We start from the raw sequence: 69,836 nt of genomic DNA on the forward strand, positions 1-69,836 counted from the left end.
ATCCCAGCTCCTACCGGCCCCAACCTCTTTACCTCTCCCTGCTGGCCAGCGGGGATCTTGCAGCCCAGCCCCTGGAAGGAAGCCTCCTCCCCCAGCCACTCTCATCTCCCACTTGTCCCCACCACACTCCTGTTCCCGCAGCCCCCACCAATCTATTCTGTCCACTGCCCCCCAACTTCCCCCAGGTCCTCATTCCCTGCAGCAGCTTCATTTCGTCCCTCCTGGAGCCCTAACACCGTAGTAACACGGTAGTAAGCCCTGGCATGGTATTTCAGTGTTCAAAGCATGTCATACATATCTGATACATAACTAACTGATTTAGCGGTCTCAGAAAGTTTATGAAGGAAGGACCATTATTATCCCCATGTTACAAATGAGGAATCTGATAGGCTGGCAAACAATAGGGTTGCGTTAAGTCTAAGGGCTGAAGCAACAGGGAGACACAGACCCACCAAGCGGACACTAGGGAACAGCTGTCGTTGTCAAAAGGTTAAAACACTGTTTTGTTTTGTTCTTTTTAATTACAAAATAATGTGTGCAACAGACCTCCCTGACCCCAGCCCTATCCACCCGAATCCCCAAGAGCAAAAATCACAAAGAGATGAAATGCAGGGACTCACTGGAGGCACCCTCCACCAGCTCGCCCCAGCGACCTGACCCTAGGAGCCAGCAGCAGGAGGGAAGAAGGATGGGGAGCAGAGCAAAGTAGGACTCCTTGGTCCCCATCTTCATTCCCCAGTTCTCCTTGCCCTCCCTGCTCTGCTTCCTGTTCCTTTCCATTTTTCTTCATTTCTCTTATAGACAACAGGCAGTCACCTGCCGGCACCAGCCTTCTGGACACTGAGAGGATGCTTTGACCTCCTGGGGGAGAACTGTCCCACAGAGCTTTTATGTACGGTTTCCCCACATTGTGTGTATTCATAAACAAGGGCAAGGAGCAAGAATAACCTAACTGGGAAAGGAAAGGATGGTCTTGTACTAGGCAGAGACTTCCTGGAGAAGGGATGCTGAGCAGAGCCCCTGGTTCTTGGTATGGCTTTGGCTCCTCTGAGAATTACAAGAACCTTTTCTGGAAAAGCCCGTGGGCAGGGTCACAACGGGGTCCTGGGAAACCCAGAGCAGTGGGTTGGAGGCTAGCTAGTGTGTCCCCCAGCCCTCAGAGCTCTGTGCTCTCTGCTTCTGAGCTCACTCCTCTCTCCTCTCAGGAGCAGGGCAAAGTGGAACACCTCCTGAGTGGGCAGAGGGGTGTGGAGGGGAGAATAGGAGCTTCATTGCGCATGGCCAAGACAAGGCAAGGCCACAGAGGAACTGCGGTAGGCTCACCTAGACAGTTCTGACCCAAGGTTCCAAAGATGGCACACTGGCATCGAAGATCTTGGTGATGACAGCTGTCAGTATGTCTTCTGTGTTGGTCACAAGGCTCCAATCGGAACTCCCTTGTGGGGCACAGCTGACCTCCTGGGTCTCCCTTCATTGTCTTCCAAGTGAGCCCCTTTGCCTCTCTCCTGTGGTGGATATCCCGTGTTCTGCACCCCACGTTTTCTGCTTTCTTGGTTTACTTTCTGGTTTTGCTAGAACACTCTCGCTAGTAGCTTTTCCAGAAACTGTACAAGAGAGGTAAACATTTTGAAATGTTCTATGTCTGAAAATTGATATATCCTGTCTTTCTACCTCACTGAGAGCTTGAATGGATATAAATTCTAGGTTGAAAGTAAATTTTCTTTGTGGTGCCTGGGTGCCTCAGTGGGTTAAAGCCTCTGCCTTTGGTTCAGGTCATGATCCCAGGGTCCTGGGATCGAGCCCCACATCAGGCTCTCTGCTCAGCAGGGAGCCTGCTTCCTCTTCGCTCTCTGCCTGCCTCTCTGCCTACTTGTGGTCTCTGTCTGTCAAATAAATAAATAAAATCTTAAAAAAAAAAGAAATTAAAAAAAAGTAAGTAAATTCTCTTCAGTATTTTGAAAGCATTGCTTTGAGCTTCTGTCCTTGCCGCTGAGAAATCCAAAACCTTTCTGGATGTTATTTTGTATACAAACCTTTTATGTGTTAATTTGTTTTGGAAGTTTCTAGACACTTCTCTTTAATTTTCCTTGGTGTGAGTTTATTTTCATCTACAGGGCTGGACACACCTTTAATGAGCTGGCAACTCATGTCCTTTGGTTCTGGAAAATGTCCTCAAATTAGTTTAGTGAGGATTTCCTCCCTTGCATTTTCCTCTGGTGTGTGTGTGTGTGTGTGGGTGTGGGTGTGGGTGTGTGGGTGTGTGGGTATGTGTTCCTTATTGGCTTCTGTTAACTTAGCATTGAACTCTTGCAGCTGTCCTCGAATGTTCTTATGTTTTGTCTTTATATATACATTTGTATAATCTTATATTTTCTTACTTAGGAAGTAAAGCAAGTATCCTTGCTTTACTTCCTAAGGGGACTTAATCAGTTTTATCTTCTCATCTTTCTACTGATGTTTTGTTGCCGCTGTCACGATCTTATTTTTCAAGACATAATTCTTGCCGTTGCTATGTTCTGGTTGATCCTTTGTATACAATCTTGTTCTTGTTTTATGGATGTACTAGCTTGTCTTACTTCTCTAACTTTAGCAATGGGCTTTTGACACTCCTCGAACTCTATATAACCTGTTTCCTGCAAGTTACTTTTTGCTGTTTGTTTTGTCTCTCTTTGCATTAGAAAATTTCCCGGTTAAACATCTGCCTTCAGCTCAGGTCATGATCCCAGAGTCCTGGGATCAAGCTTTGCATTGGGCTCCTTGCTCAGTGGGGAGCCTGGTTCTCCCTCTGCCTGCCGCTCCCCCTGCTTGTGCATGCTCTCTCTCTCTCTCTCTCTCTCTCTCTCTCTGACAAATAAATAAATAAAATATCTAAAAAAAAAAAAAAAAAAAAAAAGAAGAAGAAGAAGGAAAGAAAAGAAATTTTCCGGATGTCTGGTAACTTTTGGCCATGATTACGGTTGTGGAAGGTGAGACGGCTAGTCAAAAACCCTGAGTCAACTCACAGGTTGGATTCGCCACTGTAGGATTGATCTAGTTGGGTTGTTTTGAGGGAAACCTGTATGTCAGTATCTTTCCTCTTGGGCTTGTGAAATACCTTAGGGTAGAGTCTTCCAGTTTCCTGCCCAAAGGGCAAAGGTCCTACTCCCAGCTCTTTGGGAGCCCAATAGTAGGAGAAGGTTAGGGGCCTTCGCATTCAGCGTCCCATGTGAGGTGGTCACTTAATCCCCCTGTTTCCAGCATTTTCAGTAAAGTATCTCTGTTCACAACTGCGTTTGGAGCTTCTTCAATCCAGATACCCTCTACCTTACCTTCCTCAGGGGAAAATCTTCCAGACTCTGGGCTGGGATGGGCGAGGAACTTGTAGTCCACTGGCTTGGAGTTAGGGTAGAAACCTAGAGATCTAACTGCTTTTTATCCTAGCCCTAATCTTAACAACCTCTTCCACAGTTCCAGAGGGCCCTTGGCTTGCCAGTTCCTATGTCTTCTGAGAACCCTGCAGTGTAAATCAAATCGGCTCTCCATTTTCCCCACTGCCAGTTGAGATGTCTTTTTTTCCTCAGGGCTGATAAGTCAGTAACCGCATGGCCGTTTGCCATCCTGCTTCAAAAATTCTGTGGCTGTTGTCTGTTTTCCTGTTTTCTCCATCCTTGAGGATTTATCTCTTGATTTCAAAATCTCTTTATTGAAGTTGTTTAGTGGGGTTTTAGGAGGAAGTGAAATTAGATATACGTATTTAATCATCATCTTAATTCAGAACCCTAACTCCCCTTTCCAATATATTTAAAAATATATATAATCCCTGGGAATAACTAACTCTATGTGGTCATGGAAGATTGCTGTTTTAATGTACTGGGGTATGTTTATTTCTGGTTTCCCATTTAAAGTCTTTAAGTGAACACGATTAGCAGGAAATGAGCCTTTCTATGAGGAGAATTCAAGAGAAATGTCTCTAGCAGGATAATGCTTATTAAGTATATGAGAGAAAACCAGAGGCTGGGTCCCAGTAAGCAGGCTTCAGGCAGCCCCTAGAGGATTTGAGGGAGTTCCCTACTAGGAGAGAGATCCTATAGTGATCCCGGAGGGTGCATCCCAGGAATGCCCTTTGTAATGTTTTGTTTAGGGACCCAGAATACATACCAGAGTTCATCATTGACACTCCCAGGAGAGAGGATCAGTTGTTGCCTGATTTTATCTTACATCAGTTGAAGGAATTCTGTGATTTAAAAAAAAAAAAAAAGATGAATCCTTGATGCCTTTCTGAAACAGATTCCACTGCCCACTTGGAGCCCAGAATTCATCTTTTTTTTTTTTGTTGTTGGTGTCATTATTCACTTATCTGATATTCACTGAGCCCTTACCCAGGGCATCTCTCTACGACTCTGTGAGCCCCTTTTGCAAACTCTCTGTGACTGAGACAGAATCTGCCCTCAGTAACTCTTTCAACACAGCTACCCCAACTTCACAGAGCAGCAAGAAAGGTGAAGATGGAGCCGGGGTCAGAGGTACATCCAACGCCATCACTCAGTGACAATAATTTTTCTCTCTGTGGCTTGTGATGAGGAATAAGTGAGGATATTCCTAAAGCATCTAGCACGAAGCTTGGCACACAGCAGGGTGTCTAGATTTTGAGGGACAGATTTATCTGGGGGAGCTTCCTGTCTTATGTTCTCCCTATACGTTTAAATATCAGCATTTTTGTAGGAACGCTTGAAGGGATTTAGAGATTTGAGATAACACAGATGAGCTGGAACCACTTAAACCAGTCACTGGGACAGCCCAACAGGGTCCATAGAGTATCCACAGTGACCTCCCTGCTCCTTTGTCATCTTTAACCCCGGGTTAGCCTTGGTCTGGGCTCTCCTATATTCCTGAAGCTGCACATTCTTTGATTCCTCTGTTCCTGGAGACAGGTTATAATCCACCTCTCACACGCAGCTGAAGATCACCATTCATTCTTCCTGGCAGACATTTCTGAAACTCTGAGTATTTTTGAAAGATCAGTTTTAGTTTAAAAAAAAAAAAAAGTTACACACTGATGGGTATTCTGCAGTTCAACTGTGAAGTGTTGCAGGCCCTCCCGCGTAGCGGTACAACTGTTGGAAGCCACCAGGTTGTGGAGCGGTCAGCACATAGACTGGGTACAAGTCCCTGCCAAGCTGCGTAATCTTGGGCAAATTTGGGACTTCTCCGAGCCTCACTTTACCTACCTGTGAAATGTGGACACCCAGAGGACTGTGGAGAGGACTAATGAGCCATTACACTTCTGCTCACCGCGGCTCTTCTTGCCTAGGGTGCCGTCCCGGGGCCAGCTGCCGGGGTCGCGCGCGCGCGCGGGTGTGTGCAGGCGTGTGCGCGCGCGGGACTCCGGCCCACGGCTGTGTTTCCCAGGGAAGGAGGGCGCGTGGATGCGCGTGACCGGCCGCCAAGGGAGTGCGCGGCTGCCTGTGCCCAGCTGCGAGCGAGACGCCCGCACCCGCGGCGGATGGGCAGCGCGGGGTGAATGAGCGCGCGTCGGGGCGACGAGCACAGAGGCGGCGGCGCGGGGCGCCGCGGTGCGCGCCCGCCGCCTGCCCGGGTGGGGGGCGGGCCGCGGGTGGGAGGGGGAGGGGAGAGGGAGGGAGGGGCGGGCGGGAGGGAGGCAGGCGGGGAGGGAGGGCGGGCGGTCAGAGCGCGGCTGCCGCGGAGCCCGGCGCGGGCGCCTCTGCCGGGGAGCGGGGCGCGCAGCCAGGAGGCGGCGCCGGGGGGAGGGAGTGCGGGGCTGCGAGCCGGACCCGGCCGGCCGCGGGGGACAGCGCGGCGGGCCAGACCGGGGGCGGCGTGGCGGCGTAGCCGCGGTCGCCGGGACGTGCCGAGGGGGTCGTCGGGCGCGACCGAGAGAACCGGCGACAGTCGCCGGAGCGTTGTCCAGCTGAGCGCCTGGGCCGCCGCGACCTTCGGTTCTCGGGGGACTTGGCAGAGGAGACCCGCCTGCGGGAGGGAGCCGGAGGAGCAGGTCGGCGGGGCCGGGCAGGGGGAGAGAGGGAGAGAGTGAGAGCCAGCGGGAGCGAGAGAGCCAGCGAGCCTTCGAGGGGTGGGTGGGTGTGTAGGGCGACGAAGGTGTGTGATGTGTCTGTACGGAGTGTGTGAAGGTGTGTGTAGGGGTGTGTGTGCCTCCGTGTGACTGTCTATACTGTGCGTGTCTGTGAGGGGCGTGTGTGTGTGTGTGTGTGTGTGAGAGAGAGAGAGAGAGAGAGAGAGAGAAGGCTGGGAGCTCACAGAGCTTGGATCTGAACCCGAGTAAGAGGGAGGGGGCTCGGCAGAATCGGATGTGTGTGTGTGTACACGTGTGTGTGTGCAGGGTGTGTGAAGGGTGAGTGGGTGAGTGTGTCTCGGGTGCTAGGTGTGGCTGTGTGTGTGATGTAAGGGTGCCGGGTGCACGTGTGCCCCTGGCTTACCCTCCCCTTCCCCCACCAGATGCGTGTGCGTGGAGGGGGTGTTCAGGGGGGAGGTCGGACTCCACTGCAGCAGCTCCGCGCGGGGCTTGCCTGCCTGGCCATCATCCCCAGGAAGCCCTCAATGGCCAAGAGGCCCCTCCCCCCAATACTTCTAGGGTTAAGGGGAAGGGAGCAGGGCCAAGCCCCAGGAAAAAGGGGGCAGGCTGCATGGGCCAGCTTCTGCCAGACCAGCCCACCCTGCTTCTCTGGCTGGAGCCTGGCTGGCTGCCTTTTCCCGCTGGGCCAGATCACCCAGCGCTGTGCTTTGCCCCTCCCGGGGACTGCATTCCCTGGGGTCTGAGTGGGAGACAGAGGGCCAGCACCTTAGGTTGGAGCGGAGTGGGGGTGGAAGCAGGCCACGTTCCTCTGTGAGGGTTTGCTTGTTCACAGTTGTATCAGCAGAAGGGTGCTTGGCACATAGTAGGCCTCAGTAAATATCTGAAGGTGGCGGGGGGGGGGGGGGGGGGGTGGAGAGAAGTGAGGAAAGGAAGTGATTTGAGTCTGGGAACCTGAGTCCACCCCCTCAGCTGTTGGGAGAGGATAGGGGCAGCTGGTCTCCTTCAGACCCCAGTCCCCAGAGTGAGCAGGTAGGGGAGGCAGGGGTTTAGGGAAAGGGGCTTTAGCTGGAAGAGAAGGAGGGCTGCCGGTGAGACATGTGGTCTGGGGCCTGAATGGAGGAAGGAGCTGGCAACTCCCCCTGGGCAGAGCCCTTTGCGTCCTGCCCCCACCACCTGCTCCTTGGTGATCAGCAGTCTCTCTCCGGGGGGCATCCGACCCCAGGCAGCCAGGGCTCACAGCGCCTCTCCTCTCTCCAGGACCTTCGGGCTCAAAAAGTGCCGAAGAACTGAGCACCCTGCCCACTGTGGCCACCTGAGGCCAGGTGGGGCCATGGCAGGGCAGGGCTGCCTGGGGCTGGGGCTGTTCTGCTGGGTCCTGCTTGCTGTTCCAGTGGGCCCCCAGCCTGCCTCCTCCGTCCCAGGTGTCCCTCTCACCACTCTGACCCCACCACCTCAGAGTGAGGCCTCTATGCTGTCTCTCAACCTGGGACTGAACTTCAAATTCCACCTTCGGGGACCTGCTGCCGCCTGGGGGATCTCAGTCACGGAGACCCAGCCACTCTCTCCTGGGCCAAGCCGGGAGCCGGAGGAAGAGGTGGCCAATGGGCTGAGGACTGATCCCCTTTGGGAACTGCTGGTGGGCTCTCTTGGGAACTCCCCCCCAGAGTGGGGCTCTGCTGAAGGCAGCTCTACTCCCTGGGCCTCATCCCTGTCTCCAGAGTCCATCTCCCCCCTCTCTGGGCCCACTGACCGGCCCACTGCTCCCTATCAGCCCAGGATGGGCACTGTGACCTGGGACACTGCTCTGACAGCCACAGCACCTCTGTCCAGTGCTCCCAGGCTCCGCCAGAGTGAGCTGGAGCTGAAGTTTGACATGGCGCTGAGGGCAGGCGCAGCCCCCACGCTTGGGCATCGGACCCTGCCCCTGCTGCCCAGCCTGCGGGCCAGTCTGGCAGAGATTGCAGGGCGCCTGGGACCATTTGGTGAGTACCCACCCCATCTGGAGGAGAGTCCCTGCTGGGCAGCCTGGCAGGTAGGAGGAAGCTTCAGCCTGGGCTCCTTTTGCAGGCTTCTTTGGCACTACTTTGTCCCCACTGCGGAACTTCTCAGGCCCAAGCCCTCCAGGCCCAACTCCATCCCCAAGCTCTGCGTCTAGAGTTTCAGATTCTCCAGGTGAGTGTTGATTTCACTGCAACAAAAACTTAGGGAACACTCCTATGTGCCAGGCACTGTGCTGTGGGCCTAATCAGCACCTCCCTTTCTCTTTTGACTCTGTGTTGCTGCTCCCAGGGCCTGGGACACGGGCCACTGCTCCCATGGGGAAATGCCTGTTTGGTGTACATTGGCTCTCTCAGCGTAAGCCCTGGGGGAAGGACAGGATTTTCTCCAAAGCCCCAGAGGCCAAGGCTGGCTGGTAGGATGGCCCTTGAACCCCACATGCTCCCTTTGCAGGGTTCTTTGGCACCACTCTGTCCCCGCCCCCATCCCCCCTGGAGAGAAAGCTCCCAAGCACAGGCCCGTGGGACCCAGCCGCCTCCTTAAACTCTGCCACGATGGCAACAGCCTCAGTAGGTAAGTGTCTGATTCATTTGAACTTGACGTTTATTTAGCACTTACTCCTTGCTAGCCACTCATCTGCATTCTGGGACTCTTCTCTTTCCTTGTCCTCATCATCATAATCACCATTCTCTTCATCACCACCATGGAGATATATATTAACGGTCTGAGAACAAGTGTCACTGGGGGCAGTCCCACACAGAGTTAAGTAACAGTCCTCTGAGAGATTTGTAATCCCAGGCAAAGCAGGATGTAGACAGATGTATGAGAGGCATACAGATACAGGAACTCCCTCCTGGTTCCCACAGCCTCAGTACCAACTTCACCCTTCACGCCAGTCTGCCTGGCCTGCCTTTCCACCCCGCTCCCTCCACCTTGGGGGCTCTCTCCTTTGCTGTCTGATCTGACACGACATGTTGTCAGTTAGGAACAGAGCTGGGCCCCTCATTGGGAAGACATTGAAGACAAGACTTTGAATAGACAGATGCCATCTTTATTCAAGGAAACCTTTCCGAATATGTGCATGGACAGCTGGTGATGCAGGGGAAAGAGCAGGGCCTCTGGAATCTTGAGACTTGGTTTGGAATCCCAGTTCACTTACTAACTGGCTGGGTGAACTTGGGCAAGTTATTTAACCTTCCCAAGGCTGAATTTTCTCATCTACCTAGGGTTTAATATTAGTACCTATCTTGTTATCATGAAGCTTCCAGATAATGCAAGCTCCTGGCAGGAGGCTGGGCATGAAGTAGAAGTTTATTAAGGGTGAGCTGTTAACCTTGGTTTTTCCCAAGTTCACTTCCAGACCCTACCTAACACCGTACCCTTGGCCCCAAGGCCAACCAGCCCAACCCACAGGGCAGGGGGCACACTCAGGGAGAGTCTCTAGTAGGTGAGGCCAAGGGAGCCATGTAGAGGACCACTAGGCCCAGTTTTGTTCTGCAAAGCCTTTATACTGTTGCGAAGCCTCTCTGGCCACTTCACAGTAGGAACCAGCTCAGCAGTGGAAACCGCTGATCTCCTAGCTTCTTCCAGTTCCAGACTTAACACAGAACCTGACTCTAGCTCCCTCCCAAGCAGTCGCTGTACTCCTGGGCTTGTGTTTGGGGGGGGTGTGGGGGGAGCTGCTGACCCTTCCCCCCTCAGCCCAGTGTGTAGTAGTGACCGGATCTGCTCGGGGTGGAGGGGGGGCTCTGTGGTCCCTGGGGAAGGATGCTGGCTGGCAGTCTGTCAGCCTTGGTGACAGTGCTGGCCAGGCAGGTTTAATGAGTCTGGACAGTATCAGAGGAAGCCCAGCTCACTGCCCCACCCCTCCCCCCTCCTCACTGATGGCTGCAGGAACTCAGCCACTTCCTGGCTCTTTCTCTCAGATAAACCCAGGAGTGCTACAGGCCCCTTGGCCAGAAGGTCCAGGGCCTTGCTCTAGCCAGCAGTATGTGTAGAGGGTAGTGTGAGGCAGTTAGGGGACAAAGGGAGCCTCTGTGTAGTCTCTTCTAGGATCTTTCTAACCTAGGTGTGTTTAAGCTTTGAATCTAGGTCTCTTCTCTTGCATTAGCTCCCATCACCTGGGGCACAGCTAGTATGCAGCCAGTACACCGTGGGAGAAGTTGGGCTGGTCATTTACATATTGAAAGACTTTCAACCCGGTTGATAAGTACCCACTGGCCTTAGCCCCCTGAGCCCTCCCCTCTACTAGACCACCCTTGGTGACATCTGTTCTGATTGGCTGCCGTCTGTGCCATTTTTAGTGGTTAAATATTTCGAATGTCAGTTACCCTTACAGAGAGGATCAATCTTCCATGATCCTAGAGGAGGGGGTGGGGAAGAGGAATGGGGCCAGGCAGCTGCATGGGCTACCACTTCTACTGGGAGAGTGATTTCCCAGCCCTTTGATCTGGGCAGCTGGTACATAATCAGGCCTGACTTTTCCATAAATCTAGCAGGCCCTGCTCCCTGACTCCTCCCTGGCCAGCTATGACCTCACCAATCCCTCACATTGACATCCTACCTCCTTTCTTGCCCCTGAGGTCAAGAGGGGCCATGGGGCCAGAGGGGGATCACCTTGTAAGAGAGGGTTGCTCAGGAGAGGGATCGGAGGAACTTACCATCTTCTGGGGGGAGACTGAGGGCTCCTTCTGGGGAAGCCTCAAGTGGGGAGATAGGGGAATGAGATCAAGTGGATTCTTCTAAGGCTGAAGAAGCTGGGTTTTCTCTGCCTGTCCCCATCCACGACATGGCCCAGCCCTGGGTCCACAGGGCAGGCCCACCTCCCTTAGCTCTGCCTGTGCTTTGTCTGTTTTCTGGGTTTCCTCTTTTATTCCTAGCTTCTTAGTCACATTAAAAATCTGTTCTAGTTGCCGTAGTGCTTGGGGGACAGAGGTGAGAGATGGGTTTCTTGTGGCCCTCGGGTAAGAAGTGGAGCTGGAAGAAGGCAAGGCAGAGCAGATCTCTGAGAGTTGTGCTTGTCTGCTCAGTGAGGCTGTGAGGCTCAGAGGAGGCTGTGAGGGGTGGCAGTCTGGCTCTAGCCATAGTCCTCCTGGGCACGGTCCCATTGCCTTTCTGCAGAGCCCGCCAACGCTGAGGAAAAGCCAAGCAAAGTCATCCACTTTGCTGAAGTGGGTTGGGCCAGAGCTCCAGAGGGGCAAAGGAATGAAGCTGATAGAGGGGTTGCAAGTTTTTGATGCAGCTAACCTCAGACTGATACCCACCCCTGATCAACAAGCTATCCCAGCTGAATGAACCTCATTTAACTCATGGCTGTGTCTTCCTTAAATGTTCAGGGGTAGTCAATCCAACTAAAGGGTGTTTTTTAAATAGGGTTCACAAGGTGAAACAATGTGTTGCCTTTCTAAGCAAGATTAGTATGGGCTAAGAAACAACAGTCGTTTTTTTTTTTTTTTTTAAAGCTTTTATTTATTTATTTAAAAGATTTAATTTATTTATTTCACACACACACAGAGCACAAGCAGGGGGAGCAGCAGGCAGAGGGAGAAGGAGACTCCTCGCTGAGCAGAGAGCCCCCCACAAAGGGCTTGATCCCAGGACGCTGGGATCATGACCTGAGCTGAAAGCAGACACTTAACTGGCTGAGCCACCCAGGCACCCCCAGAGACAACAATCTTTTGTTGATTATATCAAGAACTAGTTTGAGGCCAGAAATAGTCACTGTCGCATGAACACAAGTTGATGATTGATCAGTGATACACATTACCTAATAATGATGATACCAACACCAAACACATACCAAAAGCTTATTACACACCAGGCACTCTGAAGAGCTCTGTCCACGTCGAACATTTATCCTCTTAACAGCCTTAGGCAGAAGGGACTCTTCCCATCTCAGACTTGGGGAAGGCGATGGAAGGGGAAGCAGGGCCCATGCTTCCATTTGTAAGAGGCAGTGAGCTGTGTAGACTTAATTTTTTGGCTGCTCCCTCTCTGCCCTCCCCAGATGTCTGATTCTGTCTTCCCCCCTTCTCTCCAGAGCCGCTTTCTGCACACCCCTCCACACCCCTTTGTCTGGTACTGGGGATTGCTGTTTTGCATGCTCCTAGCAGGAACTGGCATGATCTGGGTGAGGAGTGCATCTGGGGTCTTCCTGTAGTGTGTGCCTGACACCAGGCAGGAGTGCGGCCAGGCGGTTGGGGTAGGAGTCTCGCTGTCAGGAGACCCTCCCTTCCTCATCCTATGTCTGCCTTCTGTGCCCCTCCCCACCCTCACCAGGGTGTCTCCATTCTTCCCCGCCATCTTTCTCCCTTCATACTCCTTTGCAGCTGCAGATCTGCTGAGCTTGCTAGGTGGAGGAGGGAGAGGTTGAGCCGGAAGCATCTTCCTTTGCTGCCTGGCCATGGGAAGAATCCTTGGATCTCTTTTTAGCTCTTCTCTTGCTCCAGGAAAGTAAATTAGGGATCTTACTCCTCATCCTCTTTTACTTGACTCCCCCCTCCCCTACCTTTAAAGATGTATGTATTTATTTTAGAGAGAGAGCAGGCAGAGAGAGAGAGAGAGAGAGAGAGAGAGTGAGCGTGTATGGTGGAGGGGCAGAGGAGAGAGAATCTCAAGCAGACTCAATCCCATGACTCCAAGATCATGACCCAAGCAGAAACCAAGAGTCAGACACCCAACTGACTGAGCCACCTCTGGTGCCCTGTGACTTCCCTTTTCCGAAGGGATGTGGGGAAGGTCTTGGAGCCCACACCAGGGCTGGGAGCTTAAGTTAGCAAATCATAGAGCACCTGAGGAGCTCATTCACTAAGAAGGCATCTATCCCGCTGTGCTCACCCCAGTAATTCCTTCTGGAGAGTTCAAGGGTAGCCTCGAGACCCAGGGGAGTCCATTTCAATGTCAACTTCTGTAAAGTGGAGTGAGAACTCAAGGGGCTATGTACCTTAAGAGCCTTGGATGAATGACTTTGTGACTGAGTTGGGATGGGGACCATGGCCATGGGTAAGCTAAGGGTTGGGGGTGTGGCAGACAGGAAGGCCAGTGATCAGGAAAGGTTGTGTTCTCTTCAGATGCTGGGAAGGGAGTGTCTTAACTGTCCCCCCAACCCCCTGCTGCTGCATGTGTCCACATGTGAGTGTAGGGGCTTTTCCTGAAGAGATGGGGGAAGGAGGAAGCAGATGAAAAAAGGGCAGGGGATGTTTCTCCCAGCACCAACATGGGAATTGGGAGTTAGGGGTGCAGTATGAGAGATAAGCAAACTAGTCTTATGAAAAAACTCTGGAATTGTGAGAAGGGGCTCAGACCAGTACTCAGATCTGGATTCTGAGATCTGCCGATTTGTCACCTTGGACAAGTCGCTTTGCCTCTCTGTAGAGCCTAAGTGTCTTCACTGGAGAAACAAGAGGATTCATTTATTCAACAAATATCTGCTCAGTGCCCGCTCTGAGCCAGGCCCCATTTTGGGCATGGAAATTCAGATGTAAGCAGAACAGACCGATATCTTTGTTCTTATGAAGCTTACTTTGTGGTGGGAGGATTGAACTAGAGGGACCTTCTCCAGTTCCCTCAGTAAAATTCTGTAGCTTCTTAAGAAAAACCCTTTTCAGGGCGCCTAGGTGGCTCAGTCGTTTAAACATCTGCCTTCAGCTGGGGTCGTGATCCCAGAGTCCTGGGATAGACTCCCACATGGGGCTGCCTGTTCAGCGGGCAGTCTGCTTCTTCCTCTCCCAATACCCCTCCCCCAGCTTGTATGCACACTCTCTCTCTCAAATAAATAAATAAATAAAATACATATAAAAAGAAAACCCCTTTTCAGTAGAATCGCAGAGTGATGAGCAGAAATAAACAGCAGAGAGCAAAGGGTGGGTTAGGGATGCCGGAGGGATGAGAGTTGAAGAGTTTGATGGGGAGGGGAAGACAAGGGGATGAGAGACCGGTGAATCTCTACTAAAGACAAGTGTGGGGCACCTGGTGGCTCAGTTGGTTAAGCCTCTGGCCTTTGGCTCAGGTCATGATCCCACTGGGATCGAATCCTGCATCAGGTTCCCTGCTGGGGGGGGGGGGGAGACACGTGTGTCCTAGATGTTATGAAGACTCTCTGGTACACAGGCTACTGGCTGTGGGGAAGGGAGGGGAAGGCTGTACAATTGCCTCAGACGAATGTTCTTTGCCCACAGACCCCACCATCCCCAACTTTGGCCCAGATGACTCCTCTCCTGCCAGCCTTGGGAAGCCTTCGGTGGAGCCAGAGTGTGGGTCAGGGTCCTGCCACATGGGAGAACTGCCTGAACCCGAAGGGCCGCCTCCCGTGGCTCCGCTGCCCCTCTTCTTCCTGACCCTGGAAGCCAACTGGGCAGAGGCCAGAGCTCGCTGGGGGCTGGCCTGGGAGGCCCACGTGTACGGGGTAGGCGCGCTCTTCGGCCTGGTGGCCGTGCTGGCGCTGCTGGCCCTAGCCCTCTTGCCCTGGCGCTGCCCGCCGGGCGCCCCCTGCCTGGCGCTGCTAGACCTGCTCCTGCTCTCGGCCGGGACCACGCGGGCCTTCCCGCTCTTCTACGACGCCTATGGGCACCGCGATCGGCTGCCCCCGCTCGCCTGGCTGCTGCTGCAGGACCTTCCGCTGCCCTGCCTGGCTGCCGGCCTGGGCCTGGCCTGCCTGCTGCTGGCCCGGCCGCGCCCGCCGCGGTGTCCCGCTGGGCTGGCCGCGCTGCTGCTCCTGGGGCTGGGGCTGGCGGCCGCCGCCGCCGTCGGGAGCGCAGCCCACCGCCCGCTGCGGCCTCTGCGTCTCGCCTCCCGCGGGCTGCACGCCTTTCTCGCCGCCCTCCTCTCCGGGCTCCTACTGGCGCTCTCCTGTTGGGGAGGACGGCGGCGGCGGGCCGGAGCGCCCCTGGGAGGGTCGGGCTTCAAGGGCGCCACCCCGCTCCCGCAGGCGCGCAGCCCCTTCGCCCCGCGCGAATCCTGGCGGCGCGCGGCCCGCACAGCTCCAGTGGCGGGGACCTTCGGGCTGCTGAGCGGAGCCCTGCAGGGCTACGAGGTGCTGCACGCCTTGGGCTATGGCGGCCAGCCTGGCCTGGAGGGACCCTGGCCCTGGTGGGCCTTCCAGCTAGGCCTGCGCTTGGGCGAGGTGGGCGTCGCGATCCCATTGGCGCTGCTGGGCCTCTACCCGGCGCTCAGCAGCCACCGTGTGCCGCCGCGCTGCTGGGCCAAGCTCTTCCGCTTGTCCCCGGGCCACGCCGCCCCACTGCTGCCCGGGGGCTGGGTCACCGGGCCCCCGGACAAGGAGCCCCTGGGTGGCGCCATCGCGCGTGGCGACGCGGAGCTGCTGCAGCTGTGCGCCCTGGCAGGACCTGGCCCCGACCTCCTGCTCCAGGGAGGCGGCTGCCGGGGCTTCGATGGCGCGGCGGCCAACCCGGCCCCTTCTCCGGCCTCCTCCCCCTGCAGCGACTACACAGTGGACTTCCGCCCGCCCTCCCCAATCAACCTGAGGCGCAGCATTGAGGAGGCCCTCTGCAGCGAGGCGCTGCTCACGCCCGGCCTCTTCCAGGGCCCTGCCTTCGGGGAAACCGCGCCTGGGCTCGGCCTTTACCGCACCACCTCGCTGGTGGCGAAGATGGGGGTCGGGCCCAAGGGGAAGTCTGAGGAGGCCCCTGGCTCCCCTGTGCCCTTGGAGCTCCCTTCTCCCCGGGCCTGGCCCATGGGCAGCAGCGCCTCTTCGGGCTCACTGTGCGGACTTTCGCGGGACAGCTCGTCCATGCTACTGTGCTCCAGCCCCGACAGGCCCCCACGCTGTCCGCTGGTCTGCGTCCTCAGTCCCCCGCGACCCTCGGGGAGTAGCCCTAGCCTCCCGGGCTCAGGCTCCTACCAGGCCCTGTCCCCACCCTCCCGCGACTCCCCAGAGCCTACTCCTGAGCTGCAGGCCGCAGAGGCTTTGCTGCAGGAGCAATTCCTGGACGCCTGTCGACAGATCGACGAGCTGAGTGTGGGCAGCGACACCATAGACCTGTGAAGAGGCGGGCCCCCTGGCCGCCCCAGCCTACGCCCCCTCCTGGCGCCTGCTCTGCCTGAGACCTGCACACTGTAGCTCTTTCCCAATCCTGCCTGGCTCAGATACCACTCCCCGCTTCTTCCCCATCCAGGAGTCGCTGGGTGGGTGGGTCAGCAGCCAGGCTCTCTTGATTGGGGTTAGTGCCACCTCCCCTGGAGCCCTGGGCACGGATGCCCTCTGCTGCAATTCTAGGCTGGCAGGGGTTCCACTTGCCTTGGCATTCACCAGCAATAAAGCTCCAAGGTGCTCCACTCCTGACCACCAACTCCCCACTCCGGTGCTGAGTGAGAGGGGCTGTCCTCCAAGGACCTCGAGACTGGCTTCAGTCCCCACACCCACCTGTCCCATTCCTGTGTGAGTGAGACTCCCTGTCCTCCACATGATCCTTCCCTGTAGAAGGGTCCATGGCCCATCCAGGAGACTCCACAGCAGTTGGGTGGGAGGTGAGTGCTTCCAGAGTTAATTTATCAATAAAATATTTTCAGAGAAAGGTCTAATCTTCTTGGAAAAGCTTAGATCAGCCCACAGCAGCAGCCATTCCATCAGAACTGGAAGATAAGCCTTGTTTGGGTGGGGAGGCTTCATCTCACACCTGGGTGACCTGTATTCTCGATTGCAAGGACCCTTGTTGTCCTACAGCTGGGATGAGTGAGGGCCCTGGGAGCGACCCTGTGAAAACCCTCTGACTCTCTGGGAAGTGCCTTGTCAGAGAAGAAGCAGGCCCTGGGAAGTGAGGCGGGACCTCTACACCCATTGGTAGAAACCTCTGCATTCCTAGGAGCCTGGCTGCAGGTTGTGGGGGACAGCTGGCTAGGGATGAGTGAGTCCATGGTGAAGTCCTCTATGGAAATGTTGATACACACATCAAGGGCTTGATCACTTTGAGCTGGAATCCCCAGCAACTCCCCCTGCCATGTTCCCAGAGGAACTCACAGAGGACACTACCTACTCCGCCTACCAACAAGGCCTCTTCAAGGTTGGACTTACAAGGCCTCTTTCCCTGCACTCATCTCCCATGGTGCAGATCCTTCCTAACGGGAGCCTATCTTCCTCCAAACCCTGGCCCCAATCTACCCACCAAAGCAGAGTTCACAATGCAGAGACCCAGGCCTCCGGGGACCTTGGAACCTCTCCCTTGTCCAGAGCATTTGGCTCTGAGCTCTGGGGTGTGCATTCGTCATTTGGCTAAAATGCAGTTAAGTTCAGAATGGCACTAAAACAGGGTTGTAGATTAGGTTTGGAAATAAAAATTTGGCAGTGTTTTGGCAGATGTCTTGCATGTCACAGGAAAACCGACAGGGGCACAACATCCCAGGCTTGAAATGAAAAAACAGGAATAGAAGTGGTTTTTCTCCCAAGTCTTCCCATCAGCTCATGGGGATTGGAGAAGGGAGGCAGGGGGAGTCAAGAGGAAAGCAGGCACGGAGGCCCTGAGGGGTGGGGCCTCACCAGACTAGGTCCATGCACTAGTGGAAGAATTAGAGCACTGTTCTCCTTGCACGTGAAGATCTGTCTTGCCTGAGAAGATGGTCCAGGGTCTTGGACCTCGGAAGGAGGAAGAGTCAGTGATGTTTGGAGAGAGTGAGGGTCATGGTAGGGAGCTCAGTGAGACAGGAGCCACTGAGGAATGGAACTGGAGTGGTTTTTTGACTGTGTCTCCTCCATCACCTGGCTAAGCCTGGCTCAGAAATTCTTGCTGCATCGTCACTCTGGGCTGAGGCCCAGGGAACTGCCAGCCTCCTAATTATAGGCATTTCTCACTGGTGTCATAGTGGCTGTAGCAGACCCAGCATTGGAGCTGCTTTGTATCATGGAAGGGATTCTTGCTGCTTGGAAAAAATGGCTCCTTTTCTCCCCCCACCAACCCTTCCATCTGCCTCTGCTCACACCCAACTCCTCTTGGCTCCCTCTTCCTCGCCCTAATGCTTATCAGCTGGCTCATTAGTTTTCCTCACCAGGGGACCTGGCTTCATGCACAACCGGGCAGTCCAAACCCCACATGCCCTGAGTCAGTCTGTCGGCATGTGTGTCTGTCTCTCTCTCCCTCACACACACAATCATACACAAACTCCTTTTCTGTCTAGAAGCTGTGAATGGGGCTGATGAGATGGGGAAGTGTGGGGGGAGGAAGACAGCTCAGTGCTCACCAACTCCAACACTTCTTTGGTTTTCCTCTGCAAGGATTACTTCAGCACTTTGACTATAAAGAGGCCAAGACTTTGGTGAAACAACCCTTCCCTTTTGTCCCATGCCTTGGCCCTTACCCAAAGCAGGTTTCCCAGAGGAGCCCAGGTATATCCTAATGCACACACCCTTCAATCCCAGTTCTTAGTACTTCAGGGGATGGAGTGACAAAGTCATTCATCCACAGTCACTCAATCTCTTTAAAACACTTTATGGAATGCTTACCGTATGCTAGGTGCTGAGCAGAGAGAGGTGAACGAGGCAGACACCAGCCCTGAACGTATGAATTTGAAGGTCTTTGGGAGGAACGCAGACACTGAAGCACTAATCAAATAGGGGCACCAGGCTAGCTCAGTCGGTAGAGCATATGACTCTTGGTTTTGAGGTTGTAAGTTCGAGCCCCATGTTGGGTCTAGAAATAACTTAAAAATAAAATCTTGGGGCACCTGGGTGGCTCAGTGGGTTAAGCCTCTGCCTTCCGTGCTCGATCTCAGGGTCTTGAGATCAAGCCCCGCATGGGGCTCTCTGCTCAGTGGGGAGCCTGCTTTCCCCTCTCTCTCTACCTGCCTCTCTGCCTACTTGTGATCTCTCTCTTTCTGCCAAATAAATAAAAAATCTTTAAAAAGAAAATAAAATCTTAACCCACTGAGCCACCCAGGTGCCCCAACTTAAAAATAAAATCTTAAAAAAAAATAAAGAACAAATCATATGAATAATTACAATAGCATTAACTACAGTTGTGAGAAGTGCTAAGCACAGATGTAAGTGGTATAATAAGAAGGTTTTACTTGCAAGGGGGAGTGGGACTTGAGGGATGGGGCCTGGGAGAGGCTGGCTGGGAGAGAGCACAGCCCAGGCCTCTCTTCCTTCCTTCCCGGGCTCCTGCACAGTGATGGATGAGGGAGAAGCCTACAGTTTATTTCCCCTGGAAGCCACGTTGCTGATGTGGTGCAGGGGACCACAACTCCCGCTATTTAATAAAGAACCCTGCGTGTGTCCTGGGGAGATGGATGAGCAAATATTCCTGACTGAAGCACCATGTGGTCTCCCTGATGTGCAGAGATAGGAGGGGACAGGGCTGAGGTTGAGGTTGGGAGTCTGAGATGCACACGCTCCCCCCGCCCCACCCCCGCCCAGGTCTGAAACTCCGGAAGTGTAGAAAGGGTCAGCAGCATTATTATCTACTCCTAGGGGTACAGAATTCCTCTGCATTGTGGGTGGCTGCTGCCCCCTGATGGGCAGAGGCACACAGTTTTGTTTTGTTCTTTAAGGAAGGTCTGAGTGACAAGTATTTTAAACAGCAGAGTAGGGGCATCCCAAAGGGGTGTTGGAACAGCATTCTTAGGGTTCTTTTCCTGGATATGCTGCACCCAGCACTGGGAAGGCCGCCTATACTTAGAGCCCCAAAGCTTGCAGTTAAGTTTTTGGGGATATAATTTTGATTTCTAAAGTGGTGAGGGGGCAGGAGAGGAGGAGAAAAAAAGAGGAGGAATGTGGAATCCCAAACCGACTTTATTCAAATGACCCATCCCACTTCCTTTGTCTACTTGTCTCTGTTTATCCTGGATAGGATTAACCCCATAGCCTTAAAAATCTGTTTTGTATTTCAGTACTTGCTCTCTTGAGTTATGTGTGTAAAAATAACTAGTGTTTTCTTTTGAGCATACATTATATACTTGGACTAGGGTTTCATAAATCTGATGTTGTGTTCTGCCCCCCCCCCCCCCCCTTACTGTCAACCAGCCATCCCTTCCATCCAAAATGTATCAAAAGCAAATGGGTTTTGAAGAGAAGCGGAAACTTACTTTTCACTGTACCTTTTGTACTTTCTGAATTTTCAGGTTATAATATTGAGAAGTTATTTTAAAAGTGCATTGATGGGGTGCCTGGGTTGCTCAGTGGGTTAAGCCTCTGCCTTCAGCTAAGGTCATGATCTCAGCCTCCTGGGATTGAACCCCCAATGAGGCTCTCTGCTCAGCAGGGAGCCTACTTCCTCCTCCCCCTCTGCCTGCCTCTGCCTACTTGTGATCTCTCTCTCGCTCTCTGTCAAATAAATAAATAAAATCTTTTAAAATAAAAAAGTGCATTGGAGCTTTTCTCAGCTGGAACCCTTCCAAGGTGCTTCAGTCTTGCACCAGGTCAGTTCCTGAACCCAGTGGAATGGCTAATGGTCTCTGCCTTCCAGGTTCCAGGAGCACCCAGATCTCCTGCTGGTGGGTGACATCCCTCAGCCTTGGGTCTGTCTGATAAGCTGACCCGAGGGAAGGTTTTCTCCTGTTTCTGGGAGGACCTGCATCCAGTGTCTGTATGTTATGTTTGCTTTGGGTGTGTTCTGTTATCCTGTAGGGTGCCTGCTATGATTTATTTGTAAGTTTTTAAAATGAATGTCTGTCTACCCCCACTAGACTTCATTCTCCATGAGAGTAGGGAATCTTGTCTTGTTTTAGCTCACCAGAACCGAGTCCTTCTAGAAAAGAAACTCCACTATGTGCCTGGCACATAGTAGGCGCTCAGTAAATATTTATTGGAAGAATGATTGTGTATGATCTGTGTCTGCGTGTGCTTTAATAGCTGTAATTTGCACACTGTTACAGGCACTGTATAGTGTGACAGATGTCTCATTCTCTGAGAATATGTGTGATATACGCATCTACGTGCGTTCTGTTTCCACTTTATACACGTAAACTGGGTGTCTTTGGTGGAACCGAAAAAAGTACTTATTAAATATCCAGTATGTGTCAGATCCTGGGTGAGACCCCGAGCAAAAAACGACTTCCTCTGCCCGCCGTCGCACTCTGGGATCATCTCCTGGAAATGAGATCTTAAACTAGGTAGGAGCTAGGATGCCAGTCTCCTACAGTGGCCCCCCCCGGGGGGGGGGCGATAGGGACGGGAGGGACCGTGCTGGGATTAGGGGTGGAGCCCCGCTCAAGAAGCTCCGCCCCCGGGCAGAACGGCCCCTCCCCCATTCCGGAACGCTTTTTCCCCCTCCCCACCCTGTTTTCCTCCGGACTCTTTTGAGCAGCGAGCACTTCCGGAATCTCCGGGCCGCTTGGCGTGGTTGGCCTGCCAAAGCCCGATTCTTGCCTCGCGTGCGAGGCCCCGATTCGCTCGTGATCTCGCGCGCCTCCGTCCCCCGGCCTCATGGCCGGGCTGACCCTGTTTGTGGGCCGCCTGCCGCCCTCCGCCCGCAGTGAGCAGCTGGAGGAGCTGTTCAGTCAGGTGGGGCCGGTGAAGCAGTGCTTCGTGGTGACTGAGAAAGGTAGGGGGCGGGGCTGTGGAGGACGGGGCTGGGGTTCCTGGGAGCAGGGTCCGCGCGAGGACACCCTCCCAGACTTCAGCAAGCCGTGGAGTTCTTGACCCGCTCCGGGGAGAAGGGGCTGGGAATGGAGTTTCTTTTCTAGAAGGACTCGGTTCTGGATGAGGCTGACATTTCTCACCGTCAAGGCATTGCCTCAGGGTTCCATAGCGCTTTCCGTTTTCTGGGGGGCGCTCACATACGGTATCTTATTTGGTAACAGTGTTAACATTTAATATTTAATACAGTTAACATTTAGTAACATCGGTGAGGCGTATTGAGAGTCAGCTGATTGCCAGGCACGGTGCAGAATTCCGCACGTGTTAATCGCATTTAGTTTTCCCCAACAGTCTTGGGGTGGAGAGTCTGAACCCCATTTTACAGACCGGAATCTGGGGCTTGGGGAAAATTTGATAAGTTCAGTTGAAGTTCGTACAGCTTGTACGTAGTGGACCCAGAATTTGGTCACCCGACCCGGAGCTCCTAACCAGTATGTTACACATTTACCCATTCATTCATTGAGATATTTTTTGAAGGCCTGCTGTGCAGTAGGCACTGTTGTAGGTCCTGAGGATGCAGCAGTGCACCCAAACCAAGCCAAAAAAGTTGCTCTTAAGTCTGCAAGATGGGGAAGACATCCAATTAAACAAGCAAAATATAGAGTGGTAATGGTGGTAAATACTAAGGAGGAAAATAAGTCACGAAGAAGGATGAGGAGTCTCTGTAAGTGCATGTGGGGTGGGGGTCGTAGAGGAGTGAGGAATGGCAGTTTTCTATCGATGGAGAAGCCAGGGAAGGCCTCATGGAGGTGAGGGAGGGAACATGTGTCTCTTCAGGAGGAGGAGAAGGCTAAGCAGAGGAAACAGCAAGCTCAGGAATACTGAAGAGGACTACTGGTATATGGAAGGACTGGCAGGGAGAGCAGGGTGACCAGAGTGAGTGGAGGTAAGAGAAATAGGAGATGAGATTCTAAGGGACCAGATCGTGGAGGACTTACGGGCCATTGCAAGGACTTTGGCTTTTACTGTGAGGTGAGAAACTGAATAGGGAGCAGTAAGTATGATCTGGATTAAAGATTCTGAGGCTGCCGTTGGAGAATAGGACAGAAGCAGGGAGACCAAATAGTGGGCTTTTGCAATAATCCAGGTGAGAAATTATGGTGTTGGACCAGGATGGTACAGTGGAGGTGGTAGAAAGGGATTGGAATATGGATATTTTTGAAGGTAGAACCAATTTGCTGATGGATCAGATGTAGGGTATGAGAAAAAGAAGAGTCGGGTCCTATTCCCAAGGCTTTTGGCTTAAGCCAAAAGTGTAATCCTGCTGTATGCCTCATACTCTGTGCGATGCTCATTGCATCACTGTGAGAAAGGGTTGGCAATGAGGAAGGACTGTAAGGATTTTAATTGTAGAGAAGCATTCCTTCCTCTCACTTAGACTTCAAGGGACACTCGAGATAGGCACCTGATGTTTTATTTAGCTCCCTTCTAAGTCATCAGGCTGTCTCTGAAGGCAGCCGCTTCTTTGCTTTTCAGCAGAACAACTGAAGGGAACTGGCATCTTGTGGACCCCTGTTTCCCTGCATGGTATCTGAGTGTGTGAGCAGACACGCTAACTGTGTGCTAATAATCCCTCCGTTGCTAGCTCCTATTTTGTTAATGACAGAGGCTAGAGTTGGGATTGTCCCCATGGCTCTGGCTGCCATACAGGCCATGACACGAGCCTGGTTCTTTGTCATTTTAGGTATAGATATGGGTGTGTGAGAGAAGGGGAGTGCTCTACAGCCGTGTTTCTTAAACTGCAGATCATTACTGTTAGTGGGTTTTGAGTGGGTCATGACAAGAATTTTTTCAAAGATAAAATATATGTATATATGGTAAAGGATTAATATTTATAATTTTCAAAAAGGATTATTTATTTATTTATTTATTTGACAGAGAGAGAGAGAGAATGAGAGAGAGAATACAGGCAGGGGTAGTGGGAGAGAGAGAGAAGCAGGTTTCCCCCTCAGCAGGGAGCCCGACAGGGGGCTCCATCCCAAGACATGGATCATGACCTGACAGGCGTGTAATGACTGAGCCACCCAGGCATCCCATATTTATAATTTTTAAAACATTTTATTTGAGGGGCGCCTGGGTGGCTCAGTGGGTTAAAACCTCTGCCTTCAGTTCAGGTCTCGATCTTAGGTCCTGGGATCGAGCCCCCACATCCGGCTCTCTGCTCAGCAGGGAGCCTGCTTCCTTCTCTCCGCCTGCCTCTCTGCCTGCCTGTGATCTCTCTCTGTCAAATAAATAAATAAAATATTTTTTAAAAAAAGATTTTATTTGATTCTTATTTGTTTATTTATTTTTAAGGATTTTATTTGTTTGTCAGAGAGAGAGAGAGAGAGAGCGAGCGAGCAGGTTCCCTGCTAAGCAAGGAGCCCCTTGTAGGACTGATCCCAGAACCAGGATCATGACCTGAGCTGAAGGCATATGCTTAACCAACTGAGTCGCCCAGGTGTCCCTAAGGATTTTGTTTTTAAATAATCTATACACCCAATGTGGGGCTCAAACTTACAGCCCCAAGATCAAGAATTGCATTCTCGGGGGCTCCTGTAAGGCTCAGTGGGTTAAACCTCTGCCTTCGGCTCAGGTCATGATCTCAGGGTCCTGGAATGGAGCCCCATATTGGGCTCTCTGCTCAGCAGGGAGCCTGCTTCCCTTTCTCTCTCTGCCTGCTGCTCTGCCTACCTGTGATCTCTTTCTCTGTCTTTCAAATAAATAAATAAAAGCTTAAAAAAATATAGAATCACATTCTCTACTGACTGAGGCAACCAGGCACCCCTTTGGTTTTATATAAAGAGTATATATGTTACATTCATTACTGTGGGTTGTCAGAACACTTTGAGAGACACTACTGTCCCGTGCTTGGTGGTTCTATTCCAGGGAAGAACAGGCATTGAATGGCAATTCTCTTTAGGGTCCTCTATAACTGAAGTGTAATCTTACCTTTTGTCTTATGTATGTGGTCTAAATATAACAAACAAACAAACAAACAAAAAACCCCAAAACAACTCTGTTCCCTTTTTAAAAGACTATGTGCTCTTCTCTCCAGATAGTCAGGATGTGTTGGACGGAGTGTTACACTTACTGGGATGGGAAGGAGGTCTTAGTAGTGATGACTTGGGCACGTCAGTTAACCTCTTGAAGATGGGAACAATTTCACAAGATGTTGTGAGGATTCAAGTAGAATGAGAGTGCTTTGTGCGAACAGTGAATGGCATTTATTGTGAGATAATGCTTTTATTTTCTTGCTGAACTCCTTCACATTTTAGTGTACTGATCAGGAAGGGCCCTGATTTTTCTTGTTCTGATTTCTGACAGTGAGTGGGCAGGCTTTTGTGAGGAGTGCCAGGAGAAAAACGTTGATATCCAGATCACAGTATGCCTTCCTAGTACATAGTATCAGCTTTAACCATTTATGTGGATCATCGTCCTGTGTTTGAGGGCTTGTACCCTGAAGTTGGTCCGAGTATAGTTGAAAAAGAAGCAGAGCGTGTGAGCTGTGTTTCTTCTTTGGGTCGTAGGCAGACTACCTGGTCTTTTCCTTTTCGATGCAGTAGATGGCTTAAAAATTTTACTACACAAAAATGTTAAATCAAAAAAAGCATACCCAAAAGGGCAAAGGCGAGTTTTTATTTGCAACTGTTCATGCTTGGTCCTAAATATTCTTCTCTGTGGCCTTTATATTGGTGGAGTCCCATGGAAAGAACATGAGGCCAGTAATAAGGAATTAATTTAGCTACTAACACCCTGGCACACCAACCAGTTCACTTACTTTCCTCCATCTCAAATTATTCATTTGGAAAGAAGGGATGGTAATATTCACTTTACCTACCTTAGTGTCTTCTGAAGATGAAAGTGAGCTAAGAGATTTACAGCTACCTTGGACAGGTTAAGTTTGATATTGATTGCTAAGGCTTGGTAATAATGGTAATAGTATCTGCAGGCTCCCGAAGCAATGCTTATTGTTTATTGAGGTTCTTTTGTCAGGGCCTCAGGCATCCATTTCTGATCTGCTGATTATTGCCTTGCAGTTCTCAAAGCTACTGTACTTACCTTTCCCACCTTCTCTGGTATGTTCCCATTCTGTTTGATATGAGTTATTCTTTGGGGCTATAATGGGTATCATGGATCTTCCGTATTCTCAAGATTATCAAGAAAGGAGGAAGGGGACGCCTTTGTGGCTCCGTGGTTTAAGGCCTCTGCCTTCAGCTCGGGTCGTGGTACTGGGGTCCTGGGAACGAGCCCTGTATCGGGTTCTCTGCTTGGCGGGGAGCCTGCTTCCTCCTTTCTCTCTCTCTCTGCCTGCTTGTGATCTCTGTTTGTCAAATAAATAAATAAAATCTTAAAAAAAAAAAAAAAAGAAAAGAAAGGAGGAGGAAGACAAGCTAACACTGAAGACAACAGATTAGAAGAGGAAGCCTAACAATTTCTGAACAAAGTGGAGAAGGGGCCACTGATGCCAACTTTGTTTCTATTTTTCTGAGGATTTTGGCAAACTGATAATAGGATGGTCTGGCAGTATATCTGCTGGTTAGGACTTTGAGAATTTACTGGGTTTTAAAGAGAGAATTTAGTGTTTTAGGGCTCTTGACTAACCGTGCTCCCCCTCCCCCTTCATTGTTCAGGGAGTAAGGCATGTCGAGGCTTTGGCTATGTCACTTTTTCTATGCTGGAAGATGTTCAGAGGGCCCTCAAGGAGATTACCACCTTTGAAGGCTGTAAGATCAACGTGACTATTGCCAAGAAAAAACAGAGGAACAAGTCCAAGGAAAAGGGGGAAAGTGGTGAGTTTCTAGTAACTGAAGAGAATTTTCCCTCAGGTGGGAGGAAGGGGAGTTTGGAGAGGGGAGATGGGCAATAGCCTCTAAATTTAAAACTTCCTTTAATATCCTTTTGATGTCCAAAATCATCTAATGTGTTTTATTACCCATTTTTGTCTTTTATTTAATTCAAACTTTGGAAATCTGATGCTCCTGGGTGTTGTCATACTTAACCCTTGGGAAATGCTGGTAGCTTCTTTTTTTGCTAGTAGCTTCTTTCCTGTGATCAGGGATGAGACTGGATCACAGACTTATTTTGTTGCCTCTAATTTTTTAGAAAATTCAGAACCCCCAAAGAAGGAGCTGAAACCTAAAAAACCCAAACTAGCAGATAAGAAAGCCAGATTAATTATTCGGAACCTGAGCTTTAAGGTGAGTAACTGAGAGCACTGACACTACCTGTTCTGTAGGCTGTTGGTACTGATTGGTGGAGCTCCTCACCAGGATAGTATCATTGGACCTAATTCCTTCTGGGCCTGAATCTTAGCCTTGTTGGATACAGAAAATGGGCCTGTATAAACAATTAAGGATTGTAAGTGTAAAGGAGACTTCCTTTTGGGGAGGGAGGAGGGGAAGAGCTCTTTGATATCTATCTTCTTTGTTAGATCCAAAGCAAGGTGTTTTGTGTTTAGAAATGTTTGATGTCCTAGTCTCAAAAGTAAAAAAGGAGTGAAAGTATTCAAGTTCTTTGTAATGCGCTAATTTAATGTTTGATGTTTCATGTTTATTTTTTGTGATAATATCTTTTCACTTGTGGCATCAGTGTTCAGAAGATGACTTGAAGACAGTATTTGCTCAGTATGGAGCTGTTCTGGAAGTAAACATTCCCCGGAAGCCAGGTACCGGCAAACTTTCATTTGCTGTGGATTAGGTTAAGATTATTTAACATAATGGTGTTTTTCCATTTCACCCTTGAACTAACTGATATTTGACATAGAAATACAGGGGGATCTGGGTGGATCAGTCTGTTGAGTGTTCATCTCTGGATTTCAGCTCAGGTCACGATCTTAAGGTTGTGGGATAGAGCCCCAAGTGGGGCTCACACATGGAGTCTGTTTGTCCCTCTTCCTCTGCCCCTCCTCACCACCACACATGTGTTCTTTATCTCTCTCAAATAAATAAAATCTTTTAAACAAAATAGAAATACAAGGGTCATGTCATACTCCTTGTGAGCCCCCGATCACATGACATATATAAAGTATGAGGCACAGTGCTTGACACATAGCAAAAACTCAAAAATAATGCTTATGCCCCCAGTGGCATTTTTAGTTAGATCGGAACAAATTTTAAAAGACAAGTGATAGTTTGAGAAAATGCATTTCTCCTCAAGCTTGAGTCAGGGTATACTCAGTAGGAGAACAAAAGCTATTGCTCTGGGCAAGGAGCTGACTTGTTGGCAGGATTTGGGTCATCTTGCCAGCCCAGGTTGCTGTAATGTCCTTGGTGTTTGTTGGCTCCCCACCTGCTGTCTCTAACTTCTTTGTACATTTGCACACAGATGGAAAGATGCGTGGTTTTGCTTTTGTCCAGTTCAAAAACCTTCTAGAAGCAGGAAAAGCTCTCAAAAGCATGAACATGAAAGAGATAAAAGGTAAGTTTTCTGTACCCATACCGTTCACCCAGATATTTCTGCTGTTTTGTGAATTAACACAGTAACCCACTTTCTACATTTTCAAAAAGGTGTTTGAATTATTGAGAGTCTTACTGCTAATACAGAAACTGTGTGGTGAAATATTCCTAGTGCTTGATCTTAGGGTTAAACTTGAAAGAACATATACCATTGTTTGCTTTTCTCTTTGGGTGATGAGTGTGCATTTAAATCCTCAATGAAAAAATGTTCCTGAAATAATCACTGATAGATGCAGGTTTTGCAGGTTTCTCTGTCTTGGTGGTGGTCCCTCTTCAGCACCCGTCAGCATCAGTGGGCTGTTGAACTGGCTGTGCTCCTTTACTAGATTCTAAAGAAGGGCTTGGCTTGGAGACTTTGTAACTTCTGTGCAGATTGCAAATTATTCCAGAGCACTTGTTTTGGCTGTTGCTTAGTCTAATTAGAAACTTGTCTAACTGGAAACACTGTTCCCATTCTTTCTTTCTTTCTTAACTTTTTTACTCTCTTATCCCAGGTGTGGGGGCTGTGGTAGAAAGGCAAAATAACTGTTTAAATTGATAAAAAAAAGTTTAAGGGTTAACAAGGGTAGGCAACTCTGAGCTTTATTTCAGGACCAGCATTCCCTGAATTAGCAGTTTCTTTTGTCTGTTTTGGTTCTGTCACGGTATTCAATGAATAGGAAGTCATTTACAAGCGACATTAAAAAGAGGAAGACCTTTCTGATGCTACTTTTCTGTTTGCCAGGACGGACAGTGGCTGTGGATTGGGCTGTGGCAAAGGATAAATATAAAAATACACAGTCTGCCTCTGCCCCAGGTAAGATGTGGTTGTATTGGGTAGGAGGGGTTATATATCCTCAGGTGGGTATGGAAACAGCTCTATCTACAGTAAAATTATAAGGGAACCTGCTTGTCAGTAAGAATACTGGGTCAAAGGTACCAAAATCACAAAACTAATGGAAAGAATGAGACTGAGAATTAAGAGAAGCTCCGAGTTCCTGCGGGCTCAGAAGTGAGCCCAGGGCTGTTTGTCGATTCATATTGTACCATCTGGTGATCTGGTCTCAAAACATAGGGTCTTTTGAGTCTAAGCCCAATCCTGGGTATGAATGTGAATGAGGAGTGGGACCTGAGTTCATTCTCCCCTCTGCTGGCTGTCCTTTCCCAACTTCTCATAAAATGATGGAATATTAAGAATAGAGAAACTTAAAACTTGAGGGTTTTTTAGAAAGCAGGTGGCTTTTAAGCCACCAGGAGCTCTGAGAACAGAACTCACCAAGATGACAGTTCATGGCTGGTCCCCCGGGTGAGCATCGTGCTGGCTGTGGTGCACAATGACAGACTGTTTGCGGAGGCTCAGTTGCTACTTCTCTCATTCAAAGCCTGATTAACCTTCAACCTTCTGATGAATGGGACAGACTTCCAGGGAGTCTAGTGATGAGGGGTTTTTGTTGTTGTTTTTGTTTTTTTCTCTCATACTTTCTCTTACATATAGTAAGAAAAATACTGAGAAAAATAGTTAAAGTCCTAGTTCTAGTGTCAAGGAACTGGGAACTTGGGTTGTTAAGTTAATTTTGGATTCTTTTTTATTTTTTTAAAGATTTTATTTATTTATTTGACAGAGAGAGACACAGTGAGAGAGGAAACACAGCAGAGGGAGTTGGAGAGGGAGAAGCAGGCTCCCTGCAGAGCAGGGAGCCCAATGCAGGGCTCGATCCCAGGACACTGGGATCATGACCTGAGCTGAAGGCAGATGATTAACCCACTGAGCCACCCAGGTGCCCCTTAATCTTGGATTCTAAATGAATACCTAACTTTCTTTATCTCTGTTTGTAGGTGAGGAGAAGAGGCCTGAACCTAAACATCAGGAATTAGGTAAAGAGAATGGCAGCGAAGAAAAGGATATGGAAGAGGAAGAGGGAGAAGAGGATGACACAGAAGAGGAAGAAGATGAGGAGAGGGAAAGGGAGGAGAACAAAGAAACAAGGGTGACCAAGCCTGCAGAAATTCAAAAGAGGTAAGCAGCTCAGCTTGTTCTGAGACAACAGAGGCAGATGTAGGCTTGTCTCTGTGAGGGACAGTGATGTCTTCCCTGCCCCCTTCATGGCGGAGGTGACGTGTGTAGTGACAGTGGACAGACCCCTCCAGTAGCCCAGATCCTCAGTGCTGAACTGTTGCCATTGCAGAGCAGTCCGGAGGGCCGCGCCTGGCGAGAGCAGTGAGGAGGAGCTTTCTGATGACGACAGTGACCTGGGGGAAAGAGAGAGTATCGATGGTGGAGAGGAACTGGCTCAGAGTGATACCAGCAGTGAAGAGCAAGAGGACGAAGGTTTGCCTTTGCATTTAAAACCAGTTACTGGCAAATGTGCTTCAGTTCAGTGCATGCCTCTTTTTAAATAGACCCTAAGGTGTTCTGTCAGATTTATGTTTCAGTGCTGAAAAGGATACCTTTATATTCCTTCTCAAGGTTTTTGTTTTGTCTTTTAAATACATTTGGAATAGTATTTGAGGGTTACAATTCTCAGCGAATTTAAAACCTGGCTTAATGCCGAGGTAGTACTTCTGTCTTGCTTATCCAAGATGAATGAAAAACTGGATAAACAGGATATTGTATCCTAACATCAAGTGGATTTTAAACCAACTCTGACGAGTTGAGATGGGGCTAAAGGACCTCTTGGGGCATTTTGTAAAACTGTAAACAAACTGTAATCATCAAACATTCTTTATAAAGAATGTCGAACATGAACTCAACTTATTTGTTGAGGGCGGCAGGTCATTACAGAATGAGGAATGGTCAATAACTGGTTCTTTAGGGTTAAGTCTGGCATGTTGGCTTGGCCATACAAAAAATCTGAGGAAGTAAGCTTTTTCCATGAGGAGAGAATGGTAGACACCTTAGCATTAAAGAAGCTTCTGTATTGGTGGGATTACGACCATTCAGTAATCAGGTTCATCTCTTATCATTCTCTACTTTGAAAAAATTATTGGGCTAATTCATGATAATGGCAGTAAACTAAAAAGACTAGTGCAGGAGAATGTCATAGAGAAAGAAAAGTTCCTCTCCACTCCCCCCGAGAATCTCTCAGAGTAACCACAGCTGTTTCTTTCACATTATTTGAGAAATTTATGTATATGTAAGCATATATGTCTATTTTTATTTTTTTTTATTGTTTTTTAAAGATTTTTTTGTTTATTTGACAGAGAAAGAGAGGGCACGAGTAGGCAGAGATGCTGGCAGAGGGAAGGGGAGAAGCAGGTTTCCTGCTGAGCAGGTTGTGGGACTCAGCCCCAGGACCCTGAGATCATGACCTGAGCCAAAGGCAGATGCTTAACCAACTAAGCCACCCTGGCGCCCCTATATGTCTATTTTTAAAAACATTGAGTCTTCCTTTTACCCAGGTCCTCAGCCACTTAGGGCCCCTCCCCAGAGACAACCAGTGTTAAAAGATTCTTACCTATCTATGTAATACTTTTATAAGCGGAAACACACGTGCATGCACACACACGTCGAATATAGTGTTTATTGTTTAGAACATTGTTTTTCTTTGTACTTTAGATGTGCAAGTCTCAAAGAAAAAGAAGAGGAAATTACCCTCTGACGTGAATGAAGGGAAAACTGTTTTTATCAGGTATGTCTTTGTACCTTGGGAACTGCTGTTAGTGTTGCCGTCACAGGTTTTTTTCTCCTTTTTTTCTTTACTTCTGTCTCTCTCTCTCTCTTTTTGTAAAGATTTTGTTTTTAAGTAAGCTCTACACCCAGAGTAGGGCTTGAACTTATAGCCCGGAGATCAAGAGTCTCATGCTCCAGTGACTGAGCCAGCCAGGCACCCCACCTTTCCCCACCCCGGTACTAGTTCTGTTAGGTAGACCAGAAAATTAGATGCCTTTAAAACCATTGATACATCTGGCCATAGGAACATAGCAAACGGTGAGCATAGAGGAGAATCAGAACTGCACACACAAGATAAAGAGCTGGGGTCTCCAGATTTTGTCCGCATTTACATTTCCTTTTTTGTAATTGAGGTATTATCATTTGGAATAAATCAGTTCTTCAACTATTAGAAATGTCTTGTTTCTGGCTTTTGTTTTAGGGGAAGTACTGGAAAGGGGTGATGCCACTGCCACTTGTCCCAGATAATTTTTCTCTCTGCCTAACTTACCTTTTAAAGTATTGTTCAGAATAAAATAAGACATCCATTTGTTTCCAGGAAAACTCAAGGAGGCAGTCAGGTAGAGATGGATTTTATTTCATGTTGCCGTTGCCCTTTTAGTGCTACTGACTGTGGCACATCGGTCATTTCACAGAGTCAGGATATCTTAAGGTTACCCCAGGCGTGCCTTCTTGTCCTTTCTTAAGTGCCAGTGTGCTAGGGTTATTTGGGTCTTATTTTATTTTTTAATTTTTATTTATTTATTTATTTTTTTAAAAAAGATTTTATTTATTTATTTGACAGAGATCGCAAGTAGGCAGAGAGGCAGGCAGAGAGAGAGAGGAGGAAGCAGGCTCCCCGCTGAGCAGAGAGCCCGACTCTGGGCTCGATCCCAGGACCACGGGACCATGACCTGAGCCAAAGGCAGAGGCTTTAACCCACTGAGCCACCCAGGTGCCCCTGGGTCTTATTTTAAAGATGTGTATATTATCTTCCTATATAGTCTTTTAAGGTTGTTTTTATTATCTAAGAACTTGTGCTTATTGTGGGAAAGTTAGGAAATAAATGAGCAAAAAGACACAAAATATTTTTTTTTTAAAGATTTTATTTATTTATTTGACAGAGAGAAATTACAAGTACACTGAGAGGCAGGCAGAGAGAGAGAGAAGGAAGCAGGCTCCCTGCTGAGCAGAGAGCCCGATGCGGGACTTGATCCCAGGACCCTGAGATCATGACCTGAGCCGAAGGCAGTGGCTTAACCCACTGAGCCACCCAGGTACCCCAAAAGATACAAAATATTAACCTTACTGATTACTCAGAGAACGCCCCAAAACATGTCCATATCAAAGACGAGTTTAGCCTCCCCAAGCTGCGCTTTAGCCCATTCTCTTCCTTCACAGCTTGTCTTTTCATAGTTGTTCTTACTGTGTTGTTAGGAATAGCCCTATCAATAGTTTTGTATTTGTAGAGGATGCTGTCTAATGGGAAGGAGGAAGTGTCTTACTTAGGAGCCTGTGACCTTAATACCAAGGGTACCATGCCTTACTATTTCTACATCTTTTAAAGAAACTTAGGAAAGTAAAGGATGGGGGAGAGAAAACTATACACAATGAAACAAATTAGGAGAAGTGACATGGCTAGGGTATGTCTTATTCCAGAACATCTGTTTTGTCTCGGTTACTTCATAAGATGGAATTGTTTATGGGGTTGTTAACTGACTATAGAGAAGAAAAATTATAAATATTTATTGGGGACCGTTTTTTGTTTCTTTGTTTTTACCCTGGAAGGATGTGCATAGCTGGGGAAATGAAAGATCTTTACAATGTATTGAAATTTGCTAGAAAATCTTCCCACATTTTTTAATCCCATCAAGAGAAATAAGTGCTTTTCTTATTTTGCACTTACCTAGTAAACTTTATTGTGTTTGCTTTTGAGTCATTATTTTGAAGGATTTTCTGACCTTCGTAAAATTTTAACTGAAACCTGGATTTTACAGCAATGCAGAGAGGAAAATGGGTAATCAAGAGAGACAGACAGACACATGCACACACTTGACTTTTCTCATTGGCCTGCTGTAAATCTTTTGGTTGTAATAAGAGAAACTAATTTTGGCCACGTAAATGGAAAAGTGGGTTTGTTGGATGAACATTTGGTGATTCATGGGATCAAAACTGTCGAAGAACATACCTGAAGGAGGAGATGAAAATCTGAGATGTTTCGTGCCCCAGCTGTAGGAGGCTGTGGGTCTTTTCTCTGGGAACATTCACTGCCTTTTTTTTTTTCCCTTCTCAAGGCATAATCTGTATTCTGTAAATTGCCTTAATCTAAATGTACAGCTGTGTACATTTGTACAGTGAAATTTTTCATGCATATATATCCATGTAACCACCACCCAGATCAAGATAAAGGACATTTTCAGATTTCCGCTTCCCAGAAGTTTTCTTTGGGTGGGCTACTGCTATTTTGAAATAAATCTGCATCAACAGCTTCTGGCCTTTGTGTAAGTCTGTTCAAGTTTTAAATCCTGAGGGAGAGAATCTGATTGACATAGAAAGGCCAATCAATTATGGCCAAGGTGCAGAGTCACATATTAGAGGCTGGGCCACTGGGGGCCTCCCCTATGTATTGTTGCTATTTTTGAACCACAGGGTGGTCATAAGCAAGAGTACCACTCAACTTGGTGTCTTACTCACCTTGTACTAGAACACAGGATCTCACTTTAGTAATTGACCTTTGTTGTGACTTGACTATCTTCCATAGAAACCTGTCTTTTGACTCAGAGGAAGAAGAACTCGGGGAGCTCCTCCAGCAGTTTGGAGATCTTAAATATGTCCGTATTGTCTTGCATCCAGACACAGAGCATTCTAAAGGTACTTGTTGTCAGCTTGTCAGGCCCTAAAAAGGTAGAGACTGCTGCCGTGGACACTGACTAGGTTACTTGAGGGCATAATGTGTGCCATTGTGAGGGGCCTACAGTCCATCCAGCCCAGGTTTCTGTGGCCCGTAGAAGCACCAAGGACATTCTGAGGTTGTCTTCTAAGATATCAAACTCAGCATCTTTAATGGTGCTGCCAGCCACAATTTTGTCTAAGCTTTTTAAGCCCTTGCTTATTTACTTTTGGGTAATGAATTCCATTTGTTGTTCTCCTTTGAATTTCAAATGTGATAGCATCTCATGGGTATTAATCATTCCACATTGCTTGAAATTACTGGGATTTTTTTCAGTTGCTTTTGTTAGAGATGGAAGCTAACAGAAATTTTGTTGCAATGGCAACAGTCAGAAGGAAAGCTGTATATAGCAGGACTGCTGCCTTAGATTTTTCTCCCTAAAGCTATTTCTTTTGAACTTTCAAGGATCGGCCCCAGTTCATTCTAGAGTACTGTTGTTAGGGGAGCAGCATCTTTTCAGTCTATTCATAATCTTTGATTTCATCAACTGCAGTCATTCTCCTAAAGCAGTGAATTCTTAATTCATTCTGGTTCTTGCTTCCTTTGAAATCTAGCAAAAGCTATGAACCCTCTCTCTCTCCAGAAAAATGCCACTCCTGAGGGTTTGTGGGCTTTCTGGAATCTATTCAAGGGGTAAGAACCTCTGTTCTAAACCTTACTTTCCAAATTGATGAGACCTGATCATTTTTGGTTTTCCCTTAGCCAAAAAGATATAAGTAGGGCAGGATGATGGAAAGAAAGATGAACTGCTTCCTGGAGATTAGGGATCTAATTGTAGCTGAGCCATAGACCAGCTGGGTGATTTTGGCAGAGTGTTTAACCACTGCAGGCTTCAGGTTCTTATCTGTAAAATGAGTAGGTTCAACTAGAGTAATCACTTAATGTGTCTTTAGCTCTAATAGTCAGCTATACCTCTTGGACCTTCTCCATTTCCAGTATGTTTTTGGAATTGGAAACTAGAATTGCATAGAATGTTCCTAGTACTGTAGGATATTGCATTACTTTGATATCTTTTGTTTCTTTTTGAGTGCGGTAGTGTGTTGGGTTGGTATTTTCAAAGTGTAGTCAGTAGCTGACTTGCTCAGTCTCTTTTGATCTATTAATGTTAGCTGAGAATTAATGATCTTAATAAGTATAGTTTTCATTGTTATTAGTTTTTAAGATTTTATTTATTTGTGAGAGAGAGAGTGAGCACAAGCAGGGGGAGCAGCATGCAGAGGAAGAAGCACTTCCCTGCTGAGCAAGGAGCGTGATCTGGGACTTGATTGCATGACTCTGGAATCATGACTTGAGCTGAAGGCAGGTGCTTAATGGACAGAGCCACCCAGGCATCCTGCATTTTTTTTTTTTTTAATACATTGTGTGTTTTTTTTTCTTTTTTGAAGATTTTATTTATTTATTTATTTATTTATTTGTCAGAGAGGAAAAGAGAGAGCAAGCACAAGCAGGGAACAGCAGACAGGGAGAAGCAGGCTCTCTACTGAGCAAGGAGCCTGATAAGGGACTTGATCCCAGGATCCTGGGATCATGACGGAGCTGAGGCAGATGCTTAACCAACTGAGCCACCCACGTTTCCCAAATACATTGTCTTTTTCTAGCTCTTATTAAATTTTTTTGCCTACTCACAAAGCCTTGGCCACCTCCTACCAATATCCAATGTCAACATGCCATTTTGCTGTAAAGGAGAGCAAAAAATTATTTGTAGACTTTTAGGGAAGTGTTAAGACTAAACCCAGTACTGACCTAGGGATTTCCAGTGTTAAAATTCTTACCACTCAGAGAGAAGTACCCATTTTCTTCATACTGGATGAATAAGCTGATCTGTCAGTTAGAACATTTTTCTCCCATCTTCCTTCCTTTCTTTCTGTATTGTTTGTTTCTTCCTATTGAGTATCTCTTAATGCCAGACACTATGGTAGATGCTAACAGCCTAGAAACATAGCCCTTACTCCTGAGGCATTTCTTCTGTTTGAGAAGATGGCATGTGACCAGCACTGTAAAAGAGAGATGTGATTGGAGGCCCCATGGATGGGGCACTTGGCCCTGCCTGGAGGAGTCAGGAAACACCTCACCTAGATGGTGATTCTTGGGTTGGCCTGCCATGTGTGTTATCTCAGTCTGCTGCCATTCATTCTTGTGGAGGGCAAAAAAATCAATCAATGCCCCAGTAACTCTAGGAAATATGTTTTTTTTTCATATATGAGGGAATATTTAAATTTGTATAAAGGAATACTTGTAAAATATTATGAAACTTGTATTTCTTTTTTGGAGCCTACTGTAAGGTAACTTTTTTCCTTTGCTGACAAAAACTGCTTTTTATCAATATTAGAAATGAGGGTGGGTTGATTGACTTTGCATTTAACCAGTGATAGGTTAGCCTGTGCAAATTTGAGGGTATGAGTCAAGAATTGAGCTTATGGCTTTCTGGTTCACTGCTGTATTCATGTGATAGAGGCCAGTCTACCTATATCTGATGTCTCCCAGGTGGCTTTGATGACAGTGAGATTCTGTAATTAATTTCAGGTTAAGTGGTTCCTGCCTCATTTTTTTGTCCTCTAAAAAGCAAGCCAGTAAATAATGCTGATTTAAGTGGAATTTCTCTACCATATCCTGTGGCTTTTTCTTACTAAGGAGAGCAATGGTGAGACTAAAGTTCTAAGAAGCATTAGAAAAGATGAAGTAATAATAAAATTTCATTGTAAGCATGTGTTTTAGCTATCTTTGAACCTTCAGTGCATGGCACAGTGCCTGTCTCCTAGCACCTGGCTGCGCCCCCTTCCACCCTGTGTCAGGCTGCCACCGTTTGTAGCATCATTTTCGGCATCCTGGCGGGCCTTGGTAGTTTGGCATCTCACTTAATTTGTTTCTCCATGCAGGTTGTGCGTTTGCCCAGTTCATGACTCAAGAAGCAGCTCAGAAATGCCTTGAAGCTGCTTCTCCAGAGACTGAGGTAAAGAGGACATTTGACCCCATAACTTAGGGCATAGTGGCTCCCAGCATCTGCTGTTTATACCCAGCTTTATTAGTACTGTCAATAATGCCATAGTAATAAAGCTGACCACTTACTGAGCACTTGGTATGTGTTAGGCACTCAGCTTTACATGTACTACCTTATTTAATCCTTACATCAGTTCTTTAGGAGTATGTAAGATAATTACAATTATTATACCTACTGGAGTGCCTGGGTGGCTTAATCGGTTAAGGGTCTGACTCTTAACTTCAGCTTAGGTCTCCATCTCCAGGGTCGTGAGTTCAAACCCCATGTTGGGCCCTATGCTGGGCATGGAGTATACTTAAAAAAAATATCAGTTATTATACCCATTTTATAAAATGAGGAAGCAGGTATAATAATGTGTCTAATGTTTATTAAGCACTGTCTGTATGCCAGCCTCCATCATAGGCTGATAACATGAAAGGTTGGGACAGGAAGGGATTAAGGTCATCTATAAAGTGGAGTAAATGAGAGAAAATGTATGGGTGATGGATTTTTCTGTGTATTCTAAAACCTAGTATATATTGTTTTGAGATAAGTTATCCTGTATTGCCATTATCTCTTACATTCTTTTAAGTAGAATTAATACTACCATGTCATTAGCTTTCCTTAGAATTTTAAAAAAATTGGCTATATATGGTTTTCCTCAATTTGGGCTTACTTTGGGCCTATTCAACTCCCATAAAATAAATTACTACTAACTGCCCTCAGTATACACGTGGCCTTTTGCACAGCTCTACTAGGTATTAGGCTTAGTGGTCCATTTGCAGCTGTCGGGGCTAAAACATCCTATGGGTTGGGCTCCGTAGCATAATTGGGATTTGCTGTTTTCCCTTTCCTTGGCATTCCTTGTCAAGTGCTTAGTCTCTACTCATTATGAATTTTAAGAGAGAAGGTTGCAATCTGTTACAGGGTGGTGGGCTTAAACTGGATGGCCGGCAGCTCAGGGTCGACTTGGCAGTGACCCGTGATGAGGCTGCAAAGCTCCAGACAAAGAAGGTGAAGAAGCCAACTGGAACCCGGAACCTCTACCTGGCCCGAGAAGGCTGTGAGTAGTGGAAGGGAGATGTGAACCAAGCTTCTGAGTGGCGGGTGCCGTGCTATGACTGTGACCAGCAATAATAGTATGTCTGGGGGCACGTTTCGGATTCAAAACCCACATGTCCTCGTCAATAGTGTTACATTATTATTCCACTCGAGCAGATGGGGCTTTCTGTTAGGAAGCCTTCACTCAGTTTGTGGTTTAGCCAGTCCTATTCTCCTTCCTGCCTGCTTGCCTTGAGACCTTTAGATTAGAGGATTAGCAGGGCAAAGAGGGAGGAAAAGCTCAAATTACCTTCACTTCTTGTCAAGATTCCTGATAGTTTTTCTGAAGGAGTTGAAAATTATGACTAAAATTACTCTTTTGAATTATTCATAGATTTAAAATGTGCACCCAGTACCTTTCCTTTAATGTCAGAAAGATAATCAGAAATTAGCTTCAATTAAAAAAAAACGCAGAAGATTCCCTTTCTCTAGGTCATATGGTATTTGTCAGTCTACCTGCTGCACAGCTGCACAGCCCAGACTAGTGATGCAAGGTTTTTTAGCCGTTGGTTCTAGGCCTCTGTATGGCCAGGTGGCTGTTTTCAGGTTGGCTTAACTCACTGCTTAGTACATGAAGAACAGTAAAATTCTAAGGGCAGGTTATAGGTGGAGCATTTTGTATCCCAAATACCTAAAATGTACTTGTTTTCAGAACTTCCTCTAGGCCTTTCCATCTGATGTTGGACATACACATGGAGATTTGTGAGAGGAGGGAAGGAGAAGAAGAACAAATTCACAAAATGTTCAATTTTAGTCCTTGAGAGCAGCACAGAGCTGAGAACTTAGCCCTGTAGCCTATTTCTGGACCTACCCAAATGCCACTATGTCCTGGCCAGCATAGTCCTCTGGGCCCTGTACAAAGAGCTTGCATCATTCAAATCACATTCCTCTTGTTGCTCAGTGAAAATTCCCTTGCTGATGTCTTGTCCTTTTTCCCTCTTTTTGCAGTGATTCGTGCTGGGACTAAGGCTGCCGAGGGTGTGAGCGCTGCTGATATGGCCAAAAGAGAACGGGTAGGTAGATTAGGCACCAGCCTTCAGGTTCTGCATGACTTACTATAAATCAATATATAATGATTATTGAATGCTGGAGGTGCCTGTCAGAGAGCCAAGCATCAGTCACAGACCCTGCTTGCTTGCGGTCTTGTTAGAGGGAAGCATACAGGTGAAACCGCAAATAACCCAACATTGTATATCATATAATGTGAGCGTTGTATGCCATTAAAAGGATTGGATCTTATTCTTTAATTTCCCAATGCTCAGCAGTAAATGTTTGCCAAATAGTATGCTTCTACAAAATAGAATAGACACTTAGAGGCTAAGGCTATATATAATTAGATGTCAGTGTAAAGGCAGATCAGAATGGGCTGGAGTTAGTAGGTAAGGAGATAGATGTGGGTCTTAGAAGGAAGAGTTAAGATGTCTTTTTTTGGTAGGGGGTTATGTCCAGATTATAAAATCCTCTTAGGAAGACTCCATATCATGGGAGTTCCCCCTGATAACTGATACTGAGTTTCTTTGCTGCTTAGTTTTTCATTTCCAGTAATTTTTAACTTTTACCCAAGTAGTGTACTTTCAAAATAGCTAAGCCATCCTAGAATGATAAAGAGGCATGATCATTAAGAGAATGAGCTTTGAAACTTGAAGGTACAGAAGATGAAGAACAGAGAAGAGAATGTAGACACCAAGAGTCAGTGTGTTTTTCCTTTGTACAGTTTCTAGTCTCGTGTTCACAACTTTTTTTGTTAGTGAGCATCTGGAAATCATGGTATTTAGAGAGCATTGTATGCCTTTTTCTGATCATGGTATGATAGTGAAACATTTAATTTTCCCTTAGAACAAATTTTTCTAGCAAAAAGCTCAGTAAATTATAAGCATTATAATTCACAGCAGGCACAGTTTTTCCTGGGAGAAGAATCATACTGTTGAACTCAGGCATGAGAGCCTCTTCAAATAACCCTTTAATACTCATTTTCAGAGTATCTTTATTTTGTAATTTGTTAGCACCTTTACCAATTAAGAACAGCAGAAATAAGACTTGGTAAAAGAAAAAGTTTAATTTAAAACTCTTTTTCTACTAATCTGATTTTTAAAAAACATACCAGGAGAAGAATGTTCTCCTTTTACTTTAGCAAACGTTGCCCTGGAACTGGTGTTTTGTGCAGCATAGTTGAGTCCAATACTCTAGAAGCAAAATTCATTTCTGTGGTCATGGACATTCTTCTGCCTCAAGGTGGCAGAGTTGAGATAGCATTCTATCAAGTATTTAAATAAATTCCTTCTCGTTTTGGAAGGACTAGATAATTAGCTTGAATTGGTGGGTAGATAAGGACTGGGCATAGATGGTAATCACAGTATTACTTATTACTTGTTTTGGGCTGCGTTTCGAGTTTGGGATTTTTTTGTATATTCCCTCATTTCAGCCGCACATCAGTGCTGAGAGATGGGTATTTTGACCTATGGTTCTACTTTGTAGAGGGGAAAAACTGAGGCTTAAAAAATTTCATGTAACTTCTCCAGTTAGAGATGAATTTCCAATTTAGTCTGTTTTCTAGAGCCCATGATTTTACTACTTAACCCCCATCTTGCCTCTCTGTACCTTTCCTAATCTAGTCATCATAAGACTGTAGGTGGGTGATTTCCTTTCTTTTATCTATACGTGTTGTTGTTGGATAGGGAGTGGTGATCACAGTTCTTTCCTTTTGGAGAATTATGAACCTGCATTTTTAAAGGGTGGATTGTATTGTTAACAATTTGGTGTTCTTTCAGTTTGAGCTGCTGAAGCATCAGAAACTCAAGGACCAGAATATCTTTGTCTCCCTGACCAGGCTGTGCCTGCACAACCTCCCAAAGAGTGTGGATGACAAAGAGCTCAGAAAGCTGCTGCTGAGTGCCACCCGAGGGGAGAAGGGGGTGCGCCTCAAGGAGGTGAGATGGGCCCTGCCCACTCCGAAGTTTGATTCTCATTGTGGGTCAGACTGAGCAGTTCAGACTGTGCTGCTAGCAGACTGACAGTTTCTTTTGCGTGCATTGTCGACAGATGAGGCTGGGTTTGGCAGTTTTCATGTGTTTGTTTTCTCTTCTTAGAACTGCCTTTCACATGCATTGTCCAAATTGCAGCAGAATGTGAGGAAGTGTCTGCCCTCGTGAATTAATTTGAATGCTTGCTGTGTGCTCAGCATCATAGCAGGTGCTGTAATGTTAATTTTCTCACAGAGAAAATACTCTGCGTAGTTTGCTCTTTAGAAGGACATTTTAGTGCCATTTAGGCTCTTACTGTATGAAAGTGCTGTGTGGCAAGCACAGAGAGCCATGGGGGTCTTGGACAGTCGTATTAGACAAACACTGGATTCATACCAAGTCTCTGAGTACAAAGACTTCCCTGCCCCCCCCACCGCAAGCCTTTGTCATGGCACTTACTGTTCCACCGTCCTGTCATTGTCTGCTGGTCATTTCTTCCGACCACACTGAGCTCTTTGAGAGCAGGTAGGACATTGCTCCCAGTTCTTGGCAGAGTACCTGGAACATAGTAATCTCTCAATCTGTATTTACTGAGTAAGTAACATAGGCAGTATTATAAATCTACTTTGCTCTGATTTGTGACTAGAAACTGTTTTCCTAATCCTGGAAAACCTCTTCAAAATGTATGGCATTGGTATTTGGGGAAATACATGAGAGAATGTGAACATATCAGCACATATCGGACACCACTCTTAGTAAAACTGTTCAAAGTGTTACTGGTGTAGAGGTCAGTTGTGTAATTTCTCATATCAGCATCCACAATACTTAGTAAGTGCCGATACACATTGAAAACCTGTGATCAGAAAGGGAAATTTTGTTTTTTTAAGATTTTATTTATTTGTTTGTGAGCAAGAACAAGCAAGAGAGCACAAGTGGGGAGCAGCAGAGGGAGACAGAGGGAAAAGCAGTCTCCCTGCTACGTAGGGAGCCCGATGCGGGGCTCAGTCCCAGGACCCTGGCATCATGACCTAAGCCAAAGGCAGATGATTAACCCACTGAGCCACCCAGATGCTCCCAGTTAGGGGAATTTATGTGTTTTACTATATTTGTGTTGTATTGAATTTTCTCTTTACTTACTTTTTAAAAAACTCCCACTATTGTCATTTTAAGGGGACTTCCTTTCTTCCTTCCTTCCTCCCTTCCTTCCTTCCTTCCTCCCTTCCTTCCTTCTTTCTATCCCTTCCTCCCTTCCTTCTATTTATTTATTTATTTGAGCAAGAAAGAGAGTGAGAGTGAGCATGAGAGGGGAGAGGGTCAGAGGGAGAAGCAGACTTCCCACTGAGCAGGGAGCCTCGTGCGGGATTCAATCCTGGGACTCTGGGATCATGACCTGAGCCAAAGTCAGTCACTCAACCAACTGAGCCACCCAGGTGCCCTCTTTTTTTTTTTTTTTTTTTTTAAAAAGACTTATTTATTTATTTGGGAGGAAGAGTGTGAGCAGGAGGGGCAGAAGGAATGGGAGAATGAGAATCTGAAGCAGACTCTACACTGAGCATGGAGCCCCATGCAGAGCTCACTCTCACTATCCTGAGATCATGACTTGAGCCAAAACCAAGAGTTGGATGCTTAACCAACTACACCACCCCAGCACCCCTTGAATTTTCTCTTTAATTCTTTAATATGTGTAGATATAGAATCTCAGCAAGATGGTAAACTTCTTGAGAACAGGAACCTCATGTTCAGCTTTTTGTAACTTCCCCATAGTACATGTCACAGTTGTAGGGACAGCATAGGTACTAGAAGTATGTAGAAGTAGGTACTAGCAGCATCCATGTATCTAGATGTCTCTATTACATCAGAACTATGGCTTTCAGGAGTAATGGCATGTAAACAATCAGTTTTTCCAATATATGCTACTACAGTTTGGTATTCTTGATGCCCCCGGACACCTATTACATTCAGCTTAAGGATTTAAGAAAAAATCATGCCAGAGAAGATCTGAGCTCTGAGCAAAGCCAGCGGAAGCTTCTTCCTGTAATCCAGAGGCTATATGTTAGGCAGGCCCTTCCCCATGCCTGAATGTTTTTCTTAAAGATTAATTTATTTATTTGAGAAAGAGAGAGAGAAGGGGCAGAGGGAAAGAAGCAGACTTCCTGCTGAGCAGGGAGCTTGATGTGGGGCTCAATCTCATAACTCTGAGATGATGACCTGAGCTGAAATCAAGAGTCGGATACAAATAACTGAGCCACCCATGTGCCCCTAAATGTCTTTCTTGACTAAAGCCATCAAGCCTTCTTTTCCTTTTCCTTTTTTTTTTTTTTTTTAAGACTTTCTTTATTTATTTGAGAGAGAGAGAGTGAGAGAGAGAGCATGAGAGGGGAGAAAGTCAGAGGGAGAAACAGACTCTCCATGGAGCTGGGAGCCTGATGCGGAACTTGACCCCAGGACTCCGGGATCATAATCTGAGCTGAAGGCAGTTGCCCAACCAACTAAGCCACCCAGACGCCCTTGTTTTCCTTCTTTAGTGATTTCCTTCCTGAGCGGCTTCTTCAGGGATGAGGTCTATGGATAGCACTTCAGAATCTGTGATAACCTACACCGTTTAAAGTACCATATACCTCTCAACTTGCTTGTATTGTCCACAGTTGACTGTTAAAATGGGGGGGGGGGGGGAGCATACTTTATTTACATGCTTATTTATAGGTTTTTGTTGATCTCTATAAACTCTTAGAAAGCCAGAAAATATCTGTTTAATTGGTTTTGTGCTTTCAGTAGGGGTGTTCTAATAAGACCTTGGTAAGCGTGACTTCAGTGTGACTGCTGTGGCTGATCGGAAGAGGGTTCTTTTCTAGTCACCTGATTTCTCAGTGAGTCTGTTCGTGCTCTCATCCTGTAACCACGGCTTCTTTCTCTTGTTCTACTCTTAGTGTAGGGTGATGCGAGACCTCAAAGGAGCACTTGGGAAGGTGAAGGGTCAGTCCCTGGGCTACGCCTTTGCAGAGTTCCAGGAGCATGAGCATGCCCTGACAGCCCTACGCCACATCAACAACAACCCAGAGATCTTTGGGCCTCTGAAGGTGAGCCTCGGCCTCTGGGCACACCTGTTCCTCTGAGGGCCGTTTGCACAAAACTATTTCTCTCCTTTATGTCCCATGTCCTCTGACTTGTGTGTGGTGACAGAGAGTAGCCAGTTGGTGGAGGGAATAAGCAGTGATTCAGCTGATAAGATTAGAATGAATTGGAATCTAAATTGGATAGACTGTGTGCGGAACGGCCCCTTACTTTTAAGTAGAGTAAGTGAGCAGGTGAGCGGGCAGTGGTGGGGGACAGCTCAGCTTCTTGCACTCAAACTAAGACATATAATGAATGATATTCTCTTTCTGACCCAGAGACCAATAGTGGAGTTCTCTTTGGAGGATCGAAGGAAACTTAAAATAAAGGAACTGAGGATTCAGCGCAGCCTGGTACAGAACTGAAATGTTTTTCTGTTTTTGCTTGTTTTCTTAAAATTGTGGTCAAATACACATAACATAAAATTTATTATTTTTAAGTGTAGTTCACTTAAAACAATTTTTGTTCAGACTACATTTAAACTCCTATTTTGTTCAATTTGTGGTTCTGCATCCTTGAAGTAGGTCTTTACCCCATTAGGTTACCCTCTACTCTTAGTTCCCCAGAACTCTCCAGGCCATCTTCTCTGCTGGCCTTCCTTGTGATAGCTCTGTTGAGGGGAAAGTAAGGAGAGAGGAGAGTCAGGCTAAGGTTATTAGCAGTGAACAATACCAGTACAGTGTTTTGTGACATACCTGTCAAAGGTAATGGCCCACATGAAAGTTTACATTGCTGTAGATTTCAGCTGTCTATGCCATGATTCTTCTTCTTAGATGTGATGCCTGATAGTTTTAGTATTGTTTTTAATCTAGTGTGGTGTAAAGCAAAGAATGGGACCAGGAATACTCATGTTCAGACTCAGGCTGTACCCCTAAGTTCTGTGGTAAGTTAGTACCTCTCTCAGCTTCAGTTTATAAAGTAAGATTACCACTGTCTGCCTCACATGACTGATAAGGATTAAATGGTCACAGTGCAGGGTCAGCACACAATCAGTACTCATTCTCTTACCCTTCTTGCCCTAGGACTTAGAAGGCCAGAATAATCCTGATACCGTAACTGCTACTGCTTTCATGAATAATGTACCTGGATTCGCTTATATACCAAACATCTGCACTCTTTGTGGTGTGTACCATGGGCCTGGGCCAATAGAAGAGCAGTTTCAGGAGTTGATACAGTGGTCCTGGACTTGAAAATATAGGATCTGGTTCTTGTTTCAGGCAGCTTTGTTGTCCTTACTGCCTTAAGCTGTTGCTTCAGAGTGCTTCTGAAACTAGAGGTTTAAAAACTGATTCAGATGGCTTTATTTGGTGCTTATACTTATGTACGTACTACTCTGTGTGAAAGTGCCCCTTTCTCCTGACTCAAGGATACTTCTACTGAGTGTCTGTATTCAGATCAAATGTGCTTCCTCAAGTAGCATTTTCACCACCTCTCTCAAAGGAGGTAAGACCTCATAACTTGTACTTTCATGAATTTCCTTAAGGTCTTTAGTGTTTTTATGGTTTTTAGTTTCACCCTATTTGTATGTGTCTAATCCGCCACCAGGCTGTGAGTCCTCAAAGGCAGACACCCTTTGTAGCCTTACCTTAAAAACTGAGACTGGCACTTTACAGGCATATAGTAGATCTTTGTTGTGTCAATGATTACACTAATTTAATGTGGATCTTTTTCTTCTTCCACTATAGTGCAGCTAAATCTGTAACATACTTTATGTCTTCCTTCTTACAGCATCTTTTCCTAGTCTTCATTTCAATTATTCCTTCTCTAGCATTCTTCCTTTTTTTTTTTTTTTAAAGATATTATTTATTTATTTGACAGAAAGAAAGCAAGGGGAGCAAAGCAGGGGGAGTGGCAGATGGAGAGGGAGAAGCAGGTTCCCCGCTGAGCAAGAAAGCAGGCCTCAGGGACTCAGTCCTAGGACTCTGGGACCATAACCAGAGCTGAAGGCATACACCATGAGCCCTGCAGTCTTCCTTTCTTTATGCAGATTCGAGTTTCTGACCTAGGTCATCTTCCTTCTCTGAAGAAATTCGCTTAGCCTTTCTTGCAAGACAGGTCCCTTGGTGACAAACTCCTTTAATTTAGTTTGTCTGAGAAGGTCTTTCTTTGACCTTCATTTTTGAAGGTGATTACACTGGATACAGAATTCTAGGTTGGTGACTTCCCCAAAACTTTTTAAGTATTTCTCTGTTCTCCTTTCTTACATGGCTTTTAAGAGAAATTCAGTGTAATGTTATCTTTGTTCCTCTGTAGGGAAGGTATTCTTTACCTCACCCCCACCCCTTCTTTCCAGATCTTCATTTTGTCTTTGATTTCCTACAGTTTGGTATGATATGCCTGGGTAGAGAGGCTGTGGTACGTCTCCTGTTCGGTGTTTGCCTGAGCTTCCTGCATCTGTGGTTTAGTATCTGCCACCAAGTCTGGCAAATTTTCACCCCTTATTACTTCGAATATTTCTTCTGTTCCTTTCTTTCTTCTCCCTCTGGGATTCCCGTCACATGTTTAGTAATTGCCCCATGCTACTGGCTTTTCTTTTTGCTTTCTTCCTACTGGCTTTCAAGTCTTGGGCATGCATACACTTTCCCTTGTTCCTGTATATGGAAAGGGAAGTGGTGGTTTTGTGTTCCCCAACCTGGTAACCAGCTATTACCACGTCAGGGCCTGTGAACTTGAATTCACTTCCCTGTAATTTGTACTCTATAGGGGAAGAATTCTCCTTTCACTAAGCTTGCATAAAGCTCCTTTTCTGCTGAGTGTTTTCAGCAAATAAACCTCATCCGGAAACTAGATGGCAGTCTCTTGTTTTGTGCAGCAAAAAGTGAAATCCAAGCTTGCAACTGGTGGGCCCCAGCAGGAACAACCAGCCCTTGGAAAGGACCAGCAGCGGCAACGGAAAGCAGCTCAAAACCACACACAGGAACAAACCAAGGCCCCCCTGGAGCAGAAGGGGAGGGTGCATCCGACCTCGTGGACAGGGTTCCAGACCAAGGCTGAAGTGGAGCAGGTGGAGCTGCCTGATGGAAAGAAGAGAAGAAAGGTCTTAGTGCTCCCCTCACACCGAGGCCCCAAAATTAGGTGAGATGCAGAGTGTGAGATGCAGAGTGGCGGCATAGCAGGGTGGTGGGCTTCTCCCAGGGTTTGGTTTTGCTCTACCCTTTTCCTCGTTGTGGCTTTTGTTTGGATGAAAGGTACATTTAGCACTCTGTCAGCCCCCCATAAAGGGTTAATGTGCAGGCATCTCCACACTGACAGAGCTGTGCTCTGGGAGCAGTTGGAGGCCGGAATAGGAATAGCCTGGGAGAAACTCCTGGGGTGGCTTTTGTGCCATTCTCCTCCTCTTCTGAAGAGCTGCCTCCCATCCTGTCAGCTGAGGCCCTCTTATTTGAGCTTATCTTGCAGATCCTGTTTGAGGCAATGGATTAGTGCTATCAACAAAAGTCAATCCTTACAAAATACTTGTTAAATAAATGATGGTTTTTGAGAATCCCTTGAGGTTTTAAGCCAAAATAAAAAGTATACACATGTTGAGCCTTAGGATATTATGTCACAGTTTCCTCTTTTAGAATGACTTATCCTGGGCTTAGAAAGAGCCAGTGCAAGAAAAAGCATTTTATCTGGCAGTGGAGACAGCCTCTGAGGAGCCAGTTAGAGGGGGAGCTCAGAGTGACAGTTACCTGACCTCTTATTTCAGGCTGCGGGACAAAGGCAAGGTGAAGTCTCTCCCCAAAAAGCCAAAGCCCCAGATGAACCAGCAGAAGCCAGAGAAGCAGACCTTACCTCCCAAGCAGGTGAGTTCTATAGGGCACGAGGCTTTGGTACAGCAGGGCTCTGCCATGGCTGGTAGCCACTTTTGTGCTTTGATTAGTTAAGCAAAAAGAAAGGGCTTCTGGATTGCAACACCCTCTTTTAGAGGCTGTTGAGGCATGCAGTTCTAAAAGTGGAGAGAACCTGGGCGCCTGGCTGGCTTAGTCAGAAGAGCGTGTGACTCTTGATCTTGGGGTCATGAGTTCAAGACCCATGTTGGATGTAAAAATTATTTTAAAAAATAAGGGCACCTGGGTGGCTCAGTGGGTTAAAGCCTCTGCCTTCAGCTCAGGTCATGATCCCAGGGTCCTGGGATCCGCATCGGGCTCTCTGCTCAGTGGGGAGCCTGCTTCCTTCTCTCTCTCTCTCTGCCTGCCTCTCTGCCTACTTGTGGTCTGTCAAATAAATAAATAAATAATTTTTAAAAATTATTTAAAAAAATAAGTAAATAAACTTAAAAAGAAATGGGGGCACCTGGCTGGTGGAGCATGCAATTCTTGATCTTGGCATTGTAGTTTGAGGCCCATGTTAGGTGTAGAGATTACTTAAAAATAAAAATCTTAGGGGCGCCTGGGTGGCTCGGTCGGTTAAGCATCTAACTTTGATTTCAGTTCAGGTCTTGATCTCAGGGTTATGAGTTCAAGCCCCACATTGGGCTCCACACTGGGCATGGAGCTTACTTAAAAAAATCTTAAATAAAATAGATAAGAAATAAGTAAATAACTAAGTTATTAAGTAAGTAAATAAATAGATAAAATAAAAGTAGAAAGAACCTGCATATTACTTTCTTTACTTCGACAATTCTCTTATTTTACCTTTTCCTCAAGCATACTGACCCTCTGCCCAGAGTATGTTAAGGCGAACTCAGCTTCACATGTAAATATGCCTTCTATGAAAATGAGGTGTATTGCTCAGAGAAAAACCTCGGAATGCATCTTCAACTGACTGGTCTTAAAAATATGTATATATTATGCCATGATCATATCTAATGAAATTAATAAGAAGCCCTTAATATCCTCTAATATGCAGCCCGTATTAAAATGTCCCCAGTTACCTCAAAAATATTCCTTTGTAGTTGGTTAGTACAAATTAAGATCCAGACAGATTCATACATTACATTTGGTTTTATATCTCTTAAATCTTTTTTTTTTCCCTATAAAACTCAGTTTTCCTCATCAGACCCCTTTTTCCTATACTGATAATTTGTTGAAGAAACTGAATGATTTGCCCTTTAGAATGTATTACATTTTCGGGTGCTTGGGTGGCTTAGGTCACGATCCTGGACTTCCCGCATTGGGCTCCCTGCTCCGAGGGGAGTCTTCTTCTCCCTCTGACCCTCCCCCTTCTCATGCTCTCTCTCTCTCTCTCAAATAAATAAATAAAATCTTTAAAAAAAAAAAGAATGTATTACACTTTGAGTTTAGCTGCTTGCTGCGTTGTATCATTTTACCTGTTCCTGTGATACCTGGTATTGCCTATAAACTGGTAGTTAGATGTACAGGCTCGATTAGATTCAAGTCCAGTTTTCTTTTACTTTTTGTAAAGATTTTATTTATTTTTAAATCATCTCTACACCCAGTTTGGGCCTTGAACTTATAACCCAGAGATCAAGAGTTGCATGCTCCAAGCTGAGCCAGCCAGGCGCCCCTCAAGTTCAGTTTTCTCAGCAAGAGTTTTTCACGGGTGGTGCTGGGTGCTTGCAGGTGCATCAGCATCCTAAGGCACATAGTGTCTGGTTGTCCCATTTTTAGTGATGTTCAGGTTCATCAGTAGATGTGTAGGCTTAGAGATTGTCTGCCTCTCTCCCATTTGTGAAGTTCCCATCAGCCTCTCATCTAATGGTTTTAGCACCCACTGACAATTACTGTCTATATCCATGATTTCAATATGGGGTGCAGAATGGTGATTTTCTAGCATTTTGGTTTTGGGGCTTCCCCCCTTCCCAGCTCTTTTGCATTGTTTTGGTAGAATTCTAGAAAAAATAATCTTCCCTGGTCAACTATATGGTTACCATGATATAACCATTTGTATAGGAAAGGCAGGATAAATGCTTGATTTCATTTCTCTTTATCAGTTTTCAGAGTAATGAGTTGGTGCCCTACCACCCTCCTTTGGTGACCAATAAGATCTTTTTAGTATTATAGATTCCTGAGTTTTTGTATACTTGATGTGTTGCAATCAAATGCAGCTATTATTTTTGTCCAATTTAGGCCAGCAGAAGGCCCTTCAGTTGGGTCCTGAGTCCTTCTGATATGACCCTGTCTTTGGTGGTGTCCTTGCTTTCTGGTAGAACCGATGTCCCAGCTCATCTTACATATTTCTTCCCTGGTCCTGGCATTAGCCATTTTTCCAAGCAGCCCTAGGTCCTTTTAGTAGAAAGTTGTGGTTTTACATTCTTGAACATTTGAGGTCAAGATTTTTTTTCCCCTTCCCTAGTTCCTTCTAAGTTTTAAGGGTAAAAGAAGCATTAGCTTCTCCTACTCAAGGAATCTGTGCCTCTGGGAAGTCTGACCCACACCGTACTGTCTTATAGAGCTCCATCTCTGAAATCACATAAGCAGGATTCTCGTTGAGGGAAAGGGCCAGCAAGAAGCTGCAAACTCTGGGCTGACTCGTGTGAGAAGATTCTCACAGGAACAGTTGAGAGTGAGAGCTCTGTAGCTCCTGCACGGTGTTTTAGTGGGACCTTCGCTTAGGTGTTCCCGGTCTGGTTTCTTGCCAACGGATGGTTCATTTGGGTTTTTCTAAGGGTCACTCTCTGAATGTCCACCTCTTGTGGCTGACAGGATTTCTTATTTTCTCTCGTGGTTGGCATAAAGGCAAGGTGATATTCAATGCTTGAAATTGATGATCTTATTTTTCCTTACCTTTCATTTATAGGCCCTTAGGAAAAAAGCTAAGGGAAATAAGACCGAAATCCGCTTCAACCAGCTGGTCGAACAATACAAGCAGAAATTACTGGGACCTTCTAAAGGAGCACCTCTTGCAAAGAGGAGCAAATGGTTTGACAGTTGATGGTGGCAACGGACTGGATAAGAAGCTGGATTCTTGGTCACGCTCCCAGGTCGCCACCCCTTAATGTTATTCTCTGAGGGAAGGACACCCTCCCCTTCCTCCCCAGGGTACCGCCATTGTTGGGAGGCCCCTTGGGCTGTGCACATTTGAACTTTGGACCCCTCCTCAGTGCGTGATTAGTGAACCACAAAGAGAAATCTCAGAAAAACATCGATGCTTTTTGTGTATTATCCAAGTTACTGTGTGAATTGTGTCTGTAATTAGTAGGAAAGAGGTTTCTTGAGGGCTGAATTTTTAAGATGTGTATTTTGTTAAGTGTTTCCTTTAAATGAGGTATTTTTTGGCTTTTTGAATAACAAACTTATTTCTCATTTCTAATAGATGTGAATCCTTTATTATTTATGAACTTTGACATTCCTAACTCTAGTTCAGTTACATAGTTCTACATAATGCAGGAATTAAGTAAGAATGGAGAAAAATGATTTCCAACCTAATCTCAGAGAATGGGAGAGACTGGGAAAGTCACTGAGGGCAGTGGGGCCTGGCAGAGAGAAACCCCTGATAATTGCTAGCCAGATAAGTGGGTTATTATGAGCAGTTGACTAGAAATCGGTTTGCAGTGGCCCACTGTCAGTAGCCTCGCTGGTGATGACCTACATTTTCCCTCCTCAAAAATTAGCAGAGGTAGGAGTTGGTGAGGAAGCAGTGAGCATGAGGTCTAGGCTCTAGGTTGTCCTGCCTTTACCTAATGGGTGGCCTTGAATCAGACGCAGACTCTCTCAGCCTTGGTTTTCTCATCTGTAAAATAAGCAGTTGAACTAAAGGTTTTCTCTGATCCATTTTGGCTATACTCTTTTTATAATTCATTCATTCTAATTCATACTCTTTTTTTTTTAATCCTTTCTTTTTTTATCCTCAGAGAGGATAGAGATGACTCATTACTTCCCCAAATTTTGGAGGTATTGCAAAAGCTGGGAGGGATGGTGAGTAAATATTAGAGAGTCTAGATCCAAAAAACATCATGATAGCCTGAAGGGATGGGCTGAATCTGATAAAATGAAAATCACTGGGAGCAAACATAAATTCCTTCACTTGGGTTCAAAAGCCCTGCGGGCACAAGTTGTGATTGGAGAGTTTGAGTTGAATGAATTCACATTCTGAAGCAACAGTATGGCTGCCACACATGTAATGGGATCATTAGCAGGAGAAATGGGACGTCTCCAGTGAGTGAGCTGCTGGTATTCTGGGTTGGCCATATCATACCTATGAGACAAATGTAATGACCAAGTTGGTGAAGGAAGTCAGAAAGAGAGATGGAAACACAATTGGTCATGAGTTGGTTGTTGTTGAAGCTAGTCATAGGTAAATGGAGATGTATTATACGGTTCTCTCTGCTTTTGTGGACATTTGAAATGTTCCATAATAAAAAATTAGACTTTAGAAAGTCCAATGAGTAACTGAAAGAAACCGGTCTGACTTGCCTGAGAAGGGAATTTTTGGAGTGTTACTAGCTGTTGGTAGAGCGCAGAAGGATATATGGAGGCAAATGAGCAAAAGTCACAAGGAATTGGGTTTTGGAAGAACTTCAGTGTTGCCATCAGAGGGGAATGAGTCCCATCTCTGGAACAGAACAAGTAGAGTAAATCCGGGATAGTGCCAGGGTGTTCCAGTACCCAAGGACTGGGCTAGAGGAGACCATAAGGATTGGTCAGCTGAGTAAGGTTTGACCCCAGGATGACCTGAAGATGGGCTTTATGTCTCTACCCTAGTCCCTGAGGCCCCTTTCTAAGGCAGACGTCCTCATTCTCTCTGTGGTGTTCTGCAGCTACTTGGTCCTCATGAAGTCTGCCCCAGGCTGAGATGGTGTAGCTCCTGCAACAGGCAGTGCCCTTGTTTCTCCAGCCCCTGCCCCCTCTTCGTCTTGTCTCTATCTGTCTCCCTCTATTTCATTTTTGGCTTCTCAGCCCTTCCTTCAGTTCCTTTGACTCTACCACCTCAGAACCTTCATGTTTGTTCCCTTCGCCTGGAGAAGTTTTCCCTCAGATCTTTTGCTTATCACTCAGCTCTCCACTGAGCTGTCACTCCTCCTGGAGCTCTTTCCTGGCCAAAGAAGGGCTCTTCTTCCCCTCCTCTCTATCCTGCCCCCATCACTGAGTCCTGTTACTGTGCTTATTTTCTAACGAGTGCTCAGTCTCTCCGAGAGTGTGTTTGTTCCCCTAGTTAGAATGTATGCTTTGTGAGAGGAATTTGATTTCTCAATTGTCCTGGAGGCACAGCACCTAGAGTTGAACCTGGCACATAGTAGGTAAGGAGTAAATATTTTTTGAATGAAAAAAAAAAAAATGGGCAAAGGAAGAAACAATACCCAGTGGGTCAGAGAAAGAATTGGAAATATAGTCCAAAGTTCTTGACTCTCTAGTCCAAGCTGGTGCTATAATAAATGGTGCTTACTTGAGAACTGTTGCAACCCTAGGGCTATGGCTGTCGCAGTATCTTGGGAGGACCAATGAATGCTCAAAAATGCCCTCAATTGGTTAAAAATGGATAAAGGAGAGACCCTGAAAATACTTAAAACCTTCCTTGGGCAAGAACCAAAGGACAGGGGCTGTACCTCCAGAGTTCTCTTGAGACAGTGGGACCTAGGAAGTTTGAAACATTCTTTTAGTAGCTTGGCCACACACCTGTCCTAGGAGGGTCTGTACACTGTGGAGGGAGCAAGATGCATTATCAAGGTGTATACTCCACCACCTTCCTGTCAGCTGGTCTGTTTTCTCTTGGCCAACTCTGCTCACCAGATCCTTTTTTGGGGGGGTTTACAAATATCTATAAATTAACATTCATATGTCTTAACATTTAGAAGAGATAAAAATTGGTGTTCATTCAGATAGCTTTGCCATATTCTCTTGGATCTAGATGCTGCTTCTGATAGCGTTAGCAGTCTAGCAAAGTTAATGCTTGGTGCTTTTAAAAAGTGATATGCAGATCAGTCATCCACTATCTCAACAACCAGATTCCTTATATGGTATTGTCCTTCAGGACACCTTACCGGGGGTTATCTGGGTAGCTCCATTTACCTTTCCGTTGGGAGTATTAATGCATGAGAGTTGTGTTTGCTTCTTCACTTCAGAGCCTAAAGTTTCATGAAATGGAATTTTCTGAATTGAACATGAAGATAGAGGTACAGACTGCTTAGTTAAAAAAAACAACAACCAATACCATTTCGTTAACATCCAAGACCAAATGCCTTCAGTCAGACTGTTAAGTTTCAGGAGTGTCTTCCTGCTTGGTGATGGTAGCCTGGCTCAGAAATCTTTCTTTTAAATATAGAGTCTTAAGATTGTGTGCTACTTCTTTGCTTTTGGGGTGGGGGGTTACTTGACAGTTTTGAGGACTCTGATCTAGGAGGTACAGTCCCTTTCTTTGCAGGTTAGCCTGCAACAGCATTATGTTTCAACTGTCTTGAAGTGAGATCTGTAAACTTCTGAGATGGAGTTAGGACATGTGAATTCATTCTTTTTAAAGTTTTTCATTTTAATTCCAGTGTAGCTAACATACAGCGTTCTATTCGTTTCAGGTGTACAATATAGCAATTCAGTAATTACATACATCACTGGTGCTAATCATGACCAGCGCACTCCTTAATCCCTATCACCTCTTTCCCCCATTCCCCCACCTCCCCTCTGGTAACCATCAGGTTGTTCTCTATAGTTAAGAGTCTGTTTCTTGGTTTGTCTCTCTTTTTTCCTTTGCTCATTTGCTTTGTTTCTTAAATTTACATCCGAGTGAAATCATAAACTATTTGTCTTTCTCTGACTGACTGATTTCATTAGCATGACACTCTCGAGATCCATCCATGTCATCGCAAATGGCAAGATTTCATTCTTTCTTATGGCTGAAAATGAACTCATCTTTCAAAATACTTCCAAACATCTTGTGGTATGTTTTTGCCTTGAAAAGAGTTTTTCCACTGAAGCATTCAGAGCCCAGAACCTGAGGGCACCAGAGATCCCCTTCTGACCATTATTTGGCCTTCAGTCATCTGAGGAAGCAGGAGGTCAGATATGCCAGAGTGAGTGCTAACCACTCAGAATCTTCAGTCTTGTGCCTTCTGATTGAACCAAGGAGCTAGTTCTCTGCTTCATAGCCCCATGACTCTCTTTTTGAGACGTGATTGACAGACATCTGCCAGCTCTGTCATAGAAGTAGCAGCTTTGCCCCACACAACTTGGTAAGTTCCTGCAACCTCTCCGCTCCATCATGGCAATAGCTACATTGTCAGACTGTGGGATGCCCAAGATAAACTGGTATTTCAGTTTGTTTCAGATGACGTTCACCTGTGCTTTCCCCCGCTCAGCCCTAACTACTCTTCCAGGGCTGGGAGGAGGTTGCTTCGTTTCTCTCAGGCCAGGTAGAGATGTGCAGACTTCCTTTGTCCAGGGTTGACCAATGTAGAAGTTACCCACAGTCGTTGTCTTATGTTGGTTCTCTATTTCTTGTTCTGATGCTTCTTCCTTACCAGGAGTAACTGCAGAGTCTGAGGCTGCTCATTGGTTGGGGTGCTGTTCAGTGGCCCAGCCATGGATGGGTCGTAGGTATCTCTGCAATTACTCTGGCTTCTGATTCTGAACGGGCGTTTGGCCACAGATGGGCTCCCGTGCTTGAGAAGGAAATCACTGGGAGGAGTGTGGGAGACACAAGACTGAGCCTGGTAACTAATCCTGAGAAGAAAACTGCAGAGTCACCAAACACCTTTGGACCCCCCACAGATGGAGTGTCTTGATAGATGGCTAATCTGGTTTTCCTTAGACTTGTCCGTGCTGCCCAGAGCCCGCCGCCATTTATCAGACGGAGGACTTCACTGCAGCAGAGTCATCCTGAATCTCTGTCACTGGCCGTTTGACAGAAGGAAAATCCTTCCTGCCCTTGAGGGAAGGGACTATATTTCACACTTTCCTATGTACTCTGCAGTATGTGACAATGATTTACACATAGTAGGAGTTCATTTCATTCTGTCGAACTCACTGAAGGCCATCTGTTTTGAGGCTTAGTTGGGCTTACGGAGGACAAGAGTCATTTCCTGAGTGAGATCTGTGAAAGGGCCCCCAAATACAAAGTAACAGAAAAAGAATAATAAACAGCTAGTCACAGTCCCTTGAGTACACCAGCTGGCCCCATTTTATTGTTCTTTGTCCATCCATGCTAATTCCTTGTCCAAAGTGAACACCTTTCCGCTGGTGTGCTATCTGGCATTCAAGTTCAGGCCAGATTCCTCCTGGGGCGCCTGCCCAAACCAGGGCACTGCAATCCCTCCCTCAGTCTCTGACACTTCCTAGGTGGCAGCCATTGACAGAGCATAGGTGACTGTGGCTGACCTGTCATTTCTTTAGGTCTTGCCTCCCCAAGGAGACTGTGAGCCTCCTATGGCAAGAACTTGCTCTGTGATCCCAGCCCCAGAGCCTGGGACATGGCTGACCGTTGGTTATGGAGGATGGTGAAGATGAGGGATACACCAGACTGTCATCTGCTGCAGTGATCTCTTCCCAACCCGTCCTTTCGTTTTCTTTTTGCTCAGCCTCATTCCTTATAGTAGGTGCTCAATAAATGTCAGTTCCTTCCTCTCCTTTTCCCCTCCTCTTCTCCCTGCACTGTTGTCTGAGCTTCAGTCCACCAGCAACTCCCCTCAGATGCTGCTTGGTCTGCCTTATGGCTAGAACCCAACCGGCCTGTCCCCTCTGCCTGAGGGACTCCTACCCTCATGTGTAGGGCTGGATGTTAAAGGCTCTTTGTGCAAAAAACTAGCTGTAAGGAATGGATTCTCAAGTGTCTGCTCACTGTCAACCTCTCTCCATTTTCCCTGCTCTTCCTCCTTCATGGATGGACACTCTATTGTCTACATGTACTTTTCAATCAAAAGATAACTCAGATGCTTTGATACTTTGATGACGTTTTCCCTTGGAGACTACTTCAGAAAAGATTCCATCTTTGTATGCTAGCCCACATTGGGGAAGATCCTGTCATGGCACTTGGCACCTCAGATGGAGGGAGAGGTCCAGAACATTGTTCTTTTCCTATTTGCAATGAGAAGATAGAATTCTGGTGCACCCTTCTAATAAAATAACGTGGTATTGTGATTTATAGTAAGAAATACATATTTGGTCTTTGTCTCCTTGTCTCCACACAGATCTCCTAAAACCCTTGGAACTTCCTGTGAAGAGAGCAATAAAGGTGTCTTTTGTTAATGAGGTGATTTAGGGATGCACCTAAGGATGGGGGCTGGTTGCGAGAACAGCTGACCATGTGATTAGAGGCTGGAGATTGAGTTCAGTCACCAGTGGCCAATGATTTAGTCACACTCAGGCCTACGTGATGAAGCCTCTGTAAAAACCAAAGGGTGGGTTTTGGAGAACCTCCAGGTTGGCGAACACGTGGAGATAAGGGGAGAGTAGAGTGCTCAGTGAGGGCAGGGAAGCTCTGCCCCCTTTCCCCAGACCTTGCCCCATGCTTCTCTCCTGTCTGGCTCTTCCTGAGTTCTATCGTCTATAATAACCTGGCAATCTAGTGCATAAATGTTTCTGTAAGTTCTGTGAGCCACTCCAGACAATTAGTCAAACTCAAGGAGAGGTTGTTGGAACCTCTGATCTCACAGCCTTTTGGTCAGAAGCATGGGTGACAGCCTGGATCTGTGACTGGCATCTAAGGGGGCCAGGGGCAGCGGGCAGTCTTGTAGGACTGAACCCTTACCCTGTGGAATGTGATGTTATCTCCAGGTAGATAATATCAGAACCGAATTGCAGGACCCCCAAGCTGGTGTCAGAGAATCGCTAGTCTGGGGAAGACTCCACCCGTGGGACTTGGGTGCAGAGTTGTAGTTGGTGTCAGGATTACAGATAATAACTTGTAAGAGCACCCCAGAGAACATTCCTGCCCCAGCAGTATGGTGGCCAGCCATGGCCAAGTATGTGAGGTTATCTAGCCCTCACAACAGCCACCAGCTCTGCAGCAGGGTCCTGGAGGGCAAAGCAGGCCTGTATTTCTGCAGAGTTGGCAAATGCCACGAATAAATGAAGAACACCTGAGCGGCCAGGTGCCACGACTCCCGCCAGGGCTGCGGTGTGATGCCGGAGAGCAGCCTCTGTCGTCTTGTCAGACCTACCTACTACACAGGCCTGCCTTGTGTAGTAAGTGGATTGGAGGCTGTGATATCCATTTCAGTGATGGGGCAAATTGAGGCCCAAACAGGGTAGGTGGCACTGGGTGGGGCTGGGATTCAAGCCCAGGTCTCCTGACTCCCAGGCCAGTGCTCCGACCTCACCTGTCTCTCTGGCAACATGGCCTTCCCTGTGTGATCCTTAGTATTCCCACTGGCACAAAAAAGTTTCCTGATGGAAGCCCATATCTTGTGTGTCACCACATCCTTGATGATGTGGCTCAAAAAATCCTGTGGCTGTTGAGAGGGGTAGGGCCACAGCCATGGGTTCTAGGTCATTAAAAAAGCAAACCACAGACCCAAATGATGTCTCTTAAGCCAAGCCACAAAACCCAGGCCTAACTTGCCATTTCAGTCTGCCCCAGAAATCTAATTCTAAGCCTGTCAATCAGGAATTTTCTGAAAGCACCAATGTGGTCATCTGTCACACGGGGGCCCCCTCTGTCCCCCAAAGGAAAATTAAGTAAACTACCTAATAACACCCCTTTGCTTTTATCTAAGGGAAGGTGGCTTTGCCTTTCTTTTCTTTTCCTAATAACTTTCTTGCTCCACCCTCCCTCTGGAAAACCCTTCCATTTTGTACAGCTCCTCACAACAGTTCCCCTCTACTGGGAACTTGGATCCTCAGCTAGATGGGCTGCTGCCCTATTCATGAATTATTTAATAAAGTCAATTAGATCTTCAAATCTACTCAATTGAGTTTTGTTGTTTTAGTAGTATTGGTCATAGAGTGTGGGCAAAGGCAGGGCCAGTCACCCTCCCTCACCTGTGGGAGAGGGCAGCCAAGGCTTAGGGTGAGTGGGGATGTCCCCCAACCTCTCCCGGCTTCAAGCTTGCCTCCTGATGGGAGAACGAACACAAAGGAAAGCTTCTCCTTCCTTCTCATTTTTCCTGATCCTTCCCAGAGGCAGTCGGATGTGGGTGGGCAGCCTGGTTATGGGAGAAGTTGCTGAAGTTGCCCGAGGAAGCCGTCTGGCTGTGACAGGTGCCGAGGAAGCCGTCTGGCTGTGACAGGTGCAGAGTGGCCCCAGGACCCCACCTTGGCAGGGACTGGGCCTGAGCACTGCTCCTCTCACATGAGAATCAGCTCTGCAGGTGGCCTGCTTTCTCAGAGCCTTTGCTTACTCCTTACCTCAGGTGCTCTTCACAATAATCCTGGCCAAGGTGACCGAGGGGCAATCGTTCTGGACCGTTCTCCTGAGGTCATTGAGGGGCAATCATTCCCACTGCCTCACAGCTGGCGGCAACTGGCTGGCTCTGCTAAGATCCCCGGCCACCTAAGCGAGGACCAGAGCAGGGCTCTGACCTGGCCCAGAGCTGTCTCTGGGGCCTATTTAAGGAACTGTCTTGTATTTCAAAACACTTTTTGCCGGGTACATCAAATGTTTTTAGGATAAAAAATGGTTTCTCTTTTTCAAATTATGTGGTAAGAAAAGGAAGGACACTTTATTCTCGCACGTTCTTTGGATGGTAGCAAGACTTTTTAAAACTTTGTTCATGTAGTTAATAATGCCAAGTTCTGATGATAAATTATTAACTGAAAAACGAAGTCCTGTGCTTCACCACCTCCTTTCCCCTCAGGGCAAAAGAAAGAGCCAACCCAGATTTTGGGAGTTGTTCTCCGTCTCCCTCCCTCTCCCTCTCTGCTGCCAGAAGCCAAATGCACTCGTATACATCAAAACTGGTGAAAAGAATTTGAGCAGTGAATGCCTTTACTTTATGACTTCCTTACCTTGGCTTTGCGTCTCCGAAAGGGTGACTTGGCTCTACTTGGTTTGTGCACGGCCTTTCCTGGAATCCTGCAGGCATCGTCATTCCCCTGGAGGTCAGATAATGGCTATTTATTTTCCATAGTCATGGAAGTCTCTGGGGAGAGCCATGGCAATTTGACAAGGACTATTAAAGGGACATTAAGATTGAAGCAGCTTCTCAGGAGCTCACACACCCTTGCTCCGGCTCTGTGGGGACAGCTGCCAGCCAGGCTCTCCTGCCCCGTGGCCAGCTGTGTGTGGATGTGGCTGGCACAGGGGAAGAATCCTTTGCCTCCTATTGCCTTACTCTCCACAAGAGGATGGGTGCTCTAATGTCAAATATAATAGTTCATAATAGCTGCTAATAGTTCCCCAGCACTTAGTCAGGCATGTGCTAAATTATCCCATTGAGCAAAGGCTTATCGCATCCTCTCCCCACACTGAGAGCCTGGATGAAGATAACAGAAGGGAAATCTGTGTAGGTAAGCAGGCAGTCCCTTTGCCCTCCACTTACAGACCTTCTGGGACAGGAAACTCACCACCTGCACCAAGCACCCCATGCATTTCCACACAGCTCAGAATATACAGCCTGGTTGTGGGCTAATTAGCTGAGTCAGTCCCCTCTGTACAGCTGGAGCACCCATGGATCCCTCAGTGGCACCACCGAAAGTCTATTTCTGGACCTGTCCTCCCTGCTGGGGTACAACTGTAGGAGGGTGGGTGGGATGGGGTGTCTTTCCCTCTGTCTGCCTGGCTCCCAGGGCATATTTGATAGAGAGCAGGCACTTAAGTGAATGTAGTGAGAGCTATTGCCAGGAGAAGCCCCCACCCCCCGCCCCGTGGTGAGCTGGGGTGCCCAAACCTTCCAGGAAGCATAAGTGTTCCCAGGGGCAGGACCCACATGGCTCCCAGGAAACTGTCACAGGGCATCTGCGTTTCTAGCCTCTCAGCGAGATTCAGGCAATGTTGGGCTTTAACAAGGGACTACCTAAGGACAAGCGTCCTTTCCTGAGGAGGTAGTGAAGGATCTGAGTTGCTCCAGTCGGGTGAGGGACTAAAGAAGGAAAGTCTCCTCCCAAGAGATTTCCAAGCTCTGGAGGGTAAAAAGCACCATAGGAGCCGGGCAGGGCCAGGTGTGTCCCCAGCAGTGCCAATGGGCAGGAAAGAGCGTGGGGCTGCTCCTCCCTGACGTGAAGCCCATCCTGTGCCCCACACACAGCCAATCTCCCTAGGAGACTGTGGTGACAAAAGACGAAGGCCAAGGGACAGGAGGATGACCTTGGACAAACCATGAGACCCTTCAGTCTTCTCTTTGCTCATCTGTAGAGGTGATAAAGCCCACTTTGCAGGACCATTAGTGTGCACCGAATGGAAAAGCATTGTGAAGGAGTGGGGAAGTCCTCAATCAGGGCCAGCGGTCTCTGGGGTGCCTGGGAAGAAGGGGCTCCGTGATGCCTTTGCACCCAGTGCCCTGGGTAAGTTCATGGGAAGGGGGAGAAAGGATATTGTCCTAGAAGCATTTGCCCATCACCAGACTACTGGCTAATTTCCACCTCCCTCCTGCCTGGGGGTGAGGGAGTCCACCCTGTCCTTGAGGCTAGGAGCGAGGCACTGGCCCCACTATGATCTCTGCAGGGAGACCCAGACTCGGGGATGAGGCTCTGCTCCCAGGACAATGTGCCCTCCTCAGCCTTTGCTTCTTCCCTACAAAACCGCAGGGAGAACGGTCTGTCTTATGTCCATGTTTTACCTCTGTGAGGAGCTGGCTCTGTCAATGGGAGAGATGGAATGCTGTGAGGAGACCCCAGATCAGGGGCACCCAGGCCACCACCCTACCTTTTGGCTCCTGGCAATCGTTGGTAACTTATTGTGACCCAGCCCAGACTTGACCTCAACATCTTTTCAACACAACAGTCTAGGCGACCTCAGTTGAGTTGGCATGCGAGATGAAACCTTCTTGCCAATTTTGCTATAAGGAAACATGCTTCCTTGCCAAAGTGTAACACAGTATTAATAACTGCTTCTAATCGCCCTCTTGTTACATTCCAGGCATCTTGTTAAGGGTTTGTGGGCATTAGCGGCTTTAATCCTCACAAGGTCAGGAGGCAGATGCTCGGAGTGTTTTGACTGAATGATCAAATGAGACACAAGATAGACGGCACCTGCCTTCACTCAGCAAATGTTAACTGAGTCCTGACTTCCTGCCAGGAGCTCCAAGGGGAATGCAGAGGGAGGGCATCATACAGAATTCAGTTCCGGCGGGCTTGGAGCTCACACTCTAGGAACCAAGCCCCAACTGCCTCAGGATGACTGATCCAAGGTTCTTACCCAGCTCTGCTTGGAGCCCTCAGACAAGCGACAGAGAAGAACCCAGAGGCCAGAGAGTCTGGCCAGAAGGAGTGTTCGTGGTCCTTGAGGGTTCATGTTCAGAGACGGAGTCTCCACCTTGAGCTTCTCTCAAAACATCTGCCAGCATTATAACCAGAAAACTTGGGGATCTAGGGGGAAGTTGAGAGAGGCCCGTATTAATTTCCTAGGGCTGCCATGACAAAGCACCCAAGCTGGGGGGCTTAAAATTACAGAAATGTATTGTCCCGCAGTTCTGGAGGCTGGGAGTCCAAAATCAAGGTGTTAGCAAGGTGTTGGATTCTCTGCTTTGCCTCTGCTAGCTTCTGACATTTGCTGGTAAATCTGGCATTGACATTCCTCGGTCTAAGATGTGTTCTCCCATCTCGGCATTACTCGACTGCCTTCTCGTGTCTGTGTTTCCCTTCGTGGGGGTGTCCATGTCCAAATCTCTTTTCTTATAAGAACACTAGTCGTATTGGATTAGGGCCCACCCTAATGGCCTCACTGTAACTTGACTACCTCCACAAAGACCCTCTTTCCAAAGAAAGTCACATTCACAGGCACCTGGCCTTAGAAGGACTTCAGTGTGTTTTTCTGAGAGACACAATTCAACCCATAACATGTGTAACAGGGCCTCTGGCCTTTTTTCCCCCTCTTCTTTTCTTTAAAAAAAGCTTTATGTAATTCCTTTTGAAATAGGCAACACATTCACATGGCACAAAATTAAAAGAGACAGAAACTCTCTTCCTCCTAACCTTGGTCCTGAGCCACTGAGTTCCCGTACCTGGAGGCCCCCGTGTTAGGATTCTTGGGCGCCCTTCCAGAGACATTCTCTGCACATACAAGCGCCTGAGTACATATAATGAGGAATATTTCACTTGGTGTTTGCACCAGGGTTTTGTTTTGTTTTGTTTTTGTGACATGTCCTGGAAATTGTTCCTTTCTTTTTCATGACTGCCTGGCATTGGATTCTATTACTGTGCCATCACTTAACTACCTCCTGCCTTGATGGAACTTTCATTGGCTTCCAACCTTTTCTATGACAAACTGCTGTGAAGACAAACCGTGCACATACATCACAGTATTAATCATGTTTTTTGTTTTCTCTATGACGCTTTGACATCCTGGGGCTTTGATGGTCTAGGGTTAGCTCCTAGGGTTAGCTCTTTTCCAGGGATAGTTAACATCTTGCCTGAGAGCACTCCTTTCATAGGAAACCCACCTCCTTTATTATCTCTCTCACACCAAGTCTGTACTCCCCCTGCCCTAAATCACTCCAGGGCCGGGTACCCAACAACTAGGGGTCACCCCTTTAGCCCAGAGCCCACTGGGACAGTATGCAAATTAGTCAATCCTAAATCTGTCCACTCTGGCTTGCCTCGCCTTTCCCATGGAAATCACAATGGAAGCTTGTGCCCATGCTTTCTCCTAGCTCCTCCAGCCTTTTGCATAACCCTGTGCTTCTCTGTGTGGCCTGGCTGGCCCCCTCCTCTTGGGAGTGGTAAGCAATAAACTCTTCTTGTAATGGCAGTTGTCATGGCAACCCAATGCCATAGGTGTGTGAACTAACCTTATTGTGATAATCATTTTGCAAAATATATGTGTATCAAGTCATCATAGTGTACACCTTAAACTTACAGTATGTTATATGGCAATTATATCTCCAGAAAATGAAAAAAAGACAGACAATGGTCTCTGTGTCTATCATCTTACCATTACCATGCCTGATTAAAACAAATCCCAGGTGCATGTTAAAATAGTCATTTTGTGCAGCTGTTACTCTCCGTTAAGGGGAAAATTTGAGCCATCTTTTGCTTGGCTCCAAGGGAGCGGTGCTTTATATGTAGAGAGAAGAAAGAAAAGCAGTGGGAGAGGCTTGAAAATAAATATGTTCATTTTTATCCTGATTATAAAAATAATACACGTTTAGTAGGGAAAAATCTGAAAAATACAGAAGAAAAATTTTAAAAATGAAAACCAACAATTCCTCAAAAAACGAAACATAGATTTACCATACAATTCAGCAATTTCACTCCTTAGGCATAAACCTCAAATAATTGAAAGCAGGAACTCAAACATACACTTGTACACTAATGTTAACACTAACATTACTCAAACATACACTCGTACACTAATGTTAACAGCAGGATTGCTTGTAATAACCTAAAAAGGAAAACAACCCGAACGTCCATCAATGGATGAATGGATAATAGTGTGTGCCTAAAATGGAATAGTAATCAACCATAAAAAGGAATGATATTCTGATACGTGCTACAATAGGGATGAATCTTGAAAACATCATGCCGGGTGTCTTGGTCTATCCAGGCTGCTGTAACAAGATATCATCCAATGTGTGGCTTATAAACAGCAGAGATTTATTTCTCACGGTTCTGGAGGCTGGAATTCCAAGGCTATGGCATCGGCAGAGTCCATGTCTGGTGAGAGCCTGCTTCCTCACGGATGGTCATCATGTCGCTGTACCTTCATCTGGCCGAAGGGCTGTTGATGCTCTCTGGGATCTCTTTCATAACAGCATGAATCCTATACATGAGGGCTCCACTCCCGGCCAAAGGTCCTACCTCCAAATGCCATCACTTTGGGGATTAGGATTTCAGTAGATGAATGGGTGGAGGGGAGATAAACATCCAGTCTGTTGCACTAAGTGAAATAAGCCACAGAAGAAAAATACTGTGTAATTCCACTTATATAAGGTACCTAGAATAAGCGAACTCCTAGAGACAGAAGGTAGAATAGAGGTTGGGGAGGGCCCGCTGGGGAGGAGGGGGAGTGGGCGCTTCTGTTTCACCGGTATAGAGTTTCAGCAGGAATGAAGTAAAAGTTCTGGAAACAGATGAAGGTGATGATTCCATGGCATTGTGAATGTACTTAATGCCACCGAATAGTATAGTTAGAAAAGGTTAAAGTGGTAAATTTTCTGTCATATATATTTTACCCCAATAAAAAAAAAATTAAAATCATCCATAAATAATGCTGTTCAGAAGGAAAGGTAATCTGGCTTATTTTAACCTCTCCTCCCCCACAGCATGTGTGTGTTTTATAAAACTTGGTTTACAATATACATATAATAGTGAGGCTTTTAGTTTTACATTTTTATTGTGAATGTATTCATGTCATTAATTAAATTAAAATCACCTCCTTTAATGGTTATATAATTTAGCATACATGACTGTGCAATGATTCCCCCCCCCGCCTTGTTGGATACTGAGGCTATTCCTAATTTCTCGTTATTATAAATTATGCAGTGATGAACATCTTTGTAGATAAATATTTGCCTACATTTTAATTGTTTCTTGAAGATAGATTTTTTTAGAAGGAGAATCACTTGGTCAAAGGGTATGAATTTTTTTTTAAAGGGCATGAATTTTTAAAACTCTATGCCCAGCAGCAGATTGCATTCTAAAAAATTTAGAATTTTCTACTTCGAATACTAGAAATGTATACTTTGGACAGTATTATGGGTATTTTTACTGTACTCATTGATACTAAGTGTATTATCATATAAAATATTATCAATTTGAAAGGCAAAAGTGTCATCTTTTAATTGATATGGATTTGATTACTAGTGAGGTTAAACATTTTTTATGTTTAGAGTCATGGCCATTCTGTGAAATGTCTGTTTGTATTCTTTGCCCAATTTTCTATTGGGATTTTTGATTCTTATATATTAAGAATAATGGCCACTTGTCATTTCATAGCAATTGTATCTTCCAATTTGCTCTTCACCTTTTAGTTTTACTAAAGCTATTTTTTATGTAAGTTTCAGTTTTTTAATGTAGAAGAAGTATTGATTTTTCCCTCTGGATATTTTCCATTGGCTTTATGCATATAAAGTCCTTACTGCTTTTGAAAGCATACACATTTTTCACCTATATTTTCCTTTTTTTAAGTAACTTTTAAAAAAAGATTTTATTTATTTATTTGAGAGGGAAAGAGAGAGAGGGAGGGAGTGAGAGTGCACGAGCAAGGAAAGAAGCAGACATCCCGCTGGGCAGGGAGCCCAAGGAACTCGATCCCAGCACCTGAGATCACGACCTGAGTCAGAAGGCAGATGCTTAGCTGACTGAGCCACCCAGGCGCCCCTCACCTATATTTTCTTTGAATTTTTTTAATGGTTCTCATGCATATATTTGTGTTGATTTCCTTGTGCTGTCACAACGAAGTACCACAAACTAGATTGTTTAGGACAACAGCAGTGTATTGACTCGGGCATCAGAGTGTCTCAGTCAGTTGAGTGTCCAACTCTTGATTTCAGCTTGGGTCTTGTTCTCACGGTTGTGAGTTCCGGCCCCATGTTGGGCTCTATGCTGGGCGTGAAGCCCACTTAAAAAAAAAAGAAATGAAATGTATTGTCTCAAGTTCTGGAGGCTGGAAGTCAGGCCAGGCTTGCTCTGAAATCTCTAGGGAGAATGATTCTTCCTTGCTTCTTCCAGCTCCTGGAAGTCTCCAGGTTCAGTGGCTTGGGGAAAGGTGTAACTCCCATCTCAGCTCCTGTCCTCATGTGCTGTCTTTGTATAAGGATAACAGCCATATTGGATTGGGGGCCCACCTAATTCTCCAGGGTGACCTTATCTTAATTAATTACGTCCACAACAACCCTATTTCAGAATAAGGTTATGTTCTGAGGTGCTGAGGGTTGGGACTACAATATATATAATTTATTTATTTTTTTTCGCCAAGGGATACAATTCAACCTCTAAAAACACCAAACTCTTTCATCAACTGGGATTTGCTTATTTGGTTGTGTGGTGTGAGAGGAGGTATAATTTCCCCCAGAAAGTTCAACCAATCATCTCTCTGCCACTTATCAAATAATGCTGTCTCTCCCAGCAGGACCGTGATGCTGACTTCTGCGGACTCTAGGTTCTCGCACACGAACTTCTGTTTGTGAGCGTGACCCATGGAGGTGTCTGCCAGTCCTTGCCTTCAGGGCTATACTATTCCATAATATTAGCTCCGTTGTATACTCACTATCTGATAAGGCAAAATTCCTCTTCGTCCATCTTCAAATGTTTTCTTAGCTGTTCTTGCCTAGGAATGAAATTTAGAATAGCTGTGGCATGTTTAACAACAACAAAGCCATAAACCACCTTTGACTTTCCACTGGGCAGTGTTCAGTCACCAGGTTTACTCCGTGGTAACATTGGCTTGTGCCATTTAGGAACACAGTGCTTCATGGCACGTGTCGGCACGCCTTTCCATCCAATGCCGTTATGGCATGTGTTCTAGAAAGTTCACCAAATCTTAAGATCTAGTGTTCCCATTTGCCACATTTGTTGGTAAAGTCAATCCTGGGCATTTTGTTATTGTTATTACTGTTGTGATTACACTCTCTGCCCCCCATGTGGCCCCCACATTTTATTTTCTAATTGGCTGTTGCGAGTTGATGAGGAAGCTATTGAATTTTGCATGCAGCCACTTTATTAAATTCGCCTGTTAGTTCTAATAGCATTTCAATTTATTCTTGTGGGCTCTCTGGAGCCTTTTGCACAAACCAATTCAGATGAATAATTAACTTTCCGGCTGTATCAATGACCTTCCTTAAATCAGGTCTCATAAATTTAGGAGTTTGGCTGCAGGAGAATGAATTCTGTGTAAATGCAATGTGAATAGGGGCCTTGGACCATTCTGGCAGCTTCCAGAATGCTTATATTCTTTCATTCCTGATTTCGTTGCTCAAATCTGGGCTACAGGAAAAAAAAAAAAAAGGCGATCAGAACTGTGAACAAAAGAATTCAGGTATCAAGACATGTATTGCAATGTTTTTTATTTATAACAATGCAAATTGGAGACAACCTAAGCATTAACATGAGTGAATTGGTTAGGTCAAGAGTTTCCTTTGCTTTCACCTCAGCCCCCTGATCTTCTCTTTCTACGCATTCCATATAGGCCTTGACCTCTCCCTCCAACCACGGCCTCAATTATCCTGCTGGCCGCTGGAGCCTCTAATTCGGTTCCAGAGGCTCTCTACACCTCTGCATGGCATGGTCAGAGCTCAGCCTCTTTCTTCTCTGCTTAGGTCGGCTGGTGGGACACACTATGAAGCAGAGTTTTGTGTTTAGTTGCTGGGGAGGGACTTGGAGCAGCATCTGTACGGGAGTGAGGGAAGGGGACTGGGCAAGAGGGGAAGTTGAACCGTGATACTGTTCCAGCAGAGTCATCAGCTGATCCCATGGGGAAGCTGGGCTGGCCCTTCAGAGTTGTCCCGAAGAGGGGTGAGGGGGTTGGGTTCTGGTATCCCCCACATCCTCCAGGCACTGGATGGGGGCTGTACTTTGAGAGGGTGTGACTACGGGGGAGGACAGTTCCTGGAGAGAGAGACAGCTGCGCAGCCCGTGCCCCCAGCAGGGGAGTACTACATGCTGCGTGCCTCCCTCTGGAAGGGGAGCCTCTGGTTGGCTTTGTTGCTTCCCTTTATGTGTCATCTTGACTCAGCCACCATGTGCCCAGATATTGGGTTAAATATTATTCTGGGCGTGTCTGTGAGGGTGTTTTCTGGGTGAGATTAACATTTGAGTCAGTAAACTGAGTAAAAGCAGATTTCCCTCCCCGGTGTGAGTGGGCCTGTCCAATCTGTCGAAAGCATGAATAGCAAGAAGCCTGAGTAATAAAAAAGTCTTCCTCTCCGCCTCACTGTCTTCGAGCTGAGGCACCGGTCGCCTCCTGCCTTCAGACTCAGAATAGACTGGAACTTCACCAAAGGCTCTGCTGGGTCCTACTTCTGAGTCTGACTAAAGGCAGGAGGGGCCCGACGACCGCCACCAGGGGCCGGGCATGTGAGTCACCCTGGGGACCTCCCAGCCCCGTCCAAGGCAGGGTGCAGCCCCCTGAACGAGCCCAGGTGGAGCTGGGGTCGCAGACTAGCCGGCTGAGCGCTGCCCGTTTCTTACCCCACGGAATCATGAGAAATAATAAGT

The 69,836-nt window shown here is 46.7% G+C and overlaps 2 protein-coding genes and 1 long non-coding RNA gene across 5 annotated transcripts in view; 2 read left to right on the forward strand and 1 right to left on the reverse strand.

Moving 5' to 3' along the window:
- Positions 1–5,333: 5,333 nt before the first annotated feature.
- Positions 5,334–17,169, forward strand: PRRT4 (proline rich transmembrane protein 4). Of its 3 annotated transcripts, none has more exons than XM_059396460.1 (6): positions 5,334–5,496; positions 7,289–8,013; positions 8,099–8,203; positions 8,321–8,386; positions 8,483–8,602; positions 14,206–17,169. In XM_059396460.1, the coding sequence occupies exons 1-6, from the start codon at positions 5,483–5,485 to the stop codon at positions 16,029–16,031; spliced, it is 2,856 nt and encodes a 951-aa protein (XP_059252443.1). In that variant the 5' UTR covers positions 5,334–5,482; the 3' UTR covers positions 16,032–17,169. The 3 variants fall into 3 exon arrangements, with proteins under 3 accessions (XP_059252443.1, XP_059252444.1, XP_059252445.1); XM_059396462.1 differs by lacking the exon at positions 5,334–5,496 and adding an exon at positions 5,785–5,992; XM_059396461.1 differs by lacking the exon at positions 8,321–8,386 and having other exon boundaries at positions 5,336–5,496; positions 14,206–17,168.
- Positions 17,170–21,278: 4,109 nt separating this feature from the next.
- Positions 21,279–51,974, forward strand: RBM28 (RNA binding motif protein 28). The gene is made up of 19 exons (XM_059396463.1): positions 21,279–21,516; positions 26,225–26,383; positions 26,697–26,791; positions 27,183–27,258; positions 27,918–28,010; positions 28,773–28,844; positions 29,864–30,044; positions 30,214–30,356; positions 31,584–31,656; positions 34,438–34,547; positions 37,503–37,576; positions 38,531–38,666; positions 39,653–39,717; positions 41,473–41,631; positions 44,592–44,741; positions 45,054–45,128; positions 47,588–47,850; positions 48,467–48,563; positions 51,460–51,974. Exons 1-19 carry the CDS (start codon positions 21,399–21,401, stop codon positions 51,592–51,594), a joined length of 2,274 nt encoding a protein of 757 aa, XP_059252446.1. The 5' UTR covers positions 21,279–21,398; the 3' UTR covers positions 51,595–51,974.
- A 12,808-nt stretch (positions 51,975–64,782) lies between these two features.
- Positions 64,783–69,836, reverse strand: part of LOC132014941 (uncharacterized) — a 5,458-nt gene continuing 404 nt past the window's right edge. The window contains exons 2-3 of the long non-coding RNA XR_009403498.1: positions 67,891–67,950; positions 64,783–65,559 (exon numbers count right to left, since the gene is read on the reverse strand). This is a non-coding gene — a long non-coding RNA (uncharacterized LOC132014941). The remainder of the gene's footprint in view (positions 65,560–67,890; positions 67,951–69,836) is intronic.

This window comes from Mustela nigripes, chromosome 4, assembly GCF_022355385.1.
Source record: "Mustela nigripes isolate SB6536 chromosome 4, MUSNIG.SB6536, whole genome shotgun sequence".
In the NCBI taxonomy this organism is placed as follows: Eukaryota; Metazoa; Chordata; class Mammalia; order Carnivora; family Mustelidae; genus Mustela; species Mustela nigripes.

Excerpts from the sequence above, each read along its gene's own strand:
- PRRT4 (XM_059396460.1), top strand. Across the intron at positions 8,387-8,482 it reads TGTACATTGGCTCTCTCAGC|GGTTCTTTGGCACCACTCTG; the intron begins GTAAGCCCTGGG and ends CTCCCTTTGCAG. Across the intron at positions 8,603-14,205 it reads GATGGCAACAGCCTCAGTAG|ACCCCACCATCCCCAACTTT; the intron begins GTAAGTGTCTGA and ends CTTTGCCCACAG.
- RBM28 (XM_059396463.1), top strand. The coding sequence starts at position 21,399 with ATGGCCGGGCTGACCCTGTTTGTGGGCCGCCTGCCGCCCTCCGCCCGC. Across the intron at positions 34,548-37,502 it reads AGACACAGAGCATTCTAAAG|GTTGTGCGTTTGCCCAGTTC; the intron begins GTACTTGTTGTC and ends TTCTCCATGCAG. Across the intron at positions 45,129-47,587 it reads TGAGGATTCAGCGCAGCCTG|CAAAAAGTGAAATCCAAGCT; the intron begins GTACAGAACTGA and ends TGTTTTGTGCAG.